At 41.8% G+C, this 71564-nt stretch overlaps 4 protein-coding genes across 4 annotated transcripts; 1 reads left to right on the top strand and 3 right to left on the bottom strand.

Annotated features, from left to right (window-relative positions):
* Window positions 1-17780: 17780 nt before the first annotated feature.
* slc14a2 (solute carrier family 14 member 2) lies at window positions 17781-21556 on the top strand. Its single transcript, XM_053420105.1, has 10 exons — window positions 17781-17885; window positions 18314-18367; window positions 18705-18870; window positions 19024-19213; window positions 19505-19633; window positions 19902-20094; window positions 20239-20386; window positions 20638-20772; window positions 20944-20993; window positions 21082-21556. The coding sequence occupies exons 1-10, from the start codon at window positions 17862-17864 to the stop codon at window positions 21463-21465; spliced, it is 1473 nt and encodes a 490-aa protein (XP_053276080.1). The 5' UTR covers window positions 17781-17861; the 3' UTR covers window positions 21466-21556.
* Window positions 21557-32818: 11262 nt separating this feature from the next.
* Window positions 32819-46335, bottom strand: lnpep (leucyl/cystinyl aminopeptidase). Its single transcript, XM_053420104.1, has 22 exons — window positions 45900-46335; window positions 43696-43790; window positions 43109-43311; window positions 41855-41966; window positions 41439-41696; window positions 41157-41347; window positions 40852-40990; window positions 40122-40256; window positions 39890-40010; window positions 39604-39755; window positions 39407-39520; window positions 38846-38977; window positions 38615-38749; window positions 37748-37908; window positions 37578-37666; window positions 37303-37486; window positions 37025-37181; window positions 36639-36823; window positions 36302-36463; window positions 35597-35737; window positions 35399-35480; window positions 32819-35231 (listed from the first exon to the last, which is right to left on the bottom strand). The coding sequence occupies exons 1-22, from the start codon at window positions 45925-45927 to the stop codon at window positions 35100-35102; spliced, it is 3108 nt and encodes a 1035-aa protein (XP_053276079.1). The 5' UTR covers window positions 45928-46335; the 3' UTR covers window positions 32819-35099.
* Window positions 46336-47061: 726 nt separating this feature from the next.
* On the bottom strand, window positions 47062-54809 carry erap2 (endoplasmic reticulum aminopeptidase 2). The gene is made up of 21 exons (XM_053421368.1): window positions 54644-54809; window positions 53355-53535; window positions 53074-53260; window positions 52804-52973; window positions 52556-52694; window positions 52139-52273; window positions 51924-52044; window positions 51647-51801; window positions 51415-51528; window positions 51192-51323; window positions 50755-50886; window positions 50282-50350; window positions 50014-50189; window positions 49820-49899; window positions 49540-49723; window positions 49220-49376; window positions 48932-49116; window positions 48647-48808; window positions 48379-48519; window positions 48139-48220; window positions 47062-47927 (listed from the first exon to the last, which is right to left on the bottom strand). The coding sequence occupies exons 2-21, from the start codon at window positions 53522-53524 to the stop codon at window positions 47781-47783; spliced, it is 2838 nt and encodes a 945-aa protein (XP_053277343.1). The 5' UTR covers window positions 53525-53535; window positions 54644-54809; the 3' UTR covers window positions 47062-47780.
* A 3332-nt stretch (window positions 54810-58141) lies between these two features.
* rgmb (repulsive guidance molecule BMP co-receptor b) lies at window positions 58142-68181 on the bottom strand. Its single transcript, XM_053420827.1, has 3 exons — window positions 67594-68181; window positions 62942-63483; window positions 58142-60578 (listed from the first exon to the last, which is right to left on the bottom strand). The coding sequence occupies exons 1-3, from the start codon at window positions 67709-67711 to the stop codon at window positions 59814-59816; spliced, it is 1425 nt and encodes a 474-aa protein (XP_053276802.1). The 5' UTR covers window positions 67712-68181; the 3' UTR covers window positions 58142-59813.
* Between the last annotated feature and the right edge of the window lie 3383 nt (window positions 68182-71564).

Below are 71564 nucleotides of genomic sequence, written 5' to 3'. Positions count from 1 at the left end.
AGTGCTTTATTCATGGATCCACTTGGAGGATCAGGTCAAGAATTATTGTGGCTGAAAGTTGGTCCTGTGTTTGTGCTTATCTGTGTGTGTGAGTGTGTGTGTGTGTGTCACAAAGAGAGAGAGAGAGAGAGAAAACACCAGAGATATGACAGAATGTGTTCTGCATGGAGCCAGCCACTGTTGCCACGGTGACAGTGTGACTCATGGCAGTTTGTGTTGGATTTATTGCAGTGTCCCTGTTTTGTGTGCGAGTGTATAATCTGTGTGTATGAGCATGTGTGAAAATGATCATTCTTGCACATATGTAAATGCTTTCATATACAGACACACATTAGCCTGCTGGTAGGATTAGGGGCGAGAAAAAGGAAAATAAAAAAAGAAAGGGAGAATAGCGTAGAGAGTAATTGTCCACCTCCATCCTCGGTCACAGTTAGAGCCTTTGTTAGCAGATTGGCTCTGCCTGAATCTTATTAATGATGCCAACACTTAGGTAATGTGCCTTTTTGATGAGAGCAGGCCACTTAATCTTTCTATCCAGGCACACACACACACACACACATACACACACACACACACACACACACCCACACACACACACACACACACACACACACACACACACACACACACACACACAGACACTCTCTCTCTCTCTTTCTCACACACACCTCCCCCTCAATCCTCCTAATAAGATGTCTCTCTGTCTCCTGTAATTTGGCAGACGAGTCTATTATATGATACAGTCATATTTTATTAATGAACCCCCCGTAGCGAACACGCACACCCCTTAGTGGATGACATTATGTGATGCACAGGGAGCATGTCTCCGTGTTAAAAATGATTCCAACTCCTCGGGTTGGTTTTCATCTGCACCGTTTGTCTGCTGCGTTGTTAGGATTGGGCTGGGAGGCAGAGAGCCCCATGCGTTTCTGCTGAAGTTGGCACTGTTCCTCCACACTTCATTACACTTCCATCAGCTCTGTGATCGCATGGAACAGTGCATTTCCAAAAGGCCGAAAACAGCAGAATAAAGGACAACGTTCAATTATTGAGTAAAGCATTTTGTGGAAATATTCTTCTTGTGTCTCTCCCTCGTTTCTCTCTCTCTTCCTCAGCGCTGTGCAGATAATTCATCCCATATGTTTCAGCCGTGCCAAGCTCTGTGGTGGAGAGCACTCCTCCAAAACTCATTTACTCAAATGCTGTTTTTTTTCAAATGATATATTACCCAGCACATTCACTTTTGTTTTGCATATCTGCAGTTAAATGATATAGTTTATTTTGTAGCTATTATTGTGCAACATTGCTATGAGTCTGCAGCTGTGTTTTGGCCCAATGGTGCTTTGAACTAAATGCTAACATGCTCACACATTTATTTGAGATTGAGAAGCAAGTTCCTATGATAGCATGCCAACATGTTCTTCTTAGTGGTAAACACAAATCTGCAAAACACCCGTTTCACAGGTATTCGGCCCAAAACAAATCAAGTGGAAGAATTTGAATTTTGACCTAATGATGTTACCTAATGAAATGTTAATTGGGTTATTTTAATTCGTCTTGAGGGGCGCATGATGTTATCTAACATTTTATTTATTTCTGTCTTTCAAACATTTCACTCAAAACCACAAATATTAGCCTGGTGGTATTTGTGTAAAAAGTCAGTGATCCCCTGGCTAGTGCACCAAAGGCATTAGGATTCATCCTCTGGGCACCATGAATACCTTCAGTTACTTTCATAGAAATCCTGCAGTTGCTTAGATACACCAGTCTGGTCCGAGGCAGTGGACTGGCAGACTGACAGATATCGAAGGTCCCTGGAGCAACGCCTGCAGCATGGGCTGTGTAAACACAACACTGGAAATACGTGCAGGACAATATTGTCTGATATGTTGCACTATTCATACGTGTGTGTACGAGAGTGTGTCAATAACCCGAAACTTCACGTCTGTGGGTTTTGATTTGGCCCCTGAAATGTTCACTTTATATCCAAGATGGCAAAACCCCTAATACTATTTTGTAGCTGTATGTTAAACCTATGCAGTCCTGGCAGAGTACAATATAATGTTTTTAAGAGTTTCAGATAAAGAGCATGTGCAGGGCCATAAAGCATCTTTCTGAATAAGAACATCCTTTGTGACGAGACGGGTCAAACAGCACAGCCCTTCTCATGTTGTCTAGTCTCGTTGGAACTGATGAGTGGATTAAGTTCTTCATTAGACTGTTGTGCTCATTCTATTCTCCTGTGGCTGGTTTTCATTCGGCTGATGACAAGGACATATTATCTAATCGTTTTAGTTTCAGGAAATAGCCTAGAACAGAGCAGCGGCAAAGATAACAGGATATTTATTGCAACACCTGTACGTTTGTGCACGCGAGGTCATGAAAACACATTTCTTTGTGCATACAACCACATGCAAATGTGCGTTGGGCATGTGTGTGTCCATGTAATGAAGAAGAGCTGTCAGGTAGTCATGAAGAGGTTGACACTGTATGACAGTTAAGAGTTACATGCTGGGAACAAACGTCTGATTAGAGCCGCTGGACTGGAACTGAGTGGCTGCTCATTAGACGCATGAGACAGTGTTTGGTTATGAAGCAACATATAGAAATGTTGTCAGGCAGTCATTAGACAGAAACACCTGGGCAGACACTTAAGTCTGTCAACATACCTGTGTGTATGTGTGTGTGTGTGTGTATGTGTGTCTGAGAGAGAGAGAGAATGAAAACAAGAGAAAAAGCTCCTAACCTGAGGCTGAGGACCCCCCAGGCAGCTCTGATGTTTGCCATGATTTATGTGATGAGAAAAATAACCTGCAACACATAAATTAAGGGTTGTGTTTTTAATCTTTGTGATGAATGCCCAGTGTTTGAAAACTAATGAATATTAACAGCCCTTATTTGCACCAATCATTAATTATGTGAAACGGTGCCGAAGAAGGAAAAATAAAGAATCGGTGTCTGGCATCGCAGTTCAACATTTGCTCGTGCAGAACTGGGTCATGTTGTGTTTTCGTTATGTTATTGTAGACAATGCTGGTGAGCCGCTGTTATAAAAAACAGTGGGTACAGTCTGACCCCTGCTGCACCTCCGAGTGGATCCACCGCATTATTTATTTATTTCTCTCCATCCATTTCAGCCCCAGCCCTCACATTACATAACTGTACACCCTTATTTTTTTCCATGCTCTTCACCTCTTTCTGACTGACATAACAGAGGAAACACAGATCCAAACACGGCCATGATGATGACTCTCTCCTCTCTCCTGATCAGTCCATTTGTCGCACACTGTTTCTCCATTTTCTGCTTTCTGCTGCACCAAAACTGTCTCTCTCCCTCTCTTCCCCTCACTCTTTATTTTTCTCTCTCCGTTCCTGGCCCGCCACAAGTTGGTTCACTTTTGCACCCAATGTGGTATTCTGCCTTTCCATTAGTTCATTTCCCTTGCTTTGAGAATGCGCTTGCATGCTGTGTGTGTGTGTGTGTGTGTGTGTGTGTGTGTGTGTGTGTGTGTGTGTGTGTGTGTGTGTGCATGCATGTGCACATGTCCCCAGAGTCTTAGAACAGTATTATTGTAAACATATCATTTGATGGGGAGAGTGGTTCAGGTTGTTGGCCGGCTGCCCTGCTTTCATTTGGAGCAGAGCTGCCAACATCTGGACTGTGTCAACACTCACTGACAGTGTTTGCGTGTGTATGTGCGTGCGTGTGTGTGTGTGTGTGTGTGTGTGTGTGTGTGTGTGCACTTTGAGGTCCCTGCCTCAGCCGGAGCTGTCAGCCATTGGATGGGGAACAGATTTGCTCAGATTAATCAAAGGTGTAGCATTAATAAAAGGGAGCCCTATTCATCCATGCCTCCAGGCGGCCATTTTAAGAGCCTGGGAGAGCAGCCTTGCATCCTCCAGGATGAGCTGCGGTCCTGCGCAGGTCCACACACACGGCCTGGAATGGGCTTTAAGCTGAAATAGTTACGATCTGACAGTTAACGTGAACATTTAAAAGGTGAAAATGACCTCTCACTTGTTTGCGGTCTTGCATTGGTTCACACACTCAAGTAACGCTGCATTGTTCTCTTTGGACAGGAGGCTGTATATGATACCGTTCGAACTGCGGCCACCCTGGAGGAAAAACCCACAAATCCAGCAGAGACGCATAAAATATGTTATTCATATGATGAAAAATGTGCAGCAGCCTCCATCATTAATTTATTTAAACCCAGGTCAGGACATGAAGCCACCTCAGATGCAGAACTCACTAAACCTGCAGAGACACATTACACACACACACACACACACACACACACACACACACACACACACACACACACACACACACACACACACACACATAGCATTTCAGTGGTGAGTGGGACTGAAAGAGAAGGAAAAGAACAGAACTGACCTCATTAATTTATGTAAACTGAGAGCAGATGCAGTGGAGTTATTGTGGTATACACACAGAGCGATGATGTGAACGTTGAAAGAGATAGATCAAAACCGCTGCAGGGTTGTGTGTGTGTGTGTGTGTGTGTGTGTGAGTGTGTGTGCGTGTGTGTGTTGTGAGAGAGTGGGAGAAATTGCTGCAAAGACATAGAGTGAAGAAATCATATTAACTATAGACAAGGTATTTTAACATTTGCCCCACAATGCCTCTTACAGTTATGTCATGTGTTATTTGTGCAAAGCCAGGGCTTGAGTTTCCTTCCTTTTGTGGTGGAGTAACTACATCTTAAACACACGCATACACACACATACGCACACATCATACAAGAAGTTTATAATCTTGTGGTTTTTCAAACCCTAAGTAAATGCTGTGCTTTCTGCAAAGCAATCAATCCCCCATTCTCTGTACTCAACTTTATTCTCTGACACCAGTTTCTGTGTGTTTGCTTTAAGCTTTTGTGCATGTGCATTTGTGTGAGTGTGTGCATACGTGCTAAATGCATATGTGTAAATGTGCAGGAATACAGACATTGCTGTGAGAGCAGCCAATAATCCCACCCCCTTCATCTGAAGCTATGGGATCTCTGTTCAGCCTTCTCTCTCTCTCTCTCCTAGTCCCCCAGCCGTTGGGACTGTTGGCTCTGGCAGCCCATCTGATGCGGCTTCACTGGGCTAAAGATATTTGGGTGTAGCGAGCGCTCGTGTTATTGCTGAGCTCTGGGCAGAGCTGGATCGAGATGTATTTGGGTTGGCTTTCTGGGGGATGAAGCCTGTTTGCCTACCGGGCCGAAGACTCTGCAGGGGGGCCTGCCTAATCTGCTGCACCATCCGACAGCTTAATTAGTGGTTCACTGCTGCACCCACATACAGTCTGCACACACACACACACACACACACACACACACACATTTCCTCTCTTCACACACAAGCATACACACTGGGGCATAGCTCGTTAGTCTAATAAAGAGCCATTAGAAGGTTAAATGTGGGTCTCATTATAGATTAGTCGTTTACTACCATGCATATTAAACTCTCTTGTGTGATTCTGATAACTGCTCATATTGCTGCTAAAGTGAAGACCACAGCACCACGGCTGAATTGTTAATTTACCGTGCTACAGCCTGGGATTTGGCCTGTCTCCTGCTGAGAGCATAAACACCATGAGAAATGGATAAAGTCCCCTCCAGTCAGTGACTGAGGGCTTAAATGTCATTACACGATGGTGTCTTTATGTTGTGGGCGCGCGCTACACACTGTAAATTGTTTGAGATGATTTTGACGAGCAGTGATCCAAGAGGCTTAAAGAGGAAGAGGCTTGAGGAGGATAAGCTGTGTGTAGAGGAGGTCTAGATTAGCTGGAATGGATTTGGAAGCCCTCATGGAAGCTTGGACTAAACGCTGCATTGAAATGTCAGAGATAATAATTTCACGACCCTTATTTCGGGAAGATCCACCTCCTAACGCCTCTGCCATCTCATTTGAGAGCAGAGCAGTGGACGTCCATCAACGCAAGAAAGGAAAAAAAGAGAGCGAAAGACAGAGGAAGAAGAGAGAGAGAGAGAGAGAGAGAGAGAGAGAGAGAGAGAGAGAGAGAGAGAGAGAGAGAGAGAGAGAGTTCTGGCGAGATACACTTTCTTTTTCCATTCTCCATCAGGCTATCTGATCCAAGCAGCTCTCTTGTCTTTACTTGGACCCTAATAACATTATTCTCTTGGTCACGGCCACATGAAAAACAGATGAGCGTGAGCCATGAAGGGGGAAAGTCAGTTTTCAAAAAAGGAATTAAAATATTGGAGCTGCCAATGTTTTGACTTAGAGGATAAAGCCTCCAGGCAACTAGGGTTCGAGGGAGAGGCTGCAAGAAGCTGTGAGAATGTCAAACAGCAGATGGCTTTACTGACTCAAGACCTGGATTAACCAGCTGAAGCCTTGTTTCAGTAGTTACAGCCCAGGACTGTCCTACAATGTAAAACAATGTGTTTTCTGTGCATCAATGAGAGATTCCCTTCAGAGTGTAGAGCTGAAGACGAGCTGAAAGCCTCGTCGACGCCTTCACTTCTCCGTCTCCGTATTTCAGCTACATGCATGAAAAAGTCAGACAGAGAAGTCATCATTTATGACTTCTGTTTAGTTATTTGTCAAGTCATTTGTAAGAACATCTGTAACAGTGAATTGACATTTTGAAAACCAGTCCTTTATTTGGAAATGCCAATAAATCGGTTTGGTGTGCAAAAGGAGCAGCTCACATCTATAATGATCAGATTCCTACAACCTGGTTCCCAAATACTGTTGTGTAAAATGAAAATATAAAGACAATACAAGTTTTACAAATCATCAAGTTCTGTTTCTTTTTACATTTTACACTGCATCCCAACTTTTATAGAAGCAATGTTGTACAATATGAAGCAACCTAATATTAGTATATTTTTTACCTGATCTTTTATTTAAAACCGTTGAATAAAAAGTATAATCCCAGTACTACTATATTACTACTATTACTACTACTACATCTAATAAGAATAATAAGAATAAGAATAATGCTACCTTTTTGAGGGGGAAATGGTCCCGTGTTAAATAAATATGGCTGATTTCCAGTTTCTTATGATGTTAAACATCACTTACGAGTACCTCTATATTTTTTTACCAGATCATTTATTTGTTGACAGTGTTTCTAAGTTGTAAACATTGTAAACAAACATAGAGATGAATCTGTCGCCTTTTCCCCCTCAGTTATTTATCATGTTTCTGTGTTACCGTGTGGTTAATGTTGTGCTTTTTTTTCAGTACATGCGTATGTGTGTGTGTGTGTGTGTGTATGTGCGTGTGCGTGAGCAATTTGCTGTCAGTGACACTTGGTCTCTTCACTCGCAGGGAAAGTTGCTAATTTATCGTCCCTCACACACATCTGCCCATATGTGGCTGAATCAGTCGTCAGTGAATCTTAATCAAGAAGAGTTGACGTCTCCAACTCCACCAATCACAGGAGAGTCGTTATGAAGGCATTTAATTGGCCTTTACGTTGTTTATCTGCAGGAACATGTTTCACTTCTCCAGCTTTATTTATACACGCATAACTGAATTGAGACGTTACAGAGGGGAGCCTTTGAATAAATGTGCAACATCATTTTACTTTATAACACAGCACATCATTGGGGTCCCCAGTCTTCTGCGCCCTAGTGGTTGCTGCTGTAAAGCCCCACAATGCTCTGCTGCCCCTTAAAAAATGGCCCTTCATGGACAGAGCTACATGGACAAACACATTAATATATATGTTATACATTTACAGCCACCAGAACAGGAAGACATGTACGTGTTATTGGACGTAACAGGTCATTATTTCAATAACAAAATGGATTTTTTATGTCGAGAAACCGAGCTTGTCACACCAGCCAACATATTGTCAGAAACTGCTACGATCCCATGTTTACAGTGCGCCCCTAACTTGAAGTGTGTGTGCGTGTGTGTGTGCGTGTCATGAAGAGTTGGTTTGGCAGAGGGCCATGCAGCTGGAAGCCATCATAGAACCAATTACTTTCTGTCTTTTGCTCTCCCTCGCTCTCCCTCTTTCTTCCCTTCGCCCTCTCTGTCGTTCCCTTCATCATTCCCTTCTGCTCCCATTTTCCATGTCTGTCTGATTTTAATTCTGGCCGGCCTGTCTCTCTTTGTGAACTACGACTTGCACAGCTTCACAGTTTTAACCCCTTCACTCACATCCCCCTCGCACATCACCACCATACGTACCTCCGTCAACCTTTCCCTGGTCATCTCCAATCCCCTCTTTCTTCCAGACGTACTCCAAACCTCCTCATCATTCTCTTAAATAACCTAATGTGTGTGTATATCTGTGCATGTGTGTGTGTGTGTGTTTCTTCTCATTTTTCTGAGCACCACAAACCCATTGATTCAGATGTGAAATGTTTGTAAGGATGGACGCACTGCCAACACCACTAACAGACCAATTTACAGTAACATGTTTGAGCTGCGACTCATGCCGTGCGTGAAGGGCGGCAGGAGTGTAAACACTGATCACAGATCATGTAGTGACTGAATGTGTCACCAGACAGAGAGAGAGGGAGAGAGAGGGAGGGAGAGAGAGAGAGAGAGCGAGAAGGATGGAGGAAGTGAGAGTTAACAGTATAAACAAATGAGGACTGTAATGAGGATAAAGCACCACTGTGAACAAGTGAGCCTTTGTCTTCACTTATACCTGCTCTCACCCTCTTGCTGTGTGTGTCTGTGTGTCTCTCTTTCTCTCTCTTTCCCGCGCACACACACACGCACACACACACGCACACGCACACGCAAACACACAAATTACTGTATCATGTTTGGGTTTCTGGGAAGTGAAGTTTATTGAATGTTAAAGAGGAGAAACAGAATCCAGTGCCTAATTCAGAGAGAGCGATGGTAGACACTTAATGATGTTTTTCAAGTGGCTGTACCAAATGTCTCAATTTTAACGACCACTTGTGAAAAAAGGAGCAGAAATGTGAACAAAAATTGAGGACATTAGAATGATTGTTATTGTGTTTAGTAGAAAAGTGAATCTCTCATGTCAGTAAGCTGTTTTTTAGCAGCTTGATTTGTTATCAGCACAGTTTTTGGACAGTCCAGCCACAGAGCCCCGGGGAACAACACCCAGGGAGCCTGCACAGCTCTCCAGGCCCAGCCACAGTGCATGAAGCCGGGGCAGACACCCAGCGACCCCGGGCAGCTCCACTGCCTGAGCACCAAAGAGTCCTTGGGCCTGACACTGAGCCCAGACTGTGACAGCCGTGACTGAGTGACAGAGAACACATAGATACACGCTATGAATATGTGTGTGAATGGGTGAAAAACTGTGCTGTGAAATATTTTGGTAATAAAGCTAAAAAACATTGTATATACTGTATATATAAAGACTATTTACATACCTGCTGCATAAAATGTCTGCAGGTGAGTCAATAAGCTGTAGGGAAATCCTACTTTGTCATGTTTTGACCCATTTACTGAAAATCATAGGAACTTTTCATCACAGTTTATTGTTTTTTTTAACCATACTAGTATTCACATTGCTGGTCATTTGCCATCCGCAAATTCATTTGGAAATGGATGCAGCTAAAAACTGGAAGATTATATTTTGGTTTGGTAGCTAATGCACATTTGTATTGGTTTGGTCCTTTAAATTCAATATAGGTAATGTCAGGAACTGTTTGAATCCTTTTATTAGTATCAACAATACAAATGATAAAATGTGAAGGATTCGATTTTTTTAATAAATGAAGGTGATGATGGTTTATTTAAGATATGGGAGGTTTTCAAAACAATTTTGGAATCATCAGCTGGCGTGCAGACACTTCCTATCTTCTGGGTCTCATCACTTTATGTTGAAGCTCTTGAGGAAGCAAAGGAGCCAGATATGCTAAGAGCAAAAATGCAGAGCGTAAAATGAATGTAGAAAGCGCTGAGAAGTAGTTGTTGTGAGTGCACACACACACATGTACACACACACACAAACACACACACACACACGGAGAGAACAGTTTGAGTCTGTAATCACCATGGTTTCCCATCTTTCCAATGGTGTGGGTACTATGGCAAAAGCCTCATCTGCAATTTAATGCTTTGAGATCACATTAACAGCTCCCATGTTACCTTGACCTCCTCCTTAATCATTGATACCACTTATTTCAGAGTAGAATAACTGCAATATCCATTATTTTGCATGGGATGTTACATCTATGACAATTGTATGACGTTAAATATTCAGCCAATAGCCAAGTAAGAAGCTTTTTTATCTTGCTTTAAAAACTAGTACTTAGATTCAAGATTTGTATTATCAAATGCACAACAATAACATTAAGCAGTCGCTGGCAGTGAAATGCTTGAGTCACAGGCTCTCTTCTAGCAATGCTCAAGTAATTACAACCTATAAAATAAAATAGAAATAGTATAAATAGAATAAAATAGAATATCAAAATTTAAAATAGAAATAAAGTATATATATCTAAATATATATATAGACAGCTGAAGAGAAAATAAAACAACAATAGTGCATTTGTGTGCAATATGTCACTGGTGCTGGTGGAATTATTGCAACTTAGCATTGTTCCTTAAGTATTGTGGTGTTTTTCTCAGATTCTATGAAGAGTAACCAGAATGAAAAGCTTCACACCCAGCAGCAATATGGTGTTTATTGTTATGAGTGTGTCCATGATTTTTTTTAACAAGGTGAGAAGTTATAATCTCTGCAGTTTGTGTGTTAGCCAAAGAGTTCCCTGTGACAGATTTAAAGAAATGTGACACCTCTGAACACCACACATGGGTGGGTTGGTAACGGTGCTTATTGCCAGGCTATTTTAATCCTCATTAAATTGTGCTAAAAACAACAGACAGTTTTAACTTTTGTTTCTACTCTGTTTTAAATGCTCAGAACCTAGCAGCGCTCGCTTTTTCTTCAGACAGACAATCGCAAATGAAAGTGACAGCACTTTACAGCTTAAGAAAGAGAATACAAATCAGACAAATATCATACAAAGAATGTCTCACTGTGTTAAGAGAGGCCGCTCATTCTGAAAAAGGGGCAAATGGTAACAAGTAACACACTCATAACTAACACACACATGGCTAGAGATGTGGCCGGGCGTCAGGCCAGATGCTCAGAGAGAAGGAAACTCACATTCTTGTGACGGGGAGTCATCAAGTATCAGGTTCCATAGACTCTGGCAGAGCCCCCCTCACCACCCATCGCACACACACAGAGAGAGAGAGAGAGAGAGAGAGAGAGAGAGAGAGAGAGAGAGAGAGAGAGAGAGAGAGAGAGAGAGCGCACTGATGCCTCCTTCTCCTTGTTTGTGCATCAGGGTGGGTTGGCTGCATGAAATCACTGAAACTGCTGCCTCTTCTCATTTAGTCAGATCTGCCTCTGGAGACGTGTGGGAGCAGAAGTGTCTGAAGTTGAACGCAGTTTGGTCTGATTGGTTTTATTTTGCCAGCGTATCTACGAGAGAACGTCCACAGTCTGTGGTGGAGAAGCTGCTGAAGCCAGAGAAACTTGGATCCAGTGTCAGGGCCTCGGATCAAGTGATCATGGAGAAGAGGGGGTTGATGAAGGTGATGTGCAATTGTGGATCATTCCACAAGATGTCAGCATCAACCTTCCCTTCTTGAGGCTGCTGAGGCTGCAAGCGGCTGCTCCTGGGATCAACGCCTCTCTCCCCCCTGTACATACTCCCCTCGGTCACTTGATCAGTCAATTTAAGCATATTTCGTATCACTTTTCCTTCAAACCAAAAAAACAATGTAAGCGCTCCACCATTGTAGATTGCCCGATAGCTATCAAAGACTGGATATCTGACTATTTCCTCCACCATCAGGATAAAACAGAAGTCATCATCATAGGCCCTGAGTGTGTTTGCGACAATTAAACAGTGTCTTGGTCCTCCAGCTGGAAATATTAAGCCTGTCAATGAAAACCTACAGTGGGTGATTGATTTGACCAACATGTGCATTTTGAGGGTCACATAAACAAAGTGGTTCAGTCCTGTTTCTTGCAAAGAAGAAACATTGCTAAAATAAAGTGTTTTATCCTTCCAAGATCTGGATGAAATCCTTCCTGTTTTGTTTTTTTCTCGTCTTGATTATTGTAACTCATTATTCACAACTTTGAATCATCCTTCTGTGTCTCAGCCCCAAAATGCAGCCACCAGACTTTTAACTATCACAGGACGCAGGTCACACGTCACACCGGTATTGGCCAATCTTCATAGGTTACCCATACAATGTAGAATTGATTTAAAAATTCTACTAATTACATAAAAATAACTACACAGTCTGGCCCTCCATTATAAGCCTTCAGTCTATCCCAAAATCCAGATCAAAAACTAAAGGTGACCGGGTATATACTTCTGTTGTTTGTGTTTTAATCTGTTATTTCCTGTTTTTATTCTAATGTTTATTTTGTACAGCATTTTGTAACTTTGGTTTTGAAAAGTGCTTTATAAATAAAATGTACTTACTTAGTTATCTAATTTCCAAATTCCAGTTTCACATTTGACCTAATTTATTAAGAAAATATTAGCAGGTGTAATTATAAATCACACATTTTAAGTTATTTTTAATATCAATGAAACCATGTCTAGTTTTAGATGTTAATAACTACAAGAATATGCAACCATGCCACACATATTCCTGCTTGCTGGTAAAGATCAAATCAAATATTTTTACAGTTAAATCCAAGTAAACCATCATGTGACCTGGATTCATAATTTTTTTTAATCTGCATCTCTTTGCTTAAGAATTTTTCAAGGATTTGGAACAGATGAAGCGCATTGTTGTACTTTGGTATTGACAACTTAGATGAATCGCAAGTCATCAGGTTGTAATTAATCCAAAATATTCTTGACTTAAAAAAAATAGTCGCACTAGTGAATCCGTACAAGGAAAAATTACACCTGCCCTCAATAGAGAGTTGAAAACTGTTGTGATGGCTTTCTGTTTCAGTGGATATTGTCAGATCATGGTGTGATAACCACAGGTTCCATGTTTTAATTAAACCCAAATCAAGATTACCTCTGAGCTCTTAACATGTTGTTTGTTTAATGTAAATATGCATGTACATATTGGGCATCTGTATGTGTGTCTGGTACCAGTTAGACAACCTTGAAAGTGTGAACAACAGATGTAAATCAATTTCTAAATACTTTCAAAAATAGATTATACTGAACCACAGGATCAGATTTTTTTTCCCAGACGTCAGCATTGACACATTTTTGTATCCACTGTCCCAAGTCTTGCCATTCATCTTGTTTTTCCAGCAAGACAACCAGGAACATAAAAAGGAGAGCATCCTCTGAACATCTGCGAAGGAGCTGAGAGGGTGACTTATTTTCTGTTTTGAGTAAAATTACAGAAAGAGCACATCTCTGTTCAATACAGAACATGCAACTTAGTGTTAAATCATTTTTCAAACAACTTCTTAACAACTTTTTTTTTTTTTTTGAAACCTGCATCTCTTCCTTTGAGTTTGAGTGCAGTGCAGTGTAAATCTTCTGGATGCATATACGTGGTGTCTGTTCTTAGTGTGACTGAATGTGCCTTATCCACTAGATCAGTTTTGCTTGATTTGACAACAGATGAACAGAGCTTCCATTCATACGCATATAACAGTGACGCAGCCTTACACTTAATGCACGTGTAAATCTATGGTGGATAAAGATCAGCCGTTCGGATCACTATGACTCCTGATGGGATGGAAACAATAGAAATGCCCATAAGACATACCCATCAAATTAATTGGACAACATGAGGATAACAAAAATGAACACTTGAATTTTTCATGATGCTATCACCTCATATTAAGGGAGTCGTGTATTTTTCAACCACGGTGCTTCCTGAATCTAACACAGATCCAACAACTCATTTTAGGATGTGTGTCAAACATATCATTCTTGATGACTGCATGTGTTGCTCCTGTAACTGTAAGGAATTGAATCTCTTTCCCTAGCAATGTGAGTGTGTGCGTTGGCATATGAACATATACATCCCATTGATATTTAACATATGTTCCTATCAGTAGTTTGTCTTTCTTTTCTAAAAAATCGTGTACTTCTGTGATAAGTGTTTGTGTTGGTGTGGTGCATTCACCCTCTCGATGTGTGAAGTGTTCCTCACTGCCTCTGTCTCTGTTCCTAGTTGCTGGTTCCTCCCTCTCCTCTTTCCCGCCTGTTTTGCCCAATGTCCCTTCTCTCCACAGAGAAAAAAAATGTCCCGATCATCATTCCACATGCCTCTTCCCTCCTTCCTTGTAATCTTCTTCTTTTGCAATGTACCTCTGAACATCTTCAGTGAGTTTAACGTATATTTGTTTCAGCCGAGAGGTCAATGATGTTGTAGAAGTTGTTGATGATGAAGGAAGGATTCCGAGGACCCAGTACTTTCAGTGTAACAAAGTTTATTACAAGAAATTACAGGTCGGGACGGGCATCTAGATACCCGGAGACACACAGCCAATAGTGAAATCTGATTTGCAGTGGTCGAAAGCACACATATATAGGGAGTTTGGTTCCACCCATGACTTCAGGTTAAACACATCCCACATGGGATTTCTGACTATAACAGCACATTTTTGTGTCTGAGGACTAAGATAAGTTACTCAAAGACATTCCCTCTGAATCCATACATCAGCTGGTCAGAAACAATTCCCTAGATCAAAGGTCATACCCAAAAGTTAGGGAGTAAATAAGATAACCGTTTTGAGGACTCTCTGAGAATGACTAAGAGTCCAAAAGGCAGGCATCATCAATCTAAGCCAAGTCATTATGTTTTAAGCACACATACCAACATGTTTTAGTCTAATGAATACACGACAAGTTCTTATGCAGATCAGTCTCTCTTTTCTTCTTCTTTTCTTCATGTTTAATTATCTTCTTCGCATCAACTGCAAGTGCTTTTATTAAGCTCTTCCCAAGTCCCACTTGATGCCTGTACTGTACATTTCAACAGGCTGGCAACATCAGGTCACTTAAAGAACATCCGCTTCTGGTGGAGCTTGGTGTTGGCCTGGTTAGGATTCATCAGATAATGCTCTATTGCATATATACAAACCTCTGGCCATTGCAGAAGACTCAAGTGTCAGTACTGGCTCAGCTATTGCAGTCTTAATCTTTACCTTGCAGCATTTGATCCCTCCTCCTGACCCCTCTGGAGCCACAGAGGTCTTTTTCACAACTATTTTGACAGTTGAAAGGTCATAAAGCTTTAAGAGCAGGGGCGTCCAAACTTTTTGTCCGGAGGGCCACATATAGAAAAAAATACAAAGGACTGGGCCACTCACGCTGCCACGCCCCCCTGACCTGGAGCGGACTGTTGACAGTGCGACTCAATCCAGAGGGTACAAACCCAGAACAACAAAAATCAGGAAAGTACAATTTCTTCAGGAATAAAGCAAAACTACAAAGTGCTATAAGTAAGGCCCATTTAAGTACTACTTTTTATACATGTTATTTTTAGACACTTTGATGCGGGCCAATTAAAAATGGATGGCGGGCAGCAGTTGGGCCGCGGGCCGAAGTTTGAACACCCCTGCTTTAGACAGTGCTACAAAAACGTACTTTCCAGCTACAACATAAGTTTCACAAATACTTTTTTATAATTTTTCCATTACAAAACTAAAGTATCTTGAGAAAACTCAAACTTGAGGAGAAGATAATACTCCACACAGAAAGACCCCGGCCAAGCTGGGATTTGAACCGGGATCCTTCTTGGTATAAGGCGACCTGTTTCATTAGTGCATGAAATGTATATATGCAATAGAGTATTATCTGATGAATCCTAACCAGTTAAAAAATTCCTTATAACGAACAAGTTTCAAAGATGTGGTGTGATGCACGTGGCCACAAACGTGTCACCACTAGATCTTTGTCTGTCATCTAAAACTAGGTTAAAAATCTCTCTCTGACCTCCCCATTCTGTGTTCCTCCCCTGTCAGTGATGACTAGATGTCTGCTGCAGCAATCAATTCAGATCATCAGCTCTGTGACTACAGCATAGTACAGTAATTGTGTGTAATGGTCATATAAACACGAAAGGAACCAACACACCCTTCTGCACTGGCACAATCCATCATAATGTGTCTGCTGTTTATGATATCATGACCTGGATCTCATGTGATGATGATGATTTGGGGCAGCGCTTTAAACAATATCTACAAATCTAAGTAAGTTGACACAAGTTAGACATGTGACAAGTGGAGAGAACTATATCAAAGTTAAAAATCGCTTCTCTCTCAGCCTACAACTGTAAAATCCTGCTGTAAAATCGCCACTGCTGATGAGTCCTGTTTAGATTTGGGGAAAGCTTCTACTCACTTAGAAAACATGTCAACAACAACAAGACAGTATTTCTTTCCCTCATTTTATGACTTCAATCAAATCCATCTGTGAAAGATGAAACTGTGTGATGGATGCGGTGGATGTGCACTTTGTGGAATCTGGATTCCTCTACCTATGTTATTTGTAACACAAAATACAGAACTCTGACAAAAAGAGTAATTTTATTGAGTAATCTGAGAAACCTTTTGTAAACCAATATATCTGTTTCTCTCTCTGCTTGCATGCCTCCTCGAAACTGAGTCGAAACTTGTCACTAGCATATTTGCATTATTCAGTTAATGCAACCCACTCTGCAGCCTGTGCAGAATAATGTGATGGGAGGACTCTAGCCATAATTGTAGCATACAAAGTTGTAACTGCATCTTTTGATGCTGAGCTGTCCACAAACAGCTCCATTTCTGCATTTATCAGCGGTTTATCCTTTAAATCTGGTCTGGGAGAACAAACTTGCAACACAATCATGTGGCTCTCGAGCACTTGGTGTAGTGAGGTGAGTAGCAGGGTTAAGAAAAGTGCATCTTCTAATAGTGATGTTTGGCCTTTCAAGCAACACTGTATTGCATCTGAGCCACCTGGCTGTTGAAATATGGGAGGTATTTGAAACAGCATGTGACACCAGTCATCAGGTCATCATAACTCACAACATCACGCAATGCATCACAGCCTTCTCGGCAGCTGCCACAGCTCAGAGACCGGTTGGAAGTTCTGCTTCCTTCATTTTAAATTACCCACAATCCAGGCTTGTTTGGAGCGTCAGACTCACCTAGACTCAAACAGATAGTATCTTTATATTCTTTTGGCCAGTTTAGCTCTTACTGGTCGGACATGCTTGAAAGGGGGAGAGAAAGCAGGGATGAAACGCAGCAAAGGGCAGTGATGTTGAAACCAATCCTCTGGCTACTGCAGAAGATTCAAGTCTCAGTACTGGCTCAGCTATTGCAGTCTTAAACTCCACCTTGCAGCATTTGATCCCTCATTCCCCCCCCCCCCCCCCCCCCCCGGAGCCGCAGAGGTCTTTTTCACAACTTTCAAACATGTGCAGTCGTTCTCCCCAGAACCCATTAACAGACTTTAATGTTTGCAATCAGAGGTGTTCCTCTTTACATTTACTTGGTATAGCAGTAACATCAACAAGTCCAAGGAGACTTCACCCAGGGTCAGTCAGCCACACAGATATGTGGAGTGCACAGCGTCTTAAATGTTGACTGTTGGACAGAGATCAGGGGCAGATCAGGTTATCCAGTCTCGAGTTTGACACAGCTGATTTAGATACTGCATCATGTCAATCAACAAACCCCTGTAGCTTGTGTTTGTCTGACAGCATCTTCATTTCATTTGTTCTTCTAAACATAGGAGCATATAGGAAAGAATGAAAATAGTTTGTGTGTGTGTGTGTGTGATGGTGTGTTTAGAGAGATATGCAGTTAAGGGACATATTGCTGAATGCCTGTGATTCCTGCAGGAGGAGGGGTTAGATCAGTGGCCTGTTGCTATATAAGCCTTCGGTGGAAGCCACTGTTGTACAGCTTGAGAAAGGCTGGCAACCCATTGATGCCTGGATCAAACTGCTCAAAGGTAGGAGTCTCTTTTTAACTCTCTGTCAAAATCCAACAGGAGGGTTAACCACTGTCAAACCTGAGTAAATATGTGTCTATCTGAGAAAATATTTAAAGATTATATGGTTAGTTTTATATTTGCATTGTCTTTATTTGATATTGATGGATAATAAATTAAAAAGAAATGAAGTGAAATTGCTTGAAATAAATTAAGTGAAATGTAGTGACGTATTCAGTTTTGCATCAATAATAATTAATATCAAAATGTTATTATGGTTTAATCTTCTCCAGAGCCATACCTTTTTATATTTGTTTGTTTTTCTCTCAGAAGTTGATAAAATAAAAGGTATAAAACAACATAAACAATTCAACTAACATTTACAGGTACAGAGGAAAACTCCATTTGCTGCAAAGTGACATGCGACATCTTTCTTTCTCTACTTTCAGGATATTCAGAAGAATATCAACTGGTCCACCAGCTCTCCGCTCAATAGCCTCACTGTAAGTCACTGCTCACACTGCAGACACACAGTAAGAGGGATGGGTTTTCTCACACACTAACAAATCAGCAAATATACCAATAATAATCAACCTATTCTTTATCAGATCACATCATCACCACCATACATGTGTGCATTGCCAACACTATCGTAATGTTGCTACGGCAACTGGTAATGGGGAATGATGCAGCTGAACAGCTGCTGTACATACACTATATACTGTATGATGTGCTCCAAGATGCAGTGTGTTAAGCAGTTAGCTGGTATTCATTTTAAATTACTTTTTTTAATTCTTATTATATTTGTCTTTATTCCATTTATTGTATCCATGACCCCAGGAAGACCAGCCACTGATGATGGAGGACAGCACCCAAGTGAGCATGAAGGAGAAGGAGCAAGAGCTGCATGGAAGACTCACAGGGCTGCAGAAGGCTCGGGCCCGACTCCTCAAGGGAGTCTCCTACTTCGCTGGAGACATGGAGCCGTTTGGGAAATGGATGGAAAGTAAGTTATCACTAAAGGCAGGTTTAAAAAAAATTGTCTTTAACGATGTACAACTTTTGCTAGTCGTCAAGTAAATGTGTCTGCACTTGAGAAACCAGCTTCTTTGCAGTTCGGGGGGAACTTCATCCCTGTTCTCTCTGCTTTCTCTTTCAGAACAGTTCATCCTGCTGCAGCTGCTGGACTGGGTTCTCCGCGGAGCTGCCCAAGTTATGTTCGTTAACAATCCTCTGAGTGGCCTCGTCATTTTTGCCGGCCTCATCCTGCAGAACTACTGGTGGGCCCTCAACGGCTTTGTGGGCACACTTTTTGCAACCATTTCTGCCCTCATCCTGAAACAGAACAGGTTTGAACACTGAATAATTTCCAGCCTCTACAGCATGGATGTCATTGTTTTTCCACTTGTGAGTTTGTGTGCATGCTTGTATTTTGCACCGGGAACAAAAACGATGCAAATACATCACCTCATGCTGTGATGTTATCGAAATGCGATCATTTACTCAACTCGCCATCAATCATAACAGCAATGGGTTGATATAATGAATGCATGTGATGACAATATATATGGATGAATTCGAAATTATAATAGATGGACTGTGTTAACTTGAATTAATGTATTCAAACCACTTCCCTTTAGGGGTGCAATAGCTGCTGGACTTTACGGGTACAACGGTATCCTGGTAGGTCTGCTGATGGCTGTGTTCTCCAATAAAGGAGACTGGTACTGGTGGCTTCTGCTGCCCAACATCTTCATGTCCATGATGTGGTAAGCATATATAGACTGAGCAATAATGAGAATAAAGTGCAAACACTGAAATATGCCACCTTAAGAAAATATGTCTAAAATGATTGACTGTAGCATGACTTTAAGGTCTAAGCAGATTGAAAGAAACATACTTCATGTTCTCTTAGAGGAAGACTTGAACCAGATTGGACAGCAGCACAGTGATACCTCACACTGGCTGTGCATTATATCGTATTACAAAAATAATAAGAGGAAGAAATGCTGATGATGTTGTGCGATTGTGTTTCAGCCCGATTGTGTCCAGCGCCATTGCGTCTATTCACAGTCGCTGGGATCTGCCTGTGTTCACACTGCCCTTCAACATCCTGGTGTGTCTCCACATGGTCGCCACCGGTCACTACAACCACCACTTCCCCCAGGTTCTCATCCAGCCTCGCTCAGAGCTGCCCAACGTCACCTGGTCCGATATCGATTTACCCAAGGTCAGTGCAAGGCCAGGGTTGATTCTATATGGTCTGTAGAAGTATTGCACATTCCCTGCTCGGTGTTTTCCGTTTCTCTGACGAATGGATTCTTGCTCAGGTTAGGTCTAATTGTGTTCAACCTTTCTCTCTGTACCTCTTCAGCTGTTCATGTCAGTCCCTGTCGGAGTAGGCCAGGTTTACGGCTGTGACAACCCTTGGACAGGAGGAATCTTCATTATCTCGCTATTCATCTCCTCCCCGATCACCTGTGCTCACGCCGTCGTGGGATCTGCAGTGGGCATGGTTTCAGGTGAGAGGACGCACGATGCCTCGACAAGCATCCAACAATGGACACTTCTAAATGTGATTCTGTCCCACCTCAATAAACAGTGCTTCCTATTTCTGCTCCCTGTATGCTGATATAATGAATTTAAGACTCAATGTGTTCTAATTCCACAGAGACCCCAAAGATAAAATAACCAGGGGGTTATTATTAATTACAATAATCCAAATTTTAATTGAGAGAATCTCTGACAGGATGGGTGTGTATTGTTTTTGCAGGTTTGGCTCTGTCTGCTCCTTTTGGAGATATCTACTTTGGCCTCTGGGGCTATAACTGTGTGCTAGCCTGTATCGCTATTGGAGGAATGTTTTATGCCCTCACCTGGCAGGTGCACCTGCTCGCCATCACTTGTGGTGAGTAGAAACCAGGAAGATAAAACCACAATCTGAAAATGCATCAAAGTTGACATGACAACGTGACATGAGATCATGTCCAATATTGAGAGCCATTTGTAATCTATGATCACACTCGCCACAACGTGCAAACGAATGCAGCATCACGATTTCTCTTCTTCTCCACTGTAGCTTTTTTCTGCGCATACCTCGGCTCTGCCATTGCCAATATAATGTCCAGGGTGAGTACAAGTTTTTATCTCACTGTATTTATTTATATCATCCCATTATAAACTTATAACCGTAACATGATGTATTTGTCATCTATAGTTTGGTCTGCCAGCCTGCACCTGGCCTTTCTGTCTCTCTGCCCTGACTTTCCTACACCTGACCACGGGGACCAATACTATCTTCAAACTCCCACTGGCCAAAGTCGCGTATCCCGAGAAGAACCTGATCTGGTTCTGGAAGATGAAGAAGGAGGAGAAAATGAAGAAGTCTGAGGCAGAGAGGGATGAGCAGGAGAAGCAGCAGAAAGCCATGGAGGAGGAACTGATCCTAAATGAGAAAGAGCAACTTAGGCTTGACCTCGAAAGAGCGGAGGAAGGGAGCATACAACACAACGCATCAGAGGGTAAAAATGAAGTGACACCCGTGGAAGAACAAAGCACCCATCAGGACAATGAAGAAGTCGGACCGAACGACCAAACCTAGATCTCTCTTACTAGTTATGTTATACAAATAATTATTTGTTCTGAAACTATATTGAATGTATATTTTTTCTAATAAATATTTTCTAATAATACATCTAGTCCATGTTTTTTGTATTCAGTGTTACCTGAATTTGAATAGAAATATTAAATTATTGCAAATATTCCATGAAATCTGTCACCTGTTTGCATTATCAATTCTTCTCCTGAGAAATACAAACAAATATGATTTACGTTGGATGGCGCAGATGTTTACCAAACATGCACAGGACATTATTAAATCAACAACGTTTTCACCTTAATTATTTATAGTTAAATATGATTTTAATATATAGATAAAAGATTATATTATCAATCAACAATAACATACTGAAATATATATCATGTAAGAAACATGATAGAGTTTGTGGTTGCCATTGACAAACCACAAACTAGATCATGGGAAAATACTTCAAGAATGTTTATAGTGCGATGGCATCAGGACATCCCAGCACTTAATGAGGCTTGTGAATGATGGATTGGATGATGGTTCAAGTTATTTGTACAATGTAACCTAAGACAATCCATGAGTCAACGGCAGCTATACAACTGTTAAGATCTAGTTAGCTGAAGACGTAGTTACATAAGGTGCAAACCCTGATCGGTTATTTGGGGAGCACATAATAGTTTTGGTTCAAATGTGCAAGTAAAGACCTTTGTTGACATGGTAACCGGAGAATGAGTTGTGCAGTGTCTTGAATAAACCGTTTTGACAGATTCAGAAAAAGTTTTTCTGACCCATTGGATCCGACTCCCCCTTAATGCAGACTCCGCTGCTCTTTAGACATGTTTCAATTTGCCAACATTTTAAGGAGCGTGAACATTCAGGAGGCTGCTTCCGTAGCCAGGCACGAGGCTGTAGTGAACACTTGTGATCAAAGAAGATTTTACTTTGTCAAGTTCTTGTTGGATTAATAATAAAATGTCACTCGGCTCTGTTTGTCTGACGTGCATTTTAATATAACATTATGTTAAATGTATTGACAGGTTTCCAATTTAAAAATAAAATGATAACTTAGCGGCACAGAACTTATCTTAATCCAAACTTCTGTTTAGAAACGGCAGCTAGCAATGAAGATGCTGCATGAGGTATTAAGGTAAAACCCTAATAATAACATATTTTTCAACTCTGATCTAAGGGGAAATTAATGAATGTGGCTTTTAGAGAATATTTTTTTAAGGAATGAACGCAAAAGCACATGATGGTCAAATATAACTTATAAGTTCTGGAAACTATAAAAATATGACAACGTTTTATAAGACGAATCTTTCTAAACGCTTATGCGGCCTACTTCCTCAATCATGTGAGAGTTTAATGATGGTTTTAGAGAAGATCAGATAACTGTACTCATATCAGCTGCTTTCCTGCCATTTGTTTGGAGAACTAAATAACTGTGAACATGCTTACATAGTGCTGCGCATTTTTGACCTCGTACCACCTTACACCAAACTTAGGTTATATGGAGCTCATTTTCTGGTAGGTTGGAAATGGGCCAGTAAACATGTTTAGTGTAGCCTGAAGTGACTGCTGCACTGTTGATTAACTATTGACAGTGGTGGAGGAAGAAATCAAACATTTTACTAAAGTAGAAGTACAAATAAATAGACAAAATGAACTAAGTAAAGGTACCATTACTAGAAGTAAGTTACTAAAATGTACGAGTACTTGCTGAGGGTAGCTTAATTCCTAATACTATGATATGTCATTAACTGTGGTTACTGTATATTCTGGGGGGGGGGGGGGGGGGCGTGGTGACTGTGACCAAAGATTGTGTCAAAGCTGTGGAAGTTGAACGGAGGGGGGGGGGGTGCGCCGACAAAATGAGAGTAGGGGTTGTTGATGGTCTTGTTTCAGGATTTCTGATTGTTTCTTTATGACATCATTAGTTCCTGTGTGCAGTATAATGTTTTTAATGGTGGGATGTGCAGATACAATATGTTGTTTTCCTCCTGCCATGTCAGAGACCATATCTTTAAGAAAACATAATATTTTGGTGCTTTAACTGCACATACTTTTCTTTCACAGCAAAGTCCACCACAAAGCTTCAGGCTCAGTCGTTTCCTTTCCCTGTAGCCTTTCACTTTCGAAATTACTTGAAGTTCAAACCCTTGTCTGTGAGGATGAGAAGCTGTTCGCGTTTGTTATTTGTTTTCCCCTTCGCACTTGTCCATGGCTGTTTTCTGCTCTGTACAGGAGTTCAGAGAGAGAGAGAGAGAGAGAGAGAGAGAGAGAGAGAGAGGAAAGGGCATATTGCATGAAAGGTGACTGTATTGTTTCCAATTTCCTCCCTCTCTGGTGGCAATTTCAAAAAAATTGCTGCCAATAAAATGACATGGCGTTAAACATCCATTTTTTTGGAATGTCTTAGGTTGCAAGTGTTACACATTTAATGCTTTTATCCACTTTTAATATCATTTTTTAGCTAAGCTGCACCACTATGAAGCTAAACATGTAATAAATCATGATAATATTGAAATGCACTTTACTTATAGCACCTTTTGAAACAGAGTTAAGTGCTTTACAATTTACAAAGGTGCAATACTCACTTTTAGGTTCAGGTTTTATGACCACTGTAATCCTCTGAGTTTCTCTATGTGTCTGTAAAGGACACACAAGGTCCAGTGAGTGGAAAGATTGAAAGGAAAGCTCTAATAGGGCAGCACAGCAATAGCAGAGTGTTATCAGAGGACTGGTGATGTAATGTGGATGTGGTCGTATCCTAACATCTCTGTGGCGTGCAGGTTATCACAAAATCGTCTACGGAGAACCTCCCCAGACGTCTTATCAGGCGGACTGGGGCGGAGCCATTTACAGTGCCTTGCATAAGTATTCACCCCCTTTGGACTTTTCTACATTTTGTCATGGTATAACCACAGATTAAAATGTATTTCATCGTGAGTTTATGTAATGGACCAACACAAAATAGTGCATCATTTGGAAGTGGGGGGAAATATTACATGGATTTCACAATTATTTACAAATAAAAATCTGAAAAGTGTTGAGTGCATATGTATTCACCCCCTTTACTGTGAAACCCCTAACAAAGATCTGGTGCGACCAATTGCATTCACAAGTCACATTTGCAAGTCACATAATTAGTAAATAGGGTCCACCTGTCTGCAATTTAATCTCAGTATAAATACACCTGTTCTGTGACGGACTCAGAGTTTGTTGGAGATCATTACTGAACAAACAGCATCATGAAGACCAAGGAGCTCACCAAACAGGTCAGGGATAAAGTTGTGGAGAAATATGAAGCAGGGTTAGGTTATAAAAAAATATCCAGAGCTTTGAACATTTCTCTGAGCACCATAAAATCCATCATAAGAAAATGGAAAGAATATGGCACAACCGCAAACCTACCAAGAGGAGGCCGTCCACCCAAACTGAAGAGTCGGACAAGGAGAAAATGAATCAGAGAAGCAACCAGGAGGCCCATGGTTACTCTGGAGGAGTTGCAGAGATCCACAGCTGAGGTGGGGGAATCTGTCCACAGGACAACTATAAGTCGTCTACTCCACAAATCTGGCCTTTATGGAAGAGTGGCAAGAAGAAAGCCATTGTTGAAAGGGATCCATAAAAAATCCCGTTTGGAGTTTGCCAGAAGCCATGTGGGAGACACAGCAAACATGTGGAAGAAGGTGCTCTGGTCAGATGAGACCAAAATTGAACTTTTTGGCCTCAATGCAAAACGCTATGTGTGGCGAAAACCCAACACTGCCCATCACCCTGAGCACACCATCCCAACAGTGAAACATGGTGGTGGTAGCATCATGCTGTGGGGATGCTTCTCTTCAGCAGGTACAGGGAAACTGGTCAGAATAGAGGGAAAGATGGATGGAGCCAAATACAGGGAAATCCTTGAAGAAAATCTGATGCAGTCTGCAAAAGACTTGAGACTGGGGCGGAGGTTCATCTTCCAGCAGGACAATGACCCTAAACATACAGCCAGAGCTACAAAGGAATGGTTTGGATTAAAGAATGTTAATGTCTTAAAATGGCCCAGTCAAAGCCCAGACCTCAATCCAATAGAGAATCTATGGCAAGACTTGAAGATTGCGGTTCACAGACGGTCTCCATCCAATCTGACTGAGCTTCATCTTTTTTGCCAAGAAGAATGGACAAACCTTTCCATCTCTAGATGTGCAAAGCTGGTAGAGACATACCCCAAAAGACTTGCAGCTGTAATTGCAGCGAAAGGGGGTTCTACCAAGTATTGACACAGGGGGGTGAATACTTACGCACCCAACAGATGTCAACTTTTTTGTTCTCATTATTGTTTGTGTCACAATAAAATTTATTTTGCACCTCCAAAGTACTATGCATGTTTTGTTGATCAAACGGGAAAAAGTTTATTTAAGTCTATTTGAATTCCAGTTAGTAACAGTACATAATGGGAAAAAGTCCAAGGGGGGTGAATACTTATGCAAGGCACTGTATATAAAGGCACCAGGACTGAAAACTGATGATTCAAACTGGGGGTTTGCCAACTTAAATTGAGTCGTGTGACGACCTAAATAGCAACTTGAAAACTGGCACAAAACGGCAAATTCTTTAATCATTCTAATCCTATTATACCACTTCACATGTTAAGTACCATATCAAGTACTTTAAACAACGAGACATTAGAGAGCAGAATACACTGAATTCCAGAAATGGAACTGTTTCAGTGTAGTTCAATGGGGAAACATGTGCATTTTTGCTAATGCTAATGTTAACATTTACAGTTATTTACTTACCAATGTAGCAGTAACATCAAAGTGCAAAACTTTATTTCTTCAGTTGCCGAGCTGACAATGGTGGATAGCCACACTAATGTTGACTCTGGTTGTATCACTTCTTTTTCTTCTAGAATGCAAATTAGCTGCCTAAACGAAGATGAAGGTGACCTCTAAGTGTGTTCTTGAGTTATGTCAGGTATCACCCTTGGGCAAGAGCTTGTGTCCTTTTGAACCTGCCTCCAGGGGAGGATATTGGACACTTCTTTTTTGGTGAACAATCCCTTTAAACTCTGCAGGTACAGTCGTCAGAGCATCGAAAATAACAAAACTTGGACTAAAATGATATCACACACTCAAAACAATCTATGAACCTGGAGCAGCCACGTTTGTATTCACACAAATGGTCTAAAGTCACCATTGGATGGCAGCAGGGGGAATGAGACGTTGCTGAGCAGATGGATACAAATAGCTCATGTTTGCATGATTCCAGCAGGCCTTTCAGTCTCTTTCATTGTCAGCTCTCACCGCTCACCTGAGCCTCACATTTCCTCATTCAGACTATCCCAAAATATTTTGAGTATCACTTTCGATCTCACTGACTCACAAATGAACAGTTCAATCTGATTTCAGCTGAGGCAACGCTGATGGTGCCAGTGATTGTGAACTCCTCTGCTGATACCGTCAGCCTGACCTCTCCGATTAGCAAGGTTGCGTATTTCAAATAGTTCTTGTGCTTCAAGGGTTGTGATAATAGAATGATGAAGGTGGCAAGAGACGCGTGACACACGTGCACTTTTTGCATCCTCATAGCATCACTGTGCTGACCTGAGACCAGCTAGCTTTGTACTTGCTTACAGTTTGTATGGCCATGTGACCTGACAGTCACCCTCAATCAGATGCTCAGCATGTGCAAGGACCATGTGTCACACAAAGTCTGAAGTAATGTGAAGTGGCCTGATACGATCATCTTTATCATTTTTCTACAGATTTCTGCTGTCTCATGTCCTCAGCTTATACTTTGACCGATAACCTTAAAACAGATAGCTGCTGATTACATAGGATTTCACAGTGGGGTCCGTGATTTTGCCTCCTGATTTTGCCTCCAAATTGACCTTAATCCTCCTTCATGTCTGCAAAGAAATAAAAATGCTGAGCAAAGAAATAAATTTCTATTGTAAATTTCATAAACTTAATAGGTCTAGATTGTCTAATCGAGACTTTTTAGATCGGACATTTTTATGTTTTATTGGTCTCGTTTTATAAAAAATTTAATTAAAGTAAATTAAATATTTAATTTAATAAAAATCTTTTAGGTTTTAATACATGACATTAAGCTGAAAGCCATTTTTTACTTCCTTTGGAATTTTACATGTAAAACATTTGATGAGCTAAAAAATGAAAAATCTCATATTAAAGGTAATCAGTCTACCGAGTATTTTTGATCAGCCACAGAATCTGAATATGTTTACGGGTGAGTCACCTACAATCTTGGTGGATATATATTGATTCTAGATTTTCTGTTATACTTAAGGTGCCTGTTTAATATCTGACTTGGGATAACAGATGACATTAAGCCTTCCAAGTTAGTTCTGTCTTATTTAGTTACTTTTTTCTTTTTAATCAATGAACATCGTCCATGTCAAATAAACTTTCTCTGAAAGGGAATGCTTAATGTGTCAACAATTAATTATTACAACACCTATGTTGAAACTTTAGCACATATTGAATACTGTCACACTTTTACTCAAATACAGTTTGAATGGATGACTTACTTTTCATTGAATTCCATTGCAGCACATTTTTACTTAAGTAAAAGACTTTGGTACTTTTTCCATCTGTGCTAGCAGGACCCACCGATACTCCTGTATAGACAACATACCGCAATCTGTAGGTTCAGCGCATACATGTAGAAATGTCGATGTTTGAGTCATGTGACAAGTTAATTATGTTAGTACAGCTGTGGTGCAGAGTTACACATGGAATGCCTATGGAATGAGGACAAGCCATAGCTTCCATTTAACCTCACATTTCATATACATGACTGTAACATGAAGAACGTTTATCCATGTTCCCATCTGTGCTTTCTTGCAGAACGATCTATGACCTACAAAATAGACATGCTTTTGTGTCGTACCAGATCACCTGATAAAACAGTCACGTTTTTTGTTGCTTTTTGTTTTTACCACTGCACAGACTGCCCTACATTTGCGTGGAAATTCGGCAGAAAGAAAGTAGGCCAGTCTATAGCCACATTAGCTGTTTACTGATGTAATGAAGTATTGTGTCATGCTCAGCATGTTCACCATAGGTTTAGATATGTTAGCATGCGATAACGTTGGCCGATGAGAACAAAACAAAAGAGCAGTTGATGTAAAGGGAAATTTTGGAGCCAGAAGAAAAGTCAGAAGATCACCAATTTATTATTGACAATTGTCATGGAAACAATAATGTGAGTAGCATCCATCAAATAGTTGTTGACATATTTGACTCAAAATCACAAATATTAACCTTGTGTTGGGGTAGAGAAAAGTCAACTGATCACCAAAGTCTTTAGAATTCTTCCTCTGGAAAACATGAATGGCTTCACAAAATTGAATGTCAATCCATCCAATAGTGTTTTGCATGGTGCATATTTTATACTTCTCTCTTTCTGTCTGATTGACAGTCCCGCGTTGCCATCCTCAGACCCAAGTCTCTACCATGGCCTCAAAACAGCTGAGTAATGGCTCATCAACTAACCAAACTGTGTATCAGTATCTTAAAACTTACTTTCAAGCAGCACAGATTAAGCCCTTGGCAAATATATGCATTCCTGTAATATGGAAGAAGACCCGGGGGGGAAACATGGTGTGTCCAGCCGGGACTTGTTTAGATTCTTGCAGCTGAGACGCAATGCAGACAACATAAAATAATCAGCAAATAAGATCTAGAACAATCACGTTCAGAATATGGTATATTAAGAGTCTTTACATCAGACCAGGGGGAGGCGGACAGCATGCTGGAAGACAATCAGAGACAGCATGGACAAATTCTAAATATTAAGATTGATCTTTGTTTTCAGGTCTTGTACCTGCAGGGTGCCACCACAACAACACATCTCTAAAACATATGTGCTTCCTTAATACATACATTTTTTTTTCATCGAGATCAATTGCAGATTTGCTAATGATTATCTCCAAAGAATGGTATTTTAACAGGCGATGCTTAACTCTGTAATGGGCTTTGAAAAACACAGCATGTTATTGGCTGCATAAAGCCTCAGGTCTGCGGTCTTTGTTTCTTGCTACATATCTTCTCATCATATTGCTGGTTTGACAAAGTGGACCAACCGCTGTCATGACATCTTTGGCCTCTGGCAAAAATAAGGTGGATCACCTCCATTGGGCTGGCCCCCACATACATTTCCTGGCCAGCCTGTCCCTGTTGGCTGTCTCTAGGTCAATGCTGGCTACTCAAGGTTGTCAGAGAAATGCTTCACCATCCTCATACAGTAAACCTGTTCACCATGGGGAGACTACAGCCAGACTCATCCCACATACACATATAAAGGGGGAACTAGCAGTACATTGTAGTGTCTACGCTCATGGACTTTCACATCTAATTCAGAGAGGCGCCAACTCCAATTATGTTGTGCATTCGTATCAGTGGCTAGACGTAAAGGTTTATATTGTTTTACCTTCTGGTCTCCTTGATGCACCAAGACTGCATTAAACTCTTCTGCATAAGACAAGAGCTGCTGCCTGAGCTCTCCTTTCACCAGCTTCCAGAAGACTTTCATCACACAGGTGAGCGGACTTTCTCTGTCAGGGCTCCGAGGCTCTGGAAGTCCCTGCCTGAGGAGATCAGGATCGCCAACCCACTACCGATCTTTAAGTCCCTGCTAAATTTCTAACATGCAACTTGTAATTATTTTCACTTGCAGAGATCAAGTGTTAGGTTCCTGAAAAAAAAAAAACTAGCATTGTAATGCTGTGTTTTTTTGTATTCCAGCTAACTTGAGGATGTTCCATTGGCCGACAATGAGAGGAGGAGGGGATGGGGGTGTGGGGTATGGATTTCTATTACTTTCTTATTTTATTTTATAGCCAATGATTAGGCTAAATCGGTCCTAACATTTTTGTGAGATTATTTTCAGTACTTACTAAAGGAGTAATGTTTTTCGTACCTTTTATTTGCATTTGAATATGTTGTATGTGACTAATCTGGTCTGTAAACCCCCCTCTGTCGCGCTTTGGTACGTGCCGCTCATGAACCTGTCTCTCTGTCTGCATCTGGAGCTGAAGTAGACAGGTATGGTGATGGAGTGTTCCGCTTCTCAGACTCATTCCGACGTGTATTGCAAGTTACTGGGACTGGTTTCTGAAAGAGCAGTGTAAGACAGCTGCGGTGTGTGAAGCGCAGGTCTCTACTGTGAGGAGGGTCAGAGTTATTTCAGAAGTTAGTGCTGCATTGTTTTGGACGGTTTTCCTTAGAAGCGGCATTATTGGAGATGTAATTGCATTGTTACTTTTCCATTGTTGTTTGTGAACCCACACTAAGTCATTGTGTTTACTCTGTGATGGCCAGACACAGAATGTATGGTATATTTATTTTGTTTAGCATTTGTTTTACAATTATTATTTTATGCTTGGTTGTTTGTACACGTAGAGTTATTGTGTTTGCTCTGTGCTGGGTTAGACATGTGAGGCAGGGCATATTTATGTTATTTTGCATTTGGTTTACAGTATTATTCCATGCATCTTTTACAGTAGTCTGAGAAGAGGATGTGAACCAGTGCAGTCCCTGTCACATGTTGTATCATTACAGATTTGTTCAGTAAAAGAGATCCAAAGAGAGTTGTGTGAGTCAGAGTGATTTTGTGGAGTGTCGCACATCATCAGATCGTCAGAATACAAATATGTCATTCAAATGTTTTGGTTGAAAAGGATGCACACCAACATTAACACCATGGACAGTACATAAGAATGGATGATATGACGGTTCCCCATAAGGGAAGCCAAATTATTTTCACTACCCCCTGGTGTCCGGCTGCAGTGTAGCACATGAACCCTGCCATGTGCTATGTACAAGTCAAAGTACACTTTAGTTTAACTTTTTTCACAAAGATGGTTTCTCTCTTTTGGAATAGTTCTCATGACACTGATGTATGTTCAAGGTTGGTTAGGATTTCCATGAGATTTGAATCATGTCACAAGCATTAGATGAGTCCAATGTTTTTTCTGTGTTTACATGGTTCTGTGGCAGGGAAACAATGTAGTGTCACTTTATATTCTACTGCTGCAAATGGTTGAGGGGAGGAATTTAAGCACATATTATTATATGTACATGACGTGTACGGACTGATTAAAAATATCATATGTAAACATTGTCAAAAATAGCCATGAGAAAGGAAAAACCCCACAACAACAAATCCTGAAAGTCAAAGAAAATGTTTGCTAAATTCTAAATAGCATCTGTAATTTGAAACTATGTGAGAAATATCACATCAGCTCACAAGTGAGTCTCAGAAGTGTCTGAACAGTCCTCTCCCACCGGCTGATTCAGCTCTGTATTGGGGCAGCAATATGATGTGAATCCTAACAAGATAAAATGAAAGATCATTCAAAACAAAGACTCTGATACTGTCGAAACGAGGGACAAAAAAAAAATTGTTCTGTGCCCATGTAGCATCTGTGTCTGGGTCTCATACAGCTCGTTCATTTGTAATACGTAGTTTGGATTATGTCTTTTCTTTTTTCTCAATAAAAAACTTTTTGTCTTTATACCTTAAGCACTTGGGTTGATTGGCCAGGAAAGAAAGAATGAGTCAAAAATACTGCCTGTATGATGTTTTCCAGCTGTGCGGCACTCGGCCAGAACACAAAGCACAAAACAGACTTTCTTATAGTTTGCCACAGTGGAATAGATTAAAAAGAACCAAACCCTGCGGTTGCATAACGTAAAATAAACTGTTTTCTAGCAGGACAAGAGGTTTTATTGTGTTTAACATTGACATGAAGTTGAAGATTCAGGCTTTTAAAAAAATAAATTCCCAATAGCATGGTCAAACATGTGAAGGATTCACATGTTATATGCACATCACAGTATCGACAACATGAATGAGAGCAAATGAGCAAGGTTCTTGAAGAGCAAGGAAGGCCTCTAGTGGTTCGCCTGAGACACATCATGAAACAATTCACTGCACAAGTAAATGCCTGCGCACCAGCTGCATTGTGTTTAGACAGCATCCTCTCAGTATTAATGATGTTACTAACTTGGACCAATGGACTTGCACTCAAACATTTTATTTCAGTTAACAATAAAAAAAATATTGGAATTTAAATTTGGGTCAATCAGATTAAAAAAATCAAGACAAGACCCTAAACTTGCCTGGTGTTTTTCATCAAGATCCTTGAATTAGTCTCTGGAAAATCAATGAAAATGATGACAAATCTCACAATGTTAATGTGGGGGGAAAAAAACCTGGATACGGATCAATGGATTCTTTCCTGACCCAAGTTTCATGGTGATCCATCTAGGATTTTGTGTGTCATGCTGCTAACTTTAACAGACAAAAAAAACATGTATGTTGAGTAAAGAGGCATAACAGAAAGTCCAACATTTTAATAAAACAACTTTATTAATATTTTTTCACATAAAGGAGAAACACATTTTTAAAAGCATCTGCAGCATTTTTTTTCTCAGTGCAAGAACGAAGAGGATCTGATCAGCTTGACTTTACATGTGGCTCTCTAATCTACTACTATTCTCTCATCGCTGAATCCACGACTCTCACTGAAGCTCGTACCTGACCAGTAAGAATGGGATCTAAAACTCCAGTCTCTGAAAACCTCCTACAACTGATTTCAAAGGGATCAGTTCGTTTCCTGACAGAAAATATGGTGCTAAAATCTGTTTTACATCCCTATTTACACAAAACTGAACTGATTCCTGGATTTTAAAATAATATATGTGCGGTTAAAGGCATATTTCTAGATTCCAATTAAAGACATTATCGCACAGACTTTGACTGACTGGATAGAGTGAGTCAATGGAAATAATGTGTGTAGACAGATCTAAACCACAGTAAGATTCTATAGGTAAAGTCTAATTTACTCAATAGTACTAAATCAATGTCTCCATGTACTATGACTCATCCTACTGCTGCCCCCTACTGTTAACATGGGGAGGCAGTTGACAGACAGGTGCCCCCTGCAGTATCTTGTCAGTATGTCTTCTCATTTTAAGCTTCATTAAAACCAATAGGACTCACTAAAGGGCAGAGGTAACCACATGGTCCCACACTGGTTTCCCACTCATTCACAGGGTCAGGGAGGGATTGTGATCTATGTTTTGACTTCCTGACACATACATGGCACGTCAAAGCTTTGATAGTAATATGACAACTAGTAACAAGCCTCATGAGTCAAAATATCTGAAAAACAATTTGAGATCAATTATCCTGGATAATAGGACAGTGACTCACAGAATAACTACCAACTTAAATAAAGCTCAGAACGAGTGTTCAGCTGTAGTTAAATAAAATCTTGGAGCAAGTCTTAATAAATACCTATAGGCTTCTCTTCATTCTGGTTAACATCGGAGGAAATTTGACCTATGCATTTTCATTTGGCTGATGACCTGGACACATTCCCAATATAGATCATCTTCTATATCCATACACTGTATCTTCAATATGCATAGCCCTTAAAACACAAACATTCTTCAGCTAAGGACTTCCTCCTGGTGGTTGAAATCAGGAAATACTGTACAGTAAAAAGAATCTGATCAAGACTCTTGATCAATTATAGGTATGCCTGACCCCTTTTACATTATATACACCCACACGACAGAAAGCAAATCTCAAAACGTTAAAGGTCAGGGGGTTTAAAATGGTACATCCAAAAATCGCAGGGGAAAGGGTTTGTGGAGGGGTAGAACATATTTACATTATAATTACAAGTTTATAAGCACACACGTTAAAGAAGGAGTCCACACAGTGACTGCACTGCACACGGAAAAAGATAATGACATACAAGTCGAAGATCAGAGATAAACTGTGCTCATGGCTTATAGTAGGGAAGGGAGTAAGGAAACTAAAGGAAAGGAGAGGAAAAGAAAGAAAGAAGAGAAAGAAAGAAAGAAAAAATATTTGGTTCCAGTGTGCGCTGCCAGCCCTCACCTAAGACACATTGGTTGTCGATTCAAACTTGTGCTGCAGTGCGCCATCTGCTGTACACAGTGGGAAGTTTTTGTCAGTACATTTGATTGATTCTGTAATAAGCTGGGTACTTTAAGTTACCAATCAATCTTCCAGCCAAACCATGACTAATATAGTAAATGTTTCAGGCAGCGATACACGGTTGGTTTGATTTAAAGAAAACTGACGTCTCTCAACTACTTCAACTCCTCATCGCTGACTGCTGCATCTACATACATCCGAACGTTGAGAGAAAGTCCAGGACTGACTGAGTTGACAGACATGAAACAGAATCAGTGACATTCTTGATGCTCGCTCTTGTTGAAGTGCCCATTTATACAGCTCATGGAGTGAAGTGCCTGAGAGAAAGCTGAGCCAAAGACGTTTGGGTGAAGAGTGATTGTCTGCTCGGGCTTAAGGATTACATGAGAGCTGCAGTGGAGGGGTTTGGTCGACAGCATTAAGCATGAGGAGTGAGTGTGTTGGCATCTGATAACCTCCTGTCAAATACACAATCAGAGCCACCCTGAGCTAAAAAATACAACATACAGGACCAATCTCAGAGAACCTTGTCCAGCCGGGTCGAGGACAGCCTCTGGCTTTGTTTAGTTCTCTGGCCTGGATAAAGGGAGTTAGGGGACAGTCCTACAGGAGTGCAAACACTGCTGTTGATTGACTACATGCTCCAGTTATCTGTATTAGAGCCTCTTTCGGAGTGTAGGTAGATTCTGGTCCATCCAGCGCAGATTTAGCCTGATTGTCTCCAAAGCTTCCTGTACGCTCCTCATCTGAGAGCCGCGCCCCTTCAGGCCTGAGAAGAAACCTTGAACCTGCACCACATACAAAAACACACATTCAGATGTTTGCCAGATCAGAGCAGACAATGAATAAAGCAATAGAAGCTTTCTATGATCTCTTAACCTCTCCCTAAAAGCAAGTGCACAGAGCCTCAAATCCATAATCAATGTATCCTGTAGAGAAAACAGTGAAAACATACCTGGTCAAGATGTGCCTGTGTAGAGAACTGGGAGGTGGCCGATTTGACGATTGACTGGATGGCATAAGAGCCCAAAGGAAACCTACAGCCCAAAGCACAATGATGCTGATTAGATTTAATCTTTCCATGTTCATTTGAGATAATACTTAGATGTGTTCACAGTAATAAGACATATGAAGCTGAAAAAGGCCCACTCACTTTTCTATGAGTCGGTCCCAGTTCTCTTGGACAAAATCCCACACAAACAAGTAGCCAGCGAAGCCTTTAACCACGGTGTTGATGACCAACGGCAACTCCTGTGTCTGGATGATTTCCCCGTTCAGACCTTCTTTTAGGATCCTAAACAGACCGGAAAACATGCTCTGTTCAAATCCTCCTCAGTGCATCATCAACCCTCACTTCATGATCATCGCTTCCACACAGGATCTCAATAAATTATTTTCCAAACTCTTCAAAGTTTCCTGGTCCTGACATTGAGGATGTAGTAAATCTCATTCTTTAACTACTCCGATTACGCCAATAACTTGGTTATGCTAAAATGACTTTGTATTGCATTTGTATTTGTTTCTATGAATATAGCAGTGAATACGTTTATTATTAAAAGTAAAGAAATGTAAAAGTAGTTTTGTGTTAATTTAATGACAATGGGTCCACAACACAATGTATCCACAAGAGATCAACAGCAAATAGATGTTTGTTGAATGAAAAGATAAATAAATAATAAAATAGTGACAATGATGAATAGTGACACAGAATCACTGATCATGCTTCTGTGTCATGAACAGCCTCAGTATTAGTTGGACATTGGACTGGCTGGAAATCCACACTTTTGGGGCAGTAAATTGTGAAAATTAATTTACTTTGAAATGTGTTTCCCAAACGCAGACACATACGATCACTTACCAAACCAACTGCCGTGTATTCTGGGTGGATGCTAGCCCCTGTAGCATCTTTCGCTTCTCTGCATCGTAGGTGGCGTGTCCATACATGTGAAACAAAGTCTCCCAATCTTCATCTGACTGAGCAGCCACAGTGAACACAACTCGCTGCAGATCACCTGGAATCCTACAGAAAATACAAAAAGGAGGTATAAATATGCAAACTTATATCGTCTCCAGACTCCGACAACTCAAAAGATAATTTCTATCTGTAAAAATATGTGTCCTACACTGCTTACCCTGTTGCCACCATGACCTTGACCAGGTAAAACAAAACAATGTTTTTTGTGTGCTCTACGTACCGTGAAGTCCCATTGGACTCAATGTACTGTTTGAACAGGGCTTTAGCTTGCTGAATGCAGTTTGGTTCATTCAGAGTACACGCCATCTCCAGAAGGGCTGCACGCAGCTCCTGTTTGGACACACTCTCCTCCTCTCCCCATGTTTGATTGTTCATCAGAGAACCGAAGTTGTCCAGAATACAATTCTGTTGTGTGTAAGAGAAACAATATTGATATTAACATTAGTACACAGAAACTTTGGTGCACAAGTATACCAGTGTTTTTCTGTGGAGGTAATTTCCTTCATTACACCAGTTCAGTATCTTGAGGTCTGCCGTAGCGTTTTGCACCTGTTCACTGATGTCACATGATCATTTGTTATTCAGGGATATCACACACATACGAACCTTCATACGGGCTGCGAGACCGTTCTCCTGTCTTTTGTCCAGCAACCTGTAGATATTATTGAGCTGTAACAAGGCTTCCATCACAGGAGTCGTCTCTGTTTCATTGGGCATGTATTTCAACAGAGTGAGGACTTGATAGAAGGATACACGTCCCAATCTGTTGAAAACACAGGAAAGTGAGTGAGGAGCGAGCAGGAGAGCAAAGAACTGGACAATGCTCCTCCACTTGTGATTCTTGAAAGCAATTACATTGACAATTTCTGAATGGTCCCTCTTACCTGGAGAGAGCAAAGATGTTGTGTATGAGCGAGGCACGGTCCTCATGTGTAAGAACACTGACATTGTTGGACAAAGCATCTTGAAGGGCAGCCCAGCCTTCATTACCGTAGTGGACGATGTAGAACCCTGTGTTTCTGTAGTTCAACTTCAGCCACCTTACACTTTCTGGCAGCTTAAACGTGCCTAAAATCCCAAACAGATACATTTCCAATGAGACATGACTGACAGATCAAAGATTCAGAAACTTAATCTAGAAGAACCCTTTTTGTCTTACCTGTTTTTGTCTTCAGATTAAAAACTTGTCTGCACTCAGGGGCCAAACTACAGCTGTCGTTTACGTACGTCACCGGTATATTCCACAGGCTACAGAGAGTACACAGCATATTTAGGGTTGTGGTTTCTTTCTTTGAACTGATATTGTAAGTGTGTGGTGACGTTACACACCTGGAAGTATGGGTGGCATTGTCAGATGTGAGGAGAAAGTGCTCTTGTGTAAGGGTGACTTGATCTCCCTTGCGGCTTACAGTGACCAATGGGAAGCCTTTCTGTGATGTCCATGAGCTCATCATCTCTGACACATTCTGGTGTTGTGTCGACACCTCGACCTGCGGAGAGGAAGAGGATATACAAAGTCTATGCTGCTTTTCTTTTCTGAGGAAAAAACAAGTGAGATATCTTTCAACTGTTTACACAGCTCACAGATTCCATCCAAACCTTGGATCTCTTTTGATCAACAACCCAAGCCTCAACCCTCTGTGAATTTGTAAAAGCCTTTGGGCTTTAACATACGACCCCAAAGCAAGTAGGGGTTAGCTAAGGGGTTAGCCCCATGGCATTTTGCTCTTAAGATAAGGTGGTCAAGGTTATTTTTGACACATTGTTATTTTAGGACAGTAGACTGCCAAACAAAATCCTGGTCTGAAGTCAGTGCTGGAGTATTTCACTACTATTTTAAGAGTGCATTATCAAGATAGTAATAGGTGCCTACATAGGCTGGTGCATAAACTCACTGCTGCTCAGATTACATGCTTCACTTTGAACTTGAGAGGATCTGTTTCCTCGGCAGAGTTGTCTGCAAAATCTATTTTTCTCGTTTCATCAATTGAGTGCCATTTTCACACAAACTGGCATTTAGGACTAGTCGTATGATGTCAAACGTTCAGATGACCTGTCCAAGACTAGGTGCTTATTTTGAATCTACATAAGCAGCAAGGGAAAGTAATAAGTCGATATTCTGCCATGTCATTCTCTGCAGCTGTAGTGTCCAAAAAAATCTATGAATGTGGCTTGTACCAATACACAAAGACACACCTGTGTGAGGCTGTTCCAGAGGTCGTCCGTGTCTGTGTTTGATCCACTGAACTGTTTTAGGTATTGAATGATCCCTTTTCTGAACTGTTGATCCCCTGGCAGGGACGCGTTCAGCATCAGAAGAATGGATGCACCCTGAAGACAGAGAGAGTGGGGCTCAGTCAAAAAAAAGGTCTGCTGGATATGGAAACTTTCTATTTATTTTGTTCCATATTTCATATAAATGTGTACCTTTTCATAGGACACAGAGTCAAACATCTCTTCCACCTGTTCCGCCGTGTTAACCTTTGTCGACACAGCGTGGGAGGAGTTAAGTGCATCTTTGTCCATGGCTCTGAAACGCATTGCCAGGAACAAATTACCCTGCAAAACAAACAAAAGAGTTACTGCCAAGACACAGTGAAGCACACAACATGATCTGCTTGGAAGTATATCTGCTTTAAAACATGCACTGAACTCCAGAGATGTGTGAATTTAAATGTCCGAGTGAGTGCCTCCAGAATTTCTGCGGACTTTCTCTGCCTGGCACCATAAAATAAAAGCAGATAGACTGAAGCAGCCGATGTCAAAACACAGCAGGAGATCCTCCGCAGGATTCACAGAGAGTTAGTGTGGGGGGGTGGAATGACGCTTCTAACATGCAACACTCGCAAAAGTTAAAGGATAAGAGCCAACGCGGAAATGAGGAAACCTCTGGATAAAATATGGACCCAATTCTCCAGAGATTCTGAAAGTTCCTTTCTGAAACGGCTTATGTGAGAAGTACTATATAATCCAGATGTAAAAGCTTACAATGTCCAGCTGAGGCAACACTGCCTGCAGTGACATGTACTGCATGTAAGTGGCAAAGCCTTCGTTGAGCCACAGGTCGTTCCACCAGCTCATAGTCACCAAGTTTCCAAACCACTGCAACACAACATCAGAGAGAGATTACGACCTGCTATTCACTGTCTCTGCTCCTTTCACATCCATAAAGGCAGACAAATTACCTGATGAGCGAGCTCATGCGCTATGACGGAAGCAACTACTTGTTTCTCCAGAGGGGACGACTGTTTGCCCACAAGCAGGCTGGTCTCACGGAAAGTGATGAGTCCCCAGTTCTCCATGGCTCCTGCCAGGAAGTCTGGGATGGCTACCAAGTCTGGCAGAAGAGAAAGAATGAGCATATTGGGTGTGTGAACAGTGGAGAAAAGAAAGAACAATCAGAGAAGGTTAAAACACCATGTGTATACACATTGTACACATTGTGTGAAATATGTAGGTGTGTGTACTCACCTAGTTTTTTGAGGGGGTAGTCTATTTCAAAGAAGTTATTGTAGAACTCCAGCAGTTTGGAGGTTATGTTCAGAGCGTAGTCAGTGTGCTCCTTCTTCTCTGGCACAGAGTACACAGATACCTAAACGATTCATCCAGAAAGTTTATCAGCAGTTACAAAACCTCAGATATATGTAGATCATATAAAGCTGGAACTGGAAACAAAACTCAGTTATATTTGTGTCTGACCTACTTGAGTGTTTGAGACATTTCTGCTGTTTGGGGTGAAATTAGCAATGATGAAGGCCACCAGATAGGTGCTCATGTTGACAGTGGTCTTTTCAAACTCATCTTGGATGAGGCCCCCAGAGAGGAGTGTGGATTTGGCCTGAAACACACAGCACATGGACAAGATGACTAAGGGCTAAGGTTGCTATTATCCTCCAAAGTGAATTGGAAGTGGAAGTTGTAATGAGACTGCTGTGGAATTCATTACTGCGGACACATACAGTTCTATTATGTAGTCTGTTGACTTAAATATCAACAGCGTGTGACTAACGATGTAGTCACATGCTAGTAATAATTAAAACCTATAAACTCTTAATATCTGCTGTAATTTGGTGACGCTTAACACAGACACGGATACATCCTGTTTCTTTCTTTTAAACTTTAAATTGACGGTGTCACTTGTATTTGGAAAATGAAATGTCCCACAATTGAAACCAAATGTGTTTTAAATCTGGGTTCTCTTTAAAGTCACTTACTTTTACCATTTTTACAAAAAGGATGATAATGAGCAGCTGTCATTGTTTTAGTTTTAAATTAAATTATCAATTATCAAAGCCCTTCAAGTAATTTAAATTTGAGAGTAGAACAAAATTTGTCAACCAAATAAAATTGAAGAACCCGTTGAGAAAGCAGGGTGCTTCAGCACTTGGTGACATATTGTTAAGATAAACAGATATTTAGTTATGTTACAGTACCAAAGGCATGTTGGAAAGAGTCATGTAGTTTGGTTTTCTGTTGATTGTAATCAGAAAGGTGGCTTTGAAAGCTGGTTCATCAAAGCAAGGGAAGGCCTTCCTCGCTGATAGTGGTTCAAACTGGGTTGCGGCTAGAAATCTGGTGACAAGAGAGACAAGTATGATTATGTTGAAATAGCTAATTTAGATAAATGCGGTAAAACAATATAAAAACTAACAATTTATGTATTTTACTTGTTTTTTACAGCACTGCTAGTAATCCTTGAGGTGAAGTACTTACAGCAGAGACTGTTAGTCAAGCATACCTTTTGTTTCCATCTTTTTCAGTGTAGGAGCTGTTGTAGAAACCACCATAGGTGTGTGAGAGGTTGGCAGTGTAATCCAGGGTCAGAACACAGTACTGGCCTGCCTTCAGCTCTGCAGAAAATTTAACAGCAATCTGTTGATTGGGTTCGTACTCCAGTATAGTCACATCACTGGCCTCCCCGTCACCCAGCTGGAAGTGAGTAATTATCAGTTGACGATTAGTACATAACATAAAAAATTGTATACCATTCTGTGTACAATGATCGATGAGCCAATCCCACCTTCAAAGTAGCTTTGGTAAAGTGCAGATTATCACTGTGCAGGATGATGCGCTTGGTGTTGTGCAGCACAAACATGTTGATGACAGTGCGCCCAGTGAAGGTCATATTGTCGAGGTCAGGGAAAAGGGTGAGGTTATAGCTGAGAGGACGTATGCTATGAGGCAGCCGGAACTGGGCCCATGGAAACAGTTCGCCATTGGTGGCGTTAGGGTAGACTGTCTCCTGGGGAATGGTCTGGTTCGGTTTACGACAACCTGCCTGGAATAGGATGGAGGGTTGAGCCAGTGTGTGATTGAACATGACAAAGAAATAATAAGGAGAAAATGTCTGAAAAGGATATTTGCTCAGTGCATATAGACAATCATTCATGGTAATGCAAAAGCAACCCAGACAGAACTAGGGAATGGTTTTCTTACTTTGGTGAAGGTGCATCCAGGTAGGAAGTACAGTACCATGGTCATAGAGGCCACTATAACAAGGAATAACACACATACAACCATGGTCCGGACTGAGGGTCGTGAACATGACCTGAAACAAGGAAGAGTGTTACAACACTTATTAAAAAAGGACGCAAAAAAGAAGCAGTATTTTTCAAGGAGTGGACAGTGTCACTCTGGAGGAATGAGTGAAAGTTAAGTTTCCCATTGGTGCTCTGTTGCTCAGTGGACATAAGCCCATTCCCATGCCATCTTTTAACATTACATCTTTTTTTCAGTATTTGCATCATGTGGAAACTGAAGCCTGAAGAGATTTTATATGCACACAGTTAACTATTATACCAGGGAAAAGTGTCATTACAATAGTTCCAATGTCAGTGTGAAAAAAGCTGGATCTTCTCTGAAAGGTCTTCCAAACATAAACAAGGTCAACCGGTTTTGTTCTATGCTGAAAACCAGTCTGAGAAAAATCTCCTTAGTCCCGATTGATTCATGAGGTGAATCTGTGAAGGCAGCTTGAAAAGTCCAAACAGATCAGATTCACCTTGTGTGCTCAGTTGCATCACTATGACGCAGGACTGTACAATTATGTCTTGTAACTATTTTGTCGAGTAATATGATTATATTGATATTTTCTGTTGTTCAGGAAATACAAAACATAACATACTGATGAGTATATTGTTGTTACAGATGTTAGATATTCATGCATTTATACTGGATTTTGTGAACGCTGGTTGAGAGATTACAATGACTTGTCATATGACACTGACTCTCATTGCAAATTTATGATTTATTGACTTTATCTGATCAGAAATGATGAACTCTTTTTGGCATGGATTTCCTTCTTTACTTAGCAAGGTTTCTGACAGAGCCTGGAATGCTTGTCTCTAAACAAGTTGGTTGTTCACCAAGACACTCACAGATTGTGTAATGATTCTATGTAAATGCAAGGTCATGAGAGAAATAGTTTTTATTGAGCTCACAGAGATTATCTGTGGTAATGTCAATTGATGTTCGTTTCTTCCATCTACAGTTAAGGAGGCTCAACAGGAAAAGCTTGTAATGTTTCACCAAAGAATCTATACATTCATTTTTTTATTCATCACTAGGTTCCATGGATGCTTATGACAGATTATATTGCATGCATGATAACTTATACAGTAAAGCTCTGAAAAATGAATGTGGTGAAGCAAACCTTACTGGAAAAAGATATTTTTGTCAACATTGCATTACCTGGGTGGAGCCTGTCTTGTGTACAGGGAAGAGTTGGGTCTGTTAGAAGAACTACGGTTCATGAAGGACATGCCCAACAGACGGGCTGAAGACTCGCAGTCCTCCTCATCCTCGTCCATGTCATTCTCTCCCAGGCCTCGAACAAGCAGCCGTGAACTACGAGGCTCAAACACCACCTCATCTGGGTCAAGAGCAGGAAACGTCTGCATGGAGCATGCAAAGTACACACCTTTATTCTCCAGTTAATGTGTGCAGTATGATGTTAATAGATGGATTTAACTGACAGAAACTCGCACCAGGGGTGAGTGCATTCAAAAGATTAGATCAAATTTACAGATTTATTTTCTGAACTGAAAGAGTGAAAGTAAACATGACTTGCTATGCACAAGTCTGAGTCATCCTCAAATGAAATAATCTTTATTTATATTGCCAATAGCCAATGTATTAACATTATCAGATTCGCAGATGAAAGCACTTGCAGAGTGGAGCTAATATGTATTTCTGAGATATGCAAATTAATGAGCCAGACTGGGTCTTTGAAGTGAAGGCGTGCATAGCATGCATGACATACGATGAAGTGAGCGTACCGGAAATGCAGCGGAGTCTTTGGCTAAATCCACGACATCCGGCTCCTCTTCAAACATGCTGTTCTCAATCATGTTCCTGGGCAGATTGGCTCGCTCTAGAGAGAAGAGAAAGCAGACAGAAGAATTTCAGAAAGAGGAAATGATAAAGGTGTGAAGAAGAAGAGCGCATACTCAAGATGGTAACATACACTGATACATACATAGACAGCATAAAGGCAGTCTGTGCGCACTGTGTTTTAGGGTTAGTTCAGGGTTTTACGGTGGCAGCAAGACAAGTGACACAAAGGCTTGTTGCTGTCATTGATTCTTCAGGCAACATAAAGCAACATGTAACAAAGCAGGGGCGTTCTTCAGGTTCCTGTAAGTAAACCTCATGCAGTATTTCCTGATACTTTGACCTAAATAGCTGACGAAGCAGCAACATTAGTTTTGGTATTACAAAGTCTGTAAAGACAGAAATCCCCCAATTTCATCCCGAGTGCATTAATTCAACCACAGTGTCGAGAAAGAACTTAAACTTGCTTTAAAACTAAACAAATACAACAAATATTCTTTCTCTGACCGAGTCACGTGTAACTGAAATTTAAAGCCTACATTTCCTCAATCTAAACTGCGGCATCAGCATTATAAGAAGAGCTGTCTCTTAGAAAAAACCATGTGATTTCCCCGGCTGCCACATTCTCCCCTTAGTAATTCTTGAAACAATCAGGGGCATGTTCAACACCTAATTTGATTATAAGTAAAGTGGTAGAACGCTATGCAGTGCATATCACCCATTCTGCCTCACGTTCCATTCATGCTTTTACGAGTTAAAGACAATGATTTTTTCAGTCTCAGTGGATGATGAATGTAAGTGGAAATGAACAGGACGCAGACCTTGTTCACAGAAACACGACCACGCCAAGAAAAAGTGAGCTGTGACTCCACAAAAGGAAAAGAAATGTGAGAAGTGAATTTAGCTCCTGGTCTGTTCTGTGCACAGTGTTTCTGATATGAATCTATAGGCTGTCACTGTGTCGATGTCTGGACTTCAGCGCTGTGGTAGGAATGTTTAAAAATAGGCTGGATCTAAGTAGTAGGTTATGTGTAATAGCCAGAGAAGGGTATGTTAAAAATAAGACCCTGCCCAAAAAACACACATCAAACTTAAATGACAGCTGAGAGGTATTGTTATGCTGTTATGTTGATAGTTATAACATATAACCAAGATGAGAGAGGTGCTTGCAGTTATAATCTAGAAAGAATGTGAATAACACACAACTCCTGAAGATTTGTTCTTTTGTAAGTTTGTATGTAAATACAGCAGTAAGGCATTTTAGCTGCCGACTGTGCACTTCCTGTTTTCTGAGAATATTTAGGCGCGGGGCCTTAGAGGGTTAGAGTCACAGAACTACAGTTAAACATGTGTGTGAATTGGACAAGTGTATGTCCACTGATTCATACTGAGTAAGAACAGACTGTCATCTGTTGGTTGGAAGGTGGAGAAAAAGGGCAAAGAAGAATGAGCTCTGCCTTTTTCTGTCTCACAGTGATTGTGAAATGTGAGCTTGAAAAGAGAACCCAGACAAAAAAGAAAAGAAAAGAGGAAGTTAAACTGCTTTGATTTAGTGTTTGCTGCTTCCAGGTCGAAACCTGAAGTAATTCAACATCCAAAAGAGAGCAGTGTGTGTGTGTGTGTGTGTGTACTCTGGCCTTTCTGTTTGTTTTAATAAAGCCCTGGACGCCCTCGGGTGATAGCAGAGGTTATAAAGGAGCTGGCTGCTGGTTGGAGCCAGAGCTGAGGGAGCTTGACTTATCAGCTCTCCACACCAAGACAAAACATTATCAAACCAAATGGACAAACAGTGCTGCTGGGTTTGAACAGACGATCTGAACCTTGACAGTGACAGACGTCTGTGTCTGTACCTTTGTTACCCAAAAAACGACTGAATGTAAAAATCTGCTTTGTGTTTTGCAGGAGAAGAAACAGTCATGTGCAGATAAAAAATTTGTTCATGCCTCTGCAGCTCTGTCAACACATGAAGTTAGCTTCTGAGAATCCCTGTACTGTAAACAAGAACAACAACACACACAGCTTCCATTAGGGTGTCCAGTCGTCGAGTCCAGCCATGTGTCCTCCGGTAAATGTCCCTGCCAGAGAGCCTGCAGCTAATGTCCTGTCAGTTATTAGCTGGCCTGCTGCTGCACACATCCTACTTCCTCACCTGCAGTGTTGCTGTCGAACGGGTCCATGGTGAAGACGCGTCACACAGCTCCTCTCGTCCTGAACGCGTCCACGGCGGCTCCACGCACGCGATGTGTTTGTGTGTCTGGCCACGACCCACCTCAGGCTGCCACACGCTCACAACACACAGCAGCCGCCGCCCGTCCTCACTGTACTGACGTTAGCTCCTAGGCAGCTAGCTTGGACCGAGACAACTTCCAACAATTGGAGTCGACTGAGAGACATTCGTTCGGCTGCCGTTAGCTCGTCCCCACAACTTTATCCTCCATGGTTGTTTACAGCGCGTGAACACGGCGGGTCTTGTCTCAGATCACAACGTCGCGGTGGAAATACGTAAACAACTCTTATCCCGAGACGCATCGCAAACTAACGAACGCGTTAATGTCACTTTGTCTCGTCTGTGACCAGTTGTTGACAACCGCCCATCAAAATATGCTGCTCACACCCTATTGGACCAGACTGATGAGGGGCGGAGCTAGGACGTCATACGTACTTACAGTCTTTTCTTATTATACTTGTGAGGACATCATGTTCATGCTCCCATTGAAATAAACACTAAACGTTATATGTTCGTATTTACACTTCTTATGACTGAACCCACAACAAGTAGTTAATATGACGAATTACTCATTCCTGTATTCCTAAATATTACATTTGATAATAATAATAATATGAAAATTCCTCCAGAATACGTACATTTTCACCACTGTTTAATTTTCTTCCTAAATAATAATAATAATAATTAAATCATCAAGTAACTAAAATCCAAAATATTAAAGTAACTTTTAAGTAAGGCTGTCAAATATATGTAATAAACTAGAAAATACAATGGTTTTCTCTGAAATGTGTATCAAAAGCAGCATAGAATGACACAGACGTACACACACACACAATAACGCAGTCCACTTCTGCGTAGGAGGTAAATAATTTTTTTTAAAGCCCTCAAAACGCCAATTCATTTGCCTTAATAATAATAATAATAATCCATACAATTTCGATAGGGCCTCACTGTCTGTAAGTTCCTGTCAGTGCTCGGGCCCTAAATAATAATAATAATAATAATAATAATAATAATAATAAAACTGTATTTCTACAGAATTTAAGGAAGAAAACATGAAAATAAATATTTAAAATAAACATCATCTGTGTAAACCAGGTAAACCGGTAAAGTTTAATCTCTTCAGGCAAAGAACTTGGAACTACTCGTAAGCATTTGATGGGAGATCAAAGATTACGGCATGGAGCATAAAGAGTTAGTAGCTCCAGAATATGAATGAAATCAATACTAAATTTAACTGACTCAACCAACACAAAGTTTACGGCCCTTGTCTCTCCAATTCTTGCCTCCCTTCTTTGGCTGTCAGTTAAATTTAGTATTGATTTCAAACCCCAGGGTTTAATATGGAGCTACATACTCCTTATGCTCCAAGCACCACAAACCTTTAACACTGGAACGTATAGTTCATATGTCAAATACCAAGGATATATATACACCCAAGTGCAAACACAATGGTTACACTAATACATGTGCACAATAACACAACAACATGTGTCATTTATCACTCCAAGGTGGTATGTTTATTGTCTATTTGGTGAAGAATCTATTTATGTTTTAATTTGGAATGGGTCTCTCTCTCTCTCTCTCTCTCTCACAAACACACACACTACCTCTGCTCTCCTTTCAGTTCTACTAAAAAAAAAAAAATATTTGATCGAATTAGTCCACTGAAAACTTACAAAATGCTGAACAGCGATGTTAAGCAAATTACGTTTTACAAATAAAAACACAGATACAAAATCAATTCAAACCACATAAACCATCCTCAATGTGGATAACCAACACCTCCATCCCTGCTGTGTTTCACTTCATTTGCTCATGGAGCCAGCTCCTCAGAGTCTCTCGGTTCCTCTGAAACCAGCGAACATTCTTCTGCATGTTGTCAAGTGCAACCTGAGTAGCTCTCAGCTGAGATGACTGTTCTTTGATGGACTCAAAGAAGGATTGTACCTGGGGGGCAAACACACATGAATTTACAGATATGCAAACATGTTTTACAGTCTTTGTCGTTGTCAAAATATTTGATAGATTTTAATGAAAACAAATTGACGTTTCACTGTTTCAGCATCAATGGATATATGTATATCTGATATTGCGAATACTGATTGATATCTACATCGCCCTGTGGAATAATGATTATAGGATTCTAGAGTGTATTTACCTCAGTGAGCTCTTCTGGATAGGAAAACTGGCCCGTGGTGCCAATGATGATGTGCCTAATACTCGATGAGCCCAACTGGAACCTGTAAGTCGGAAAACACAACAGTGATGATAGTTAGAAATAAATATATCTTTAACACATACAAGAGTACAAGAAGAAAAGTCTGACACCAATTTCCAGTTCACTTGAATTGGAACAGTTCTTATTTTATTTGTAGTGTCTCCCGTGTGTTATACTTACTTCTTAACCAGCGTGTCCCAGTTCTTTTTGACAAAGTTCCAGGCGAGGTGATGTCCCTGCGGGCTGCTGCCCACCATCAGAATTAAAGAAGCCAGGTCCTGAGATCGAATCACCTTACCTTCCAGTCCCAACTCCAGCAGTCTGCAACACACACATACACAAACAGTGATGGCAGCAGGACTGTGATAATGTACCCCATAAGAGCCACAAGATTGCAACATCACAGTATCTGTGTGGAGAAATATAGTAGGAAGAAAAGAAAGTGCACCTTTCCAGTTTGCTGATGTCTCTGCTGCAGGTCAAAGCTGATAGGATTTGGTGTTTTAGTGCTTCAGAGAGGGAGATGTTGTATTTGTGTAAGAGCGAGGCCCAGCCATGGTCATCCTGTGCGCCAACTGAATACACAGTCTCTGCCACATCAGTTGGTAAACTGTAGAGTAAACACAAGCAGCGTCATGCATATTTAAGACCAGGTGAAACCTCAGATTAGTGTTTATGAGATTTATATCACTAGTTGTTGATCACTGTGTGTTAATATGAACTCTAGACTGACTTGAGTGTTCCATTTGACTTTAGCCAGTCTGTGAAGCTCTGATGTGCCTGCTGAAGACAGCGAGGGTCCTCCAGGTGACAAGCAAGAGAGATGACCTTTGACCTCAGCCGTCGCTCTGACATAGAGCCGCTGTCGCTCCATGTCTGTCGGTCGACAAGGTCACGGAAGAATCGCAGGATGTACGTCTGCACCAGAGCACAACCAACGTCTCAAATTAACTCAACATCTCACTCACTCAGTTTAATGCTGACACTGACATAAATATCATACATATGCTTGTCTTCTTACCCCCAGGTTGTGTGTTAGCTCAGGCTCCTTCCTTTTCTCAATCACATGGTAAATTGCCTCCAGATATCCCAGTCCTTGGAGGAGAGGCACTGTGTGCGTCTCCTGTCGCAGGTAACCAATCAGATCTAAGGCTTTATTTATCGGCAGGTGTCCTGCACTTTAAAGAAATACAAGACTATTTGAATGGTTGGGTGCTATTCCAGGTGGGGTCATTCAAATCCGTTTTGATTTATTTATGTATAACAACAGGCATTCATAGAAACTGTATCTGGAGTCGGACTCTCGCAGACCCACAAATACAGTCACACTTTGATGCTTACGTGACCAGTTGAATAGCGTTGTGTATCAGCTGAGTCCTGTCTTTGTAGCTCAGAGCGGTGTGGTTCTCTCTCAGCAGTTTGGTCATCTCATCCCAACCATTGTCTTCATAATGAACCACATAATAGCCAGTCATGTCAGTGTTTACCTTCACCCAACTGACATCCTCTCCTATGTGTACACTGTCTGAAAGGCACATGCATAGTAAGGGGTCAAAAACAATATCACACCAGTGAAAAGTTCAGATATGAATTGTATTTTGCGTTCTATCGGCCCTCTTACCTGTCGGCGTTGTCATCAGGTGTCTGTGAATTGTGCTGGAACCATCGGTCTTGTATGTCAGAGGGATATGCCAAAGAAAACTATACAAGAGCAGAAAGTACTTTTACAAGTGAAAACCTAAAACTGGAACTCAAGAGCTGTTTGAAATCAAAGTTTTGCAGGTTATGCAGCTGTGAGTGCATGTGCATGCTCACCCCTTCTGCAGCGCGGGCCAGAGGGGGTCAGACGGCAGCACAGTTCTCAGGAACCTGTCCTGTCTCAGCAGCAGACGATTCCCCTTCCTCATCACAGTTATTAGAGGAATGCCTTTCTGCAGAGTCCAAGTGTTCATCATGGCCGTCAGATTCAGATGTTCTCCTGCAAACAGGTACTGTTGGACACAGATGGATCAGCATACGCTGACGGTAACATTTATAATCATCAACAGAGGTAAAAGAGATAATTTTTTTAATATTTACTCACTGCATTCTTGGTGGCCTGGCTGCCACTGTAACAGTGTTTTCCTGAGATGAAGTCTTCTTCTGAGCATGTCTGAAAAACAAAATAAAACTAAATCATTGAATGCGTGACATTCCCTGGTTTAATCCATGGTTTAGTCCATTTAACACAAATCCAATGTATATAACATCACCACTGACCATACAGCCGTGTTCTAGTTTATTAATGATCTATGTCTGCCCTCATAGAAGCTGGTAGTTCATCATTGTAAGAAAATACTCTATTTTTATTTGAAAATGATACTAGAAATAAGAAAAGATGTCATCCACTTATTCTCCAGTTCAGAGCAGACTCAATGATATTCTCTTTCATGTAAACATCATCTCAAATACAAACTCAACCACATTCTAGTCAGGCTATCCCTTCACTTTTCCTTTCCAACAGAATGACTGAGGATCACACAATGAGTTGCACATTGAATGTAGATGTGCTCATACATTAGTCAGACTGTCCCACAGGTCCTGGTTGTGTGCATTTTTGTAGCTGTACTTGCGTAGGTATCGCACAATCCCGCTCTGAAACACATCATCGGTCAGGAAGTGTCGCAGCATGTGCAGGACACACGCGCCCTGGTGGAAGAGAGAGGAAAGGTCAATTTAATCAGAGCAGGTTATGTTATATGTTGGAGTCCGAGTAGATGTTCTGTATATCAATAGATTCTCAAGAGTATGACTGGGGGCAGTTTTCCTATTATTTCATACAGATCAATAAATAAAAAGTAGCATAAACATAACATAGCAGTTTTTCAATAGAATGTTTGTTTCATTAATAAAAATCTTCACAGGTTATATATATCCCTAACGATACCCATTATCTTTTGTTTAACCTTCTTTGTGACAGAAAGCACATCACATGTACAAGACTGAAATCCTACTTTGTCGTAGGAGACTGTGTCAAACATCTGTTCGATCTCAGTGGGGTTCTCTGCTGCGCTGGATATTGGACGTGAGGAATTCAACGAATCAAGGCCAATCCCTAAGAAGCAGGTGTTCAGCATATATTCCTCCTGCAAAATTATGCACAGAACACTGTTATCAATCTTCTCCGCGGCTCTTTAATATCCATTAATGAATCAATAATTCGACTGATGCACAGACCACAGAGAGCTCAGGGTAGGTGGCCTCCACTGAAATGAACTCCATGTATCTGGCAAATCCTTCATTCAGCCAGATATCGTTCCACCACGCCATGGTCACCAAGTTACCGAACCACTGCAGGAGAGATGTTGGCTGTTACTGCCCTGACTGTTTGTGTAATAAAGAGGTTTACGAGCATTGGAGCAAGATAAAACGGACTTTGTGTAGTTGCTGGGTACACTGTCACACTCACCTGATGGGCGAGCTCATGTCCGATCACCATAGTAACCCAGAGTTTATTAGACACAGAGGAAGTGAGGGGGTCATAGAGAAGGCTCGTCTCTCTGTATGTGGTCAGTCCCCAGTTCTCCATTGCACCAACCTGAAAGTCTGGGATGGCGATCAGATCTGAGAAAACACACGACATGGAATAGCAGAAAGTGACAGGATAAACAGAGAAACACGACAGAACTGTGGAGACACTCAAAAGATAAGTGGTTTACTAACAGACATTAAAAATAAAAGTTTACCTTGCTTGGGCAGAGGATAGGGAATGTTGAAGTATTCCTCATAGAAGTCCAGCATTTTCACAGCGACCTCCAGGGCATAGTGGGTCTGATGCCACTTCCCAGGGGCGGCATAGATGGACACCTAAAGATCCACAACACATGCGTGACAAAAATAAATAAAGTAATACATTTAACCAAGGAATTGAGAAAATCAGGCATAGTGTTGGAGGCCTTACCTTCACTCCAGAGGATGTTGTTGCTGTGATAGATCTGAAGTCGCAGATGACAAACGCCACAAGGTACGTGCTCATCTTTACACTCACAGCAAACCAGTCCTCTAGCAGGTTGTCATTTATTTCGAGTGTCTTGACCTAAATGACACAGATGTTTCACTGTAAACAATTTTCACACATATTTGAAAGTATACAATAGCTATTGTAGGCTAGGGGGGGATGGGTGGTTGTAACCCCTCCAAAAATCAAAGTAAATAACTTACCCCAATAACATTATAGCTACATTTGGCTACTAGCTTGTTGGTATTATCTGGTGACTATGATGCATAAATTAGTATTTTATTATTTCGAAGGATATCAAGCATAATACAATATGATTTAGAAATCATCCAGGGTCAATAAGAAACGGGTATCACTCACTACAGGCATGTTGGAGAGAGCAATGAGCTCTGGGCTCCTCCTAATCCGGACGGAGAAGTTGGCCTTGAAGTTGGGCTCATCAAAACAAGGGAACGCCATGCGAGCACTCGTGGGCTCAAAGTGAGTTGACGCCAAGGTTCTGAACAGAGACATCAGCAGTATTAAACTTACTGTATTGTGTTATAATTGTAACAATCCTGTATGTGTCGGGCATTTAACCAAACCTGTGAAATAATCTCAGCCCTCACCTCGTCTCTCCTGTACTGGTTCTGTAGGTGCTACTATAGAAGCCATTGAAGCCTTCTACTAGTTCTGCCCCAAACTCAATATGCAGGAAGTACTTTTGCCCACTGCTGAGCACCCTGGGAGAGAAAATGCCAATCTGCTCATGCGACGGGTTATGAAGAACTGGAAGAACCTGTGACGGGATGATCAAATACATTTTAATTACACCAAAAAGTCATGAAATACTAAATGAAAATGAAATGGCCAGTTTAAGATGATGAGTTTCCAGCTACCTGGTCAGAGAGATGAACGAGGTTCTGGTTCAGTATTGTGGCTTTAAAGATCTGCAGACCTTTGCTGTGTAACACAACCCAGTTAGTATTATTCTGGACATCGATCTGGATCCGCACTGAGCCGGTGAAACTGAGAGTCGTGAGGTTGGGGTGTAGGAAGAGGTCATACTGAAGAGGAATGATGTACCTGAGATAAACACACATGAGTTGCTTTTTAAACAGAGTTCCCCCAATTTCTCGTGGATTTCCCGTATGTGGATGTAAAACATAAGTGAAGGTACCTCGGCAGGCGAAGACGGCTCCAGGGGAAGGACAGATTATCGGTACCCAGTGGAGGTTGTACTCCTGGAGGACTTGAATTCTGGTTGGGCTCACACTCAACCAGAGACTTGTGAAGTAGAGACAGTGCTAACAGCGTCACCCATAACATTGTGGAGGAAATGTCCTTCATCCAAGGCCAACCTGTGGGACAGGATGACAGCTAGTACTGAAATGACAGGGAGGGAGCAACTAAGAGGCATCTGATTTGAGAATTGGACACTGATGTTGCAGTAGCAAAATGGAGAGGCGGTGGACTAGTGGCAGAAACTTGGACTATGGGCAAAAAAGGTCTCTGGTTCGTCTCTGGTTCGACTCCACGGAGAAAAAACTAAACGAACCTGGATTGATCTGTCCAAAAATCCAAGAGGATTCTCCCTACCCTGTCTAGTGCCCGTGAGCAAGGCACCTTACTCCTCCAACATCTGCTCCCCGGGCGCCGTACATGGTTGCTCACTGCTCTGTGTGTCCTGCACCCGATGGGTTAAAAGCAGAGGTTAAATTTCCCTACAATTGCATTAGTGTGCCTGTGCATGTCTGTGCATGTGTTTGGGATAAAAAAAATGTATCTTAATCTTAATGTCACACAAGAACTTCTGCTCAGACCTGAAAGACATAATTGTTATCAATTCCCTAGTTAAAATGTGCTAATTAACCAAGCACATTTTGTACTTCAAAAAAGCTTTTTCAATTGTAATTATTCACAAGCTGTCATGTTTACTCGTATTCGTATTGTTTAGTCAGCAACAATTTTTTGAATACTGCTGACAGGACAGGGGCACCTCAGGGGCCAATCATATTTATAGCTGGTGTTAGCGCCCCCCTGACCCCGGTCCAGGATCCGCCCCTGTGGAGGTCTTTGCTTTCTCCAGACAGCTGTGTCTTGGTTGTTGTTGTTGGTCACAATAAATCACAATCATAAAACTGTAGCAGAAATTAAAACTACTATAACACTTTCTCTGGATTCCAGCCCAAGGAAGAAATGTTGACATGCTAACGGCAAGTGGTGCTAAGTAAGTACAAGTGTCAGGCAGCAGCACATCTCATCCCAAGTGAGAATCAAACATGTGACAAACGAACCACATGATTTTCCATGGGGACAGAACACGGGGAGGACACATCTATCTATGAGCATGAGGTGACAACAGCTGCGGCAGCATAACTGAGGTTCAAGTCAGGCAACACGTGTTGTTGTACTGAACCAAACTGAAAACATCAAGCTGTAACATTGAGATCAGAAACAGTAACTTACCTTGAGGGAGGACGTTTGTTCAAAGCTTATAATGAGTAGAATAAAGCCCGTCTTGTGATCTATTCAGAGGTCATGTTGATAGAAATGTCGGAAAGCTTTAGCTCAGTCATTTCGTCCTCATCATCCTTCCTTATTGTCCACATGACTTTCACTTTCACTTTTAAACTCCCGCCCATACAGAGGCAAAGAAACTGCCAGTGTGTGTGTGTGTGTGTGTGTGTGTGTGTGTGTACATGTACTTGCACTAATATTTTTGTGAGATACCTGGACCTTTAAGGACATTTTGGCTGTTTGAGGGTTAAGACATGCAGGTTTCAGGTTTAGTGTTGGGGTTGGATTAGAGTCAGGATAATTTGGGGTTAGGGTTGGAATTAGGAATGTTGTGATGGTTAATGTTAGGGTAAGAGGCAGGAGAATCTGTTACATACAACTAATTCTTCCTGTTACTCGCCTTAAAATGTAATGACTTAAATTATGTTATTCATAAAAAAAATTCCACAAAATGAAGAGAAGTTGTGAGAACAGTAGTTTTAACTTTGTATTTTTTATTTGAACATTTATTTATTTTTTGTATTAACCACCTGACCACGTCAGCAGAATCTAACTTCTCTTCATAACCAGGCAAGTTACAGTACACCAACACATTACATGCATGTGTGTGTGAGTGTGTGTGTGTGTGTGTGTGTGTGTGTGTGTGTGTATGTATTTGTGCGTGTGAGTGTGTGTGTGTGTGTGTGTGTGTGTGTGTGTGTGTGTGTGTGTGTGTGTGTGTGTGTGTGTCTGTGCAGGTGCACCCCACAAGTGTTGTCTAATGTTCTGGTTGCGTTGATATGATCAGTTTCTCACCTCAAGTCAACAGACGTAGGCAGGTGTGTCTCTAGTTGTTCAAAATGTCTCCTCGCTGACGCTCCAACGTCCACATCAACGTCCTGTCCTCAGTTTTTCTTCTTTCTTTATTAATTCACATATATCTTCATGCTCGTAACTGCCTCTCTACCTCTCTATCTCCCTCTGCACGTGTGCGTTGTTGGAGTTTGTATGTGTCTGCCGCGGTGTGTGTGTGTGTGGGGGGGGGGGGGGGGGAGTGAGGGGAATACCATTGTAAAAGGTCACAACAATGAGACATGTTGATCCCCCATAATGCAACGCTCCAGGCAAATCCAAACGCCATGCCCACATTTCACACACACACACACACACACACACACACACACACACACACACACACACACTCACTCACTCACACACACACACTCACACAGAGGGGTGAGAAGCTACTCTGATGAAAGCAGACATGACTGAGTCTTCCAGAGGTTTATTTTACCTTCCTATCATCTATTTATGGACCGGTAAGAGCTTTTAATCTGTAAAACATGACTCATATAGAAGATGGATATTATGAATCAGTATGTGAGAATATTTCAAATTTCCAAAGATCATTTAGAAAGACAGAGGCAGCCTGCGTATAAGAAGACTGACACCTTCTACCTAAGTTACTACATGACAAACATCAACAGCAGCAGTTTGCAAATACAATTTGAATGCACATGTTGTAACATCATTACATTTATATATTAAGTAATAATTAACTCATCATTGCTTTTTCATCCTTGTCTCTGTGTTAGTTTGTTTGTAAACAAGACTACGCAACAACAACTGGACGGATTCCCATGAAACTTAGTTTAGGAATGTTGTTAGGCTCTGAACACAGATACACTTTGGTGCAGAGCGGAATTAGAGGGCAGATTCAGGAACGTTTTTATATTTTCTTTATCATTGCGGGATAGGGAATTGTTTTTTGTGTTTCACATTTTCCCTGTTTTCCCAGGGAAGAATCTATGGTTCTTGATGAAAATGATATAATTACTGAACTGTTCTCTATGACTGTGTGGAATTTGGTGCAGCTTGCTTGAATTTAAGGAGAGAGAGGATCTTTGATGCGCTTTACCAAGTGCCATTGTAGTTTATTCTTTTTTTAATTGTTACATATTCCTCGTCATGGTCCTTCTTCCTCCTCTGGGTCAGGAGGGGTGAAGGGTGACATCCTGGCGTCTCTGGCCCCCCCGGTCCATCTTTTGGGGGAAAGGCTTGGCTGGACCCTGCTGGTTTGCATGGTTAGGGACTTCAGGAGGGGTCACCTGGAGGTCAGTTGGAGGTCACCGTCAGATGACTACATGTCTACCGCACCACGCAGCATTGCTCTGAGCAAGCAGCATCGTCGCCACAGCCCTGTGTCGATAATCACAGTGGTGACCAGCGACTGGCCTTCTTACCGTTGCTCCGTGAGCCGCAGGCGACACCCTAGAGTCTTCGAGCGACACCACGTCATATCAGCAGGTAGGAGAACAGCTGTCACGTGAACATATTGGAGTCTTATTGTGCTTTAATTTAAGATCTTGAAATATTTCAAATCATCAGGTCATCGAGACAAGACTTGCAATGAAGACGAAAAGACAGAAGGTAAATTCGAATTTTTTTAATACAGATGTTTCAGTACAGATGTTGTGCCTCACGCTGGTCTGTGTGGTTTGATCTGCAGATATTGATGTGTGGACTAACACAGTGGTTGTACTGTGGATGAGGCTGCTTCTCATGAAGAGCATCGGCTTTAACGCCCTGATGACCTTCTACGCTGTTATTAAGTGGTAAGAGTCTGTGAGCTTTAATTGGAACCAAATATGACTGGTATAGTTTATTATAGATTAGATTAGTATTATCCATAGAAACGTAATGCTCGTGTACACTCATATGCAAGTAGCCTGTATACATGTTGAGTAAGTATTATTCTGTTGTCTACTAGTGTGATTCATCTTGAGCATTATATTTTACTTTTTAGATGGAGAACTTCTGACATGTTATATGACCGTGAAAAGAGAAGTATCCCAGGGAAGGGAACTTTTTCTTGTCTGAAGTGAGGATTTCTGCATTGGAACATCATAGGTTTGGTCCTGTCGTCCTACACAGAGCTTTTTGGACACTCTCTTGGATTGAATGGTGAAATGATTCACTGTGTTGATCACAGGAGAAGCAATCCTCAAATGCTTCAGATCTCGCGCCATTTTCAGCTCTTTCACTCCAACATCCCAGGTGTCGCCGACTGTTGAAAGCAGATTGTGTGCCGGTTTAAAACCTAACCTCAGACAGATGGGTTAGTGTGTGTGTGTGTGTGTGTGTGTGTGTGTGTGTGTGTGTGTGTGTGTGTGTGTGCGTGTGTTTGTGTGTGTGTATGTGTTTGTGAGCTCCTTTTGATTAGGACTTTTTCCAGCCCAAATGCTGATCTTGTCAGGACCTGTAGTTCCCATGTGGATCAAAGTCAGGTCCTAATGAGGTAAAAGGTCACTCAGGTCCTGGTTAAGGTTAGGGGTAAATTGTGGTTAGGGTAAGACTAAAGGCAAAAGGTTATTTCATCAGGGTTTACTAATTAGTGTAATTTTATATCTCTATTATTCTTGTTTTTCTCTTTTAATTCTTGTAAATGTAAAATTAATTAACAAGAAGTATGTTTTGACCATTTGGACTTTATTGTTTTAAATAAAACACTTGCACACAGTTTGTTTCCTCTTTTTTTTCTTTTCTTTTTTTTAACATAACACATATAGCAACAGAGCACCACTAGGTGGCAGTACAATCACATCTGACATTATTTTTAAATTATTATCCAACAGTAAGAATATGGAGCTTTACTTCCTCTACAGGACACTACGTTCATAAATAAGTTAAGTATTTCAACACTGACCAGTCACTCTTCACCGAACTGACACTCACACGTGATGTAAGAGGTCACAATGCCAAAATAAGACAACAGAGATTAAGCTTATGTGGCCAAACAAGTGGGACATAACTATACAGAATGTTACATGTTAAGAAAGCTCACAGTTGTAGGGATTGGCATATCTACTAGGTGTAAAATGGCATTCATTACCCACAATACACTGCTGGAGTATATGTATCCAAGCAGACTGTGTGGGGAAGTTTCCTCAGTGATTTGCAGTGTTTTGTCTACACTCCAGTATCGTACACATACGTCATTAAGGAGTAGCTTGTCAATCGTGGCAGTAGGAAAAAAATAGTCTACAGTAGCAATTTACAAAAAAGGGGAGAGGGGGACTGTGAGGAGGAGGAGGAGGAGGAGGAGGAGGAGGATGAGGAGATGGAGGAGGAGGTGGGTGCTGGTTTGGAGGTGAGTTATGATATTGTTTCTACATTAAAAAAATACATCATCCGTCTTTGGCTCAAATTAAAACAACAAAGAATACATTGAGAAGCAAAACTTGAGCCAGTATGGTCACAGATTCAAGCATGTCACCAATGACGGACCCATGCACACTCACAAGTACACACACGCACACACACACACACCCATATTTGAAATCAGGACTGAGGAAACACAACAAATTCATAAAGCAACAAAATAGCACTGATGGCATTTGCTGTGACAATGTTCATAATACATTCAACAGAACGACTCACAATGAGCGACTTTAAAACGGGACACGGAGTCAAATCAGCTACTGGAAGAGTGATTCATTTCTGACAAAACTGGCTGCTCCTCGTGATCAGCTGACTTTTACTTTGAAAAGATAAAAAAAACTCAAATCTGATCCACTGGAGTTTTTTGGTGGAGGAGAACAAGTGAGAAGAAGAAACACTGATGTGGATTAGTTTTTAAAAATCAAAATCAAAATAAAGTGCTTTTGTTAAAACAAACATCCTCTGTCTGAGGTATTAAAGAAAAATCACATCAAATGGCACAAAAAAAACTCCAAACACGATGACATGACACTGTGCACTGATGACAAAATGAACTATGTACAGTCTGTAGTGTATATCCGCACACTCAATTCACCCACTCATCAATGTCTGTGTTATTGTCCATGGTTTTCTATCCAAAGAAGAAGACAGATTGTGTTAGCCATCATCCCATCTCCTGGGTTGTTTACCTCCAGAGGACTGATTCTAGGAGGTAAGATGCAGTCAGTATCTCCTATGCCCTCTGGGAGTGTCTTCCACCTCTTCTACAAAAACATCTGGATTCTGGTAGCTGTCACGTCTGCTGTACACTCGCAGCTTGAGAGGAATCAGTGCTCATCAAAAAAAAAACTCTCTTTCTAGTGCACATACATACACAAGCCCGCACGCGTGCAGGCACACCAGAAGATTTACTCTCTCGCTAATACGTGAACACCACACTTAGAGCACACAGCAGGAGCAGAGCGAGCTGCTTGATAGGCTGTGGAACATCGGAATGTAAGGTTGAGGTGGCCGAGCCGCGGGGGTAGATCCTCCATCTGTCCCGGTGTGGGTGGAGGCTTTCCATGTCCTTCTGGGCGCTGAACGCCGCCACTGTGAAATTAGCATCCCCAGTGGTCAAGAGATCAAACACGCAGGAGTGAAAGTAAATGTCCTGCACCTCCAGCTTCTCCCTGCAGCGCTCCTTCGCCCCTTCCACGCTGAAAACCTGCAGAGGACCGTACGGGGGAGCTTGTATCTGTGATGAGTAGCTGGGCCGACGGAGGTGCTGAAGCTGCAGGCCAAGCGCAGTAGGGGAGATGGGCAGGGGGAGGTGTCCAGCCTGGTCGATGCGTTCTGCACTGGGGCAGCCGTTCAGACAGAGCTGCAGGTCCTGGGTGGCGTCGTAGGCCTGGGCCAGCTCCTCCGGGATCCGCACCGCCAGGGTCAGGTAGCGGCCCATCTGGCGAACAATCACAGTCACACCGATGTAGCCGGCGTGCAGCTCTATGTGGTGGCCTGGGGTGCGCTCAGAGATCCACAGAGCCCGGACCTTCCCAGTGGAGCCGTCCGCATCAGCTAAAGAGTGGATGGGTTCTCCACTGCTCACAGTGCCATCATCGAAGGCAGCGGGGAGGTTGTCTGTGATGGCCTGGTAGACCCTCTGGTCTGTGCAGCCGTCGTAGGGTTTAAAGATGACAGTTATCTGGGGAAAAGATAGAGAGACATTTCAAGTTTAAAGTGTGCTCGGTTGAAGTCAGTTTTAAAATAAATAAATGCAAGGAATTGTTAGCAGTTACACTTTCATTCCCTGCACCAGCTCAATGTTTTTTGTCTTTTTTTTAAACTTTGTAGTCTTTTATCGTGCCCTATACGAACCCTGGTTAAAAATCCAGTTATTATTGGATTTTTCCACATAATTCTTACTATTATCATTTTATTGTTGTGAAAATATGATGGCAATAATATTAACTTATTTTAGGGTCCTTATACATGGCTACATCCAACTAACTATGGGTATTTAAACACTGGTACTAACATCAGTAACTACAATAATAGCAGTAACAACAGTTACAGCAGTTATAACACCAGGACCTACAGAAATATCAGTAGTAACTAAAGTTACACCAGCAATATCGATAGTAGCATCAGTGATAACTCCAGTAACTACAGTAATAGCAGTAGTAACTAAAGTAAGAGCAGTAATATCAATAACATCAGTAATAAAACCAGTACCACCAGTAACTACAGTAATAGCAGTAGTAACTCAAGTAAGAGCAGTAATATCAATAACATCAGTAATAAAACCAGTACCACCAGTAACTACAGTAACATAGGTAATAGCACCAGTGGGAATAGTAAGTGTCACCAGAAATAAGGTCAGCATTACCAAAAGTACAAATTCTGTGGTTCCTTTTTCACAGTTTCCTTTTACATTTTCAAGACTCAATAATACTCATCAAATGAATCAAAGTCCAAGCTAGTTTGAAGCAGTAGTAAACTGTTTAGTTGATAAACTGAATTTATCTACAAATAATTTCACATTTTGTGTCGTTATTTATTTAGTATTTTTCATTGAGCAAAACTCAAAACGGGATTTACTTCGGGACTCCAACATTGATCACTAATAAATCACCAGATTAATAAATAATGAAAAAGTATCACCGGTTACAACCTTAAGTAAAGGGAATCTTTTTCTCTCTCTCACACACACGGACAAATATTAACTTTCACCGATTACACAGGTTATTGACTCTCATCACACAACATTTGAGAAATGACTAAATTACTTTTTAACGAGTTGTAATTTGACACAGCTATGCAAACATGCTGACACATGCACGCACACACACACACACACACACACACACACACACACACACACACAAACATGAACACACATTTGCACATAAAACACATAGGGTGCCAGTAGTGAGTGGAAGCAGTGGTGGATACAGGGTGTGGTGTGAGCATTACGGTTAGCACTAACATCATAGTTCCGGAGAATGGCTGCTTTGTTCACATGACAGCTGTGAGGAATGAGGCCTGGCAGGCCATTAAGCCTAGAGGGCTGTTAATGTGTGTGGTTTGTGTATGTGTGTGTGTGTGTGTGTGTGTGTGTGTGTGTGTGTGTGTGTGTGTGTGTGTCCCTAATAATCATGACTAATAACTTGCCCCACCTCTGACACAAGGTTAGACCTTCAGCTCCACTGTATAGCAACCCCGACTACTTGCTTTATACGTGCATGTGTGTGTGTGTGTGTGTGTGTGTGTGTATGTGTGCCGGCATTTGTATGACTAAGTGTATACATGGGTGTGTATGTGCTTTAATAATTAAAGCTATCGACTAAACTAGAGAGGGTAGTCGACCATCGGGGGAAACATCAACATTGCTTCTTTAACACCACAAAGATTACCTTGTATGGCTTGTCATCCATTTGGTGTGTGTGTGTCTGTGTTTATAAGTGCTTGTGTGTCATTTCTCTCTTAAACAGATAAGGAAGCATATTTTACATGCAAAGTGCTTTAAGCTGAGTGTATGAAGCGCCACCTACTAGTCACACACACACACAAGCGCACGCACATGAGTAAGTAAACAATAAGTCCTTTCACACATTTCATTCCATGTTATTAAAGGTCATGCTATATGCAGCCATTAACCAAGTTAGGTTTCCAACACTGCTTCAGTCAAAAGCGACAGTCACAAGATCGGTCTCTTCGCCTCACATCTGTGAGTCAGGAGGGCGTGAAAGACACAGAGAGCGACACAGGAGAAAAGAGAGAAGGACAAGTAGAGCTGGGAGAGTGAGGTTGTTTTCCAGCTTCAAGTAGATAAGATTTCTCTCTCTGAGACACAGGAGGACAACTTAGATGTCATTATAGAAACACACACACACACACACACATAGATAAAGTAAATTACAGCAGCTGCTCTCACTTAGGTTACTCTTTCAGTCTTAATGACACCAAATTAGTCTGACAGAAAGCCCACTTATCTGTGTTTGTGTGTGTGTGTGTGTGTGTGTGTGTGTGTGTTCTGTCGTCCCTCTGCGCCAGTTTATTCCTCACCTTATTGGTTGCTGTGGCGCTGGAGCCAGGAACCACGGGAATATTAGTGACCTGCACCGACAGATAGTCATTGTCGATGAGAGGCCACGCCCCCTCCACCTTACAAGTCTGGAAACTGTCCTTAAATGTCCTCAGGTGCGGGTCCCCAAACAGCCCGCAGAACAGGTACACAGGCAGAGAGTGGCCGTGGCTGTGAGCGTGCGAATGTGCATGCACGTGGGAGTGTGTGTGGGCGTGCTGGGTGCGACTGTGGTAGCTGCAGGGCTCCAGGTGAACCTCGGGGTGCGTGGAGGAAGTGGGCCCGTCTCTGGAGCAGTTCCTCTGGCTCATGAGGTCTGAGATGCCCAGCACGGCCGAGTGAAAGACCAGGTTCCCCCGGCAGGACTTGGCCGTCCTCTGGGTGCAGGCTGAGTACGCGCGCAAAGCCTTGCAGAATTCAATGTTGAAGCCATCCACAGCCGGCGTCAGGTGGTAGGTCAGGGACACGAAGTCGGTGGTGCACTTCTGGATGCGACACTGAGGGGTGGCCACTTGACACTGACCTGGAGAGGAAACACAGACAGTCAGAAATACTGCAAGAGAGAGATATCATTACAGTAATACAAGTGGGTGACTGGCTGAAAAACAGACGGAAAGAAATATGTCTGATAATTCGAGAGTGACAGCTGGATCTGAGGTCGTCGTGTGAAGACAGAAAGCTTTGATCTTAAACACACAAGGCTACCAGCCTCTTACAATCCAGCCTTGTAAAATAGCAAAAAGAACGAACCGCTCATTCAAAGTCTTGATCAATCAGCAGAGCCGCTCTGTGAGTATAATAAACCTTAAGTGTAATAAACCAAAGAGCAGCCGGAGAGAAAAGATAAAGAACGTTTTCCCACAAGGAGTAAGATAACACTGCTTATACAGCCCAGGAACAAGTGAGAGAAAGACATTTATAAATTCAGAAGGCACAGATAAGAAGACAATACAAGGTGTGCCCCGCACGCATCCATACTACCATGATGCTGTAAAGCTTATTTGTCTTGACACCTTCCTGTTGATATAATTCTGTGCTCATTCTCACAGTCAAAATTCCCCTTCATCAGACAAAAAAAGGCCAAAGTTTTTTCCACTTAAATGTTTGTTTACAGCTTTAATGGCGATCAGCCGACCGGGCCCGAGTACGTCCATGTGTCCTAGAAGACAGATTATTCTGCCCTTGTGAAAGAATCAAGAACAAATTTCTTGGTCTGAAAATCGTCCGTGACGTTTTATCTATTGCTACGTTTCTGAATGTAACGAGGGTCAGACCGGCCTTTCATATCCTTTTACATCAGAGAGAGAGGGAGTCTGAGCGAGAGAGAGAGAGAGAGAGAGAGAGAGAGAATAGATTAGAGACCAGACCTAATGCATCAGTCACAGTGTGCTCCTATTAAATTAGACCAGAGAGAGAGAGGGAGAGAGAGAGGCTCTGCAGTGTATGGGCAGCCAAGCACACACACACACACACACACACACACACACACACACACACACACACACACACACACACGTAGAAATAGTTATAGAAAATATGCTGGACGTGCTTTTGTTAAATACGCACAGTCCCTGATTTGTCGTAATGGCCACACATAAGCAGAAAGTATACGGTTTTTCACTGAAATCAACAGATTCCTTTAATGTCACAGCATCGCTTAACAACCACGAGTTCCCACTGACACATGAACACACACACTTACGCAAACAGCACATTCCAGCTCTTTGTACATTACTTGATTTCACCGGCATGAAGGACTTGGATGACACCATTTGGGGGCAGTAGTGCTCTGAGTTTTAAAAATCAGGGTGCAGGTACGGAACCCCACTCACTCACACTGTGCTTCAGAATCTCTCCCCAGCCTGTTAAATACTGACACCACACACACACACACACAGGCTGCCGTCCAGGCCAACCACTGCTACTCAGACGGTCCGAGCACTGAGGACACATTGTGTGTTTGACTGGCGCAGCAGCAGCCTCTTTCTCTCCCTCCTATCTGCCCCTGTAGAACCTAAATGCCGCTTCCAATCTAATCAGAGTGGGTTTCTATTCTCTCTCAGAGGATATCAGAATCTGGAGGTGCTCTGAAAACACACACAAAAGCGCTCATTCACTGACATGGTCCCAGCAGGGTGACATAGCAAAAAAAAAAAAAAAAAAAAGGAGTTGGCCCTGTAACTGAAGGAGTTCAAACCACTGACTTATAAAAGGTTAAAAACTCTGTGACGACAAGTATCTGCTGAAGTTTCACACCAGCTCCCATTGTGCTGCTGCTTTTATAGCTCGCCCTGCACTCTCTCCTTCTTGTGAATGCACCAGATTTGTTATATGATGTTCTAAATCAATATGAAAGCGTAATTTTCATACTTCAAGGCTTCCTCAAAATCTCCCTTTGGTGGAGCCGTCCTCCTGAGTGTCCTCTCTGACTACACAGAGCTGCTCTGTCAAAAGTAAATCCCATCTGAGCTCATGCAGAGGAGATATGTGGTAAATCGAGCCGAGGTTGAGAGCTGAATTGACTTGACGGTATTGTTAAGGAGAGAATAAAGAACTCCACGTGTGAAGGCCTTTCAATACATGAACAGTCTGGTCTGTTTCATCCCTAGGGGTAAATATCTTATATAGTCACAAATGCCCACACCATCACTTTCATGTCCTATATCAAACTCTCCGTTTCACTCCATCCCCCTCTCCCAGCTGACCCCTTCATCTGATGGGCCTCCTCTCCCAAGCATCATCTGCTCGGACCTGCTCAGATCAGATTCTTCCCCCCAGTTTGAATCTTTTGCCTCCATCAGCACTGCTCAGTTTTCAGCCTTAAGCCCTCTCAACCCGATTCCAAGTCTCCTCGCCATTTCTCAGCCTCTCCTCCCTGCATCCTCAGGCACCCTCGCCAACATCACACAGAGGTCAGAAGATCCTGCGGCTGAATCTCTCCAATTTTTACTGATTCTTTGTCTCCCTGTCGAGATGCCCGCAACTTCTCTGATCTCCGGGGATCAGAGAGGGATCTACTGGGATCATCTCTCGGCCGGGAGAATGGCTTGTGAAGTGCTTATTGATCACCTTGTTGTGTGCACTCTCACACGCAAACAGCCCTCCAAGCTTTTGGTGGTATGAAGCTTTACAGGAGCTCACTAAAGCGTGCACTCTCTCTCTCTCTCTCTCTCTCTCTCTCTCTCTCTCTCTCTCTCTCTCTCTCTCTCTCTCTACCTCGCCTGGACACTGCAGACAATAGTCAACAGTTCAGACATTCCTGCCTTCCAGGCCAACCCAACACATGGGCTTGACAGCTGGACCAACAATGAAACGTGTTGCATGGAAATTTTAACGAACAAAAATGTTTTGCTGAGAAAGACCAAATAATGCACATTCTTTCCAAGTGAGGCTACATGCAGGAGAAAGTGCCACGAGGGTCTTTACAGTGAAGTGGGTCTGTGTTCCCACCAGGCTGTGTGCAGAGGCGTTTTTTGTCCCACTGCCTGAGCCGTGTTAAACTAATTACTGGAGGTGTGACTGCTGAACAGACAGCCACCAACAACAGGCGACCCCCTGCACACACGCAGCAACACACTGTCGACCAACACACAATAACATGCTGGGGTGAGAGGGGACATTGTGTTGCTTTTTGCACCAAATGAGAAATGCATGTGTTTCTGAACTGAAGCAAAAATGATTTGAACCGAATGAACAATGCGATAAGGCAGATAAAGCCTGAATGATGACTTTGTCTAGTTACAAATATGAGTCACATTATGTTTTACTGTCAATAATCCTTGCAAACACTTTTGGCTTTAGGTCCACACAATCTTCTTTTGTTTCATTATTTCTTATCTACCTAGGATTTGACTTGTAAATTGTTATATGTGATCTCTAGACTTTTCTGATTATCAGAAGAAAAACAATGAGTACCATGAAATTTAGTTTAGATTATTTCACCTTTTTGTTTTCAAGGTTCCAGCCTGCATGTTATGTGAATTTACATATTGTCAAGCACACATGACAATATAGACATCTCCATTACATCATGCAACTTCATTTTTATAGTATTATTATTACGTTTTAATTAATTTGCACTATGCAACTGAACATAAACTGTATCCCACACAGATTTACTCTGATTTAAAACACAGCACAGATCCAATCTAAACTTTTCTCATTAACACCCCGGATACATTCAGTTGTTTCTTTCTTGACTCCTTGTATATCGCTCTGAGTGAAGCTATAATCTGTTCTGTATGAATATGAGGAGAGGTAGTCACACTCTCTCCCCTTCTCTTCCCCTCCTCCATGAGCCATTAGGGGCAGACAGGAGAATGACGGCCCAGGAGAGAGGGGAAACTCGATCCGGGCTCAGACTGCAGCACTGCCGCTGGAGAGAGAGCCATTGTCAGGGCCTAACACAAGGATCGCAAGCACAATGACTACTTAATAACTAATAAAGTATCCGATGACTAAAGGCTAATAATGCAGCAGACTAAGAAGATAGATTGCAGAGGTTTGTAGCTGCAGGAGCTCACAGAAATTAGTGCGTAACAGCGTAAAAGAGTGCGTAAAACCCCAGATGTGCTGCGGCTCATGGCCGAGAGACGTGCAGTCGCTGCGGTGTGGAAAGTGCAGTTCTAGTTACCTATCTGAGCACCGCAGCACAGAGCGATGACCAGCAGCAGCAGTGGCCGGAAACGGCGCACCAGAGACGGGGAGGCGAGGCGCTCAGCCCCGCGGCAACAGCATCCGGCTCTCCCCATCCCCGTCCATGCAGGGCCAGGAGGGGAGAGTGGACGGAGATCCAGAGGGCGAGGAGGGGTGGCGTCCAGGCCTTCTTCTCACTTCTTCCTCTTCTTCTGTCTCTTCTTCGTCACTCTTCTCTCCTTCCTCTCCTCCTCGGGTTCGCATTAAAACACAGCTGCTCCGCGGAATGCAGGGCGGAGCGGTTGGAGAGGAAGGAAGGAGCAGAAAGTACGAGCTAAAGTCACTCCGGCCAAAGACACTTTTACTTTTCCCTCCCTGCGTATATCCAGTAAGTGCGCTCCCTCCACGGTCTGACTTTTACCTTGTGATGATCTCTTTCTCTCTCTCCCCTTTCTCTCTGTGTCTCTCTCTCTCCCCTTTCTCTCTGTGTCTCTCCCCCTTTTCTCTCTCTCACTCTCTGTCTCTCTATTTCTCTCTCTCCCCCCTCTCTCTCGCTCACTCTCAGGCCGGGGTTTTCTCCTCCACTCCTCCCACTTCACTTTCTTCTCCTCCTCCTCCTCCGCCTCACCGACAAATCAATACTGAATCAACCAAACCCTGTTGGCGGAAAACCCGCCTACAAAGACTCAAGTACGCACACGCACACGCAAACACATGCACACACAGAGAGAGAGAGAGAGAGAGAGAGAGAGAGAGAGAGAGAGAGAGAGAGAGAGAGAGAGAGAGAGAGAGAGACTGCAGATACAACTTGTAAAACGTTGGTAAGATCCCATTAAATCACTGGGTACAAAGAAGACAATAATGGGTTATATTTATTTGAAAATGTGCATCCATGGTTTCTGGTATTTTCCTAAGACGACAACAACAGAACAACAAAAGCAACTGCAACAACAACAACAACAGCCGCATGATGCAGAAGAAAATATAAATTATTTCTTTTTTATTTATTACTTTATTATGTTTTCCAGACGTCATGTCTGTTTGTTGGTTGGTTGGTTTTTAAGCAAAATAACGCAAAGAACTACTTGGTGGAAGGATGTATCGGGAAAGAAGCCAATGAACTTTGGTGCCAACACAGAGCAGAAGGTGGATGTCTCTGGCATTGCGAGATATGGGGATTTTCAACCTTTAATTTCTCAGAGAATAGTTCATGGTTTTTGATGAAAATAATAGAGTGATATTCATGAGTGCGCAATTTGGTGCAGATCAGACTAAAATCTAGTGACTTTGAAATGTGGTCTACTGAGCGAGTGCCAGTGCTTTTTGCAGAATCAAGAGCCACTAGCAGCAGGATATTTCTTAGGAGAAAGTGTATTAATAAGTGGGTATTCACATTTCTTCGGATAAGTTTGCATCTCGGCTTACTTCACTTGCAAAAACCACAAAAAGAAGACGAGAAACAGATCAGAACCTATAGTGTGAATGGAGCACCTCTGTCACACTAAACTAGACACAATAACACACAGAGACACACCACATTGCACAGTTTGTAAACCTGTACAATCAGTAGCAGAAAACTGCAGAAGGTACAAAGTGAGCAGACAATGTGAACACCTCCCAAGAATAATGACAGAGGCTGAACGTACACAGCTATATGCAAAAGAGCCTGTACCGTGCTGTCGCTATTGTTCCCTTCACCTAAAGCTATTTACGACTAGTATACCTTCACACCCAGATTCTGGGGATTGTTTAGATGAATGTATTTCAAAACTTTGAGCCTGAGCCAAAATCTACCTTTTCTAGTAAAAGCTGCTGCGTTGTATACGTTTCAAAGCGCAGAAGTATCTCCTTTAAATGCTATTTTTTTTACTTTGTGTGCTTGTGTGTGCGTGCGTGTGTGTGTTTGTGTGTGTTTGTTTATGCAAATATAGTCAGATTGTGTTCTATTGAGAAAGAAAGTGATATGAGAGAGATTTTTGCTACAATCCTTTTCTGTCGACAACATTCTGCCACAGTGTGCGTGTGTTTATGTGCATGAGTGTGTCTATAACCTTGCCTGCTATTCAGCAAACAGAGCCTCACTGTGACCGATATTTTATAAGCTGTGTGTCATAGCCTGGAAGTTTCACTCTTAACATGACTCAGCCACCATTGCTATGAACACTCACAGCGCTGCCCTCCAAAAGTTTGGTCATGGCCACTTACTCCCTGCTGATTGTGTGGGCAAAATAAAAACACACACACTGTCATTATGCGGCTCACGAGGATTTGACAGTAAGTGTGGCCAGCCGAGATGATGTGTGCAACGCATATGGCTCTGATATTAGATTACATCCACTTCCTGTTTCTGCCAGAGGCCTCTGATCCCACAGATGAGGACACATACAGATGTGAGGGTGAGGAAATCTCCCCAAAATGTTGCGTTGTTGTGTAAACCTGTGGATTTGTACCATTGTGGATACTAGTTTGTGCCTGGAATAGGTAAACATACGGACAGGAGACAAATTTAATGGAAACACTAGAGAGTGGATGTAACAGCAGTTAAAAGTAATTAAGTACATTTTATCTCTGCAGGATGAAGGGCCCTCAGTGAATATTTCATCGATGCTTGTACACTCCGAACACAGGGTGGTTAATTCAATTACATGGGTGCACATGGCGCTATTGATCATGACTAATTTCATATTTCATTTGAATCACACATCAGCCTGCACACACACTCACACACTTACACAGAGAGAGAGAGAGAGAGAGAGAGCGGGGGGAGCCTAGAAACCTAGATAACATAATGACCCTATTCAATGGAGTTTAATTCTATATTTCATACTAATTAATTTAATCAATTACACCACAGCTGAGACAAAGCAGTGGAGGACCCCTGAAACTAATCCCTCCCCCTCCCCACACGCACACAGCGGAGCTTCTCTGCCTAGTTACACATGCATTCATACACAGCAACGCAGGCACAAAGACAGTCTGTTTCTGATCGTCCAGCTTGTCTTCACCTCCACACCTCTGCCTCCCTCCTCCACTTTATACCTCTCACCAACTTCCCCTCACCCCGGGCCGTCACTCAACAAATGGCTCTCGCAACTCCACAGAACACCTGCATGTGCGCGCATGAGTGCATGTGTCAGAGTGTGTAAATACCGAGAGTTTGTATTGTTGCAAGCATGTCAAAGGCTGCACAGGGGAAGATAAGACATCCGTGTCACACATAGACACACACATATGATTACACATACAGTAGTGGGGGAGAAAATTTGCATTAGTTTGCACTCATTTCGTTTTGTTGTTTTCGGGCTTAAAAAAAAGAAGGTGTAAGGAGCCATTTAAAATCTCAGCTGACTTGATGAGAAGAGACATTTTGCATGGAACAAATGCATTATAACTCAAAGGGGATTTTATGTTTTTGTTTAATAAATAGTAAATAGACTTACTAGAATTTATACCTCCACCAAGGCCCAACAATCCCCTTCACTATACCTGGACCTTTGATTGCCACTCCCCTATACATATCAAACATGGGTAGATTTTCAGGAGTATGAATTATTCTTTGGGAAATTTCACGAAAAGGTTCCAAAATGCCCTATACCTCACAATGTTAAAGAAAGTGAAAAAAGATTTCCTTGATCTGCCCCCAAATTTTACCGGGATCTTCTCTGACCAATACCGCATTCCTCCACCAAGTTTCATGGTTATTCGTCCTTATACTTTTTGAGTAATTCTGCTAACAACAAATAAACAAACAGAAGCACCAAAACAAGTTGCATTGGTTTGACAATAGTCAGCACTCATTTGTATTTGTTGTTTTCACATTTTAATAAAAGCAGATGTAAGAAGCCAATTATAAACTGACTTGATAAGAAGGACATGAAAGAAATGCATCATAATATAACAGGATGACATGTTTTGTATTTAAAATCTTGAGTCTTAAATAAATACATTTTGTGAAGTAAATAGTTTGAT

Source organism: Pleuronectes platessa, chromosome 4, assembly GCF_947347685.1.
Source record: "Pleuronectes platessa chromosome 4, fPlePla1.1, whole genome shotgun sequence".
NCBI classification, from domain to species: Eukaryota; Metazoa; Chordata; class Actinopteri; order Pleuronectiformes; family Pleuronectidae; genus Pleuronectes; species Pleuronectes platessa.
This window is presented reverse-complemented; position numbering and strand designations above follow the sequence as displayed.

Bases quoted from the DNA above. Each gene is read 5' to 3' on its own strand.
- lnpep (XM_053420104.1), bottom strand. From the start codon at position 45,927: ATGGACCCGTTCGACAGCAACACTGCAG. The intron at 41,697-41,854 runs GTAAGAAAACCA...ATCCTATTCCAG, and splicing joins CTGGATGCACCTTCACCAAA to GCAGGTTGTCGTAAACCGAA. The intron at 37,487-37,577 runs GTAAGACAAAAA...TTGGGATTTTAG, and splicing joins TAATCTGAAGACAAAAACAG to GCACGTTTAAGCTGCCAGAA.
- slc14a2 (XM_053420105.1), top strand. From the start codon at position 17,862: ATGCCTGGATCAAACTGCTCAAAG. The intron at 18,871-19,023 runs GTAAGTTATCAC...TTTCTCTTTCAG, and splicing joins GTTTGGGAAATGGATGGAAA to AACAGTTCATCCTGCTGCAG. The intron at 20,387-20,637 runs GTGAGAGGACGC...TTGTTTTTGCAG, and splicing joins TGCAGTGGGCATGGTTTCAG to GTTTGGCTCTGTCTGCTCCT.
- erap2 (XM_053421368.1), bottom strand. From the start codon at position 53,524: ATGAAGGACATTTCCTCCACAATGTTATGGGTGACGCTGTTAGCACTG. The intron at 51,802-51,923 runs GTAAACTTTTAT...GTGTTTTCTCAG, and splicing joins CTATCCTCTGCCCAAGCAAG to ATCTGATCGCCATCCCAGAC. The intron at 50,190-50,281 runs GTGAGTAAATAT...TGTGTCCAACAG, and splicing joins GCCAGGCCACCAAGAATGCA to TACCTGTTTGCAGGAGAACA.
- rgmb (XM_053420827.1), bottom strand. From the start codon at position 67,711: ATGGGGAGAGCCGGATGCTGTTGCCGCGGGGCTGAGCGCCTCGCCTCC. The intron at 63,484-67,593 runs GTAACTAGAACT...TTTCCTCTCCAG, and splicing joins GTGCTGCGGTGCTCAGATAG to GTCAGTGTCAAGTGGCCACC. The intron at 60,579-62,941 runs GTGAGGAATAAA...TCTTTTCCCCAG, and splicing joins GCGCCACAGCAACCAATAAG to ATAACTGTCATCTTTAAACC.